We start from the raw sequence: 55,387 nt of genomic DNA on the forward strand, positions 1-55,387 counted from the left end.
TTTACTGGTAAATATTATGAAATGTTACGTGACCAAAGTGAGTCCAAGTCTGGTGTTTCTTTTACAACAAAGTGATTGCTACAGGGAGAGGCGTTGTAACACTCAGCTTATTACCCAAGCCTGAGAAGGATCTATTACCGCCGGGGTCACTCAGACCCGTCTCTCTAACCAATGTGGACCTCAAACTGAAGACCTTAGTATTGGCAGACAGGCTGGCCCTGATTCTCCCCACTCAGGTTGGATTTGTAAGGGGGCGCTCCGCTACTACCAATATTAGGAAGGTGCTGACAATCATGGACGAAATTAGGGTGTGTCCCCAGCGCCGCTCCCAGACAGTATTACTCACGATCAACGCTGAGAAAGCGTAAGATAACATCTCCTGGAGATGGCTGGGGGTGATACCTCACAGGGAGCTCTTTTTTTGAACTAGTTGATATAGGGCTTTGCTGTCTAGTTAGAGTGCACCGCTTTTCGAGATTACTCTACCCCATGTTGACTATCCCATTAGTCAATTAAATGCGGCCTTTACCTCCTTCATTTGCAGAGCGAGACTGCCCCGTATATCATTGACCAAGTTATCCCTGCCGATGCAGCCGTGTGGACTTAAAGGGACTGTCTCATCTGAGATATTAGTGGCATATCAGTACCCACACCTATCTCCAGACCAGGACCTGCCCGAAGTGAGCGGAGAGCAGCCACGCATGCGCAGCCGCCCTCTATTCATTTCTATGGGAGGGCTATTTTCGGAAGTCCCATAGAAATGAACGATGCTTGCGGGGTGCGCTCTCCATTCACTTCTATGGTACTGACGAAAATAGCCGAGCTTGCTATTTTCGGAACTCTCACGGAAATAAATACCGAGCATGTAGCGCATGCGCAGTGCGCTTTTCCTGCACTTTCGGGGACCCGTTCTGGAGATAGGTGCGGGTCGCAGAGGTGGGACTGAGATGAGACAATTTGTCAGGGATCGGCAACCTCCCGCACTCCAGCTGTTTTGAAACTACAACTCCCAGAAGGCTCCTTTCTATGGGAGTTACAAGAGCAGCTGAGCAAGTGCGCATGCTGGGAGTTGTAGTTTCACAGCAGCCAGAGTGCTGAAAGTTATTGATATTTATTAGTGGAAATAAAAAAAAAATCTAATTTTAATACCTATTTTATAATTATCCTATAAAGTTATTATCATTACAATTATTTACTATAATTTTGCTTGTGAAAATTAAAATAAAAAATGTACTTGGTTACCAAAGAGCCGGGCAGATGACTAAAAATATTTATATTAAAAAAAAGTAAGGCTAGTGTGAAAGTACCCTAAAAATAAAAAAACTCAATGAAACTTGCGATTCAAAAGTACAGAAAAAATGGGAACATGGAAAAGAAAATATTTTATTTACATTTTCTTAAGTGAAAATTAAAAAAAAATCGATTTGGTTACCAAAGTGCCAGCAAGTGGTTAACTAAAAATATTTAAAATAAAAATGGGAAAGTGAAAAGAAAACCTTGATTTTTATGATGCAAAAATACATAAAAAAGGGAAAATGAAAATCTATATAAATTGCTATTTATGAGCAGAAATGAGAAAAAAATAAATCTAATTTTAATATCTATTTTTAAGAGTCACCAAACAACATTCCAATAGGAGTGTCAGAGAATTTTTTTTTTTAGGACCATGATGCTTTGCAACAAGGCTCCAAGTTCAAACTCATTATAACCCCCCCCCCCCCCAGGGAAAAATGTGAAAACAAAAAACCACTTGTGCGCGTCAATGAGAACTTCCCATAAGCCGCGGTTGTCCTGCCCCCCCCCATTGATTGTTTATTAAATTACTTATTGATCATCAGGCCGCGGTAATGAGCCAACGCGCTTTTTAATCGGTGCCATAAACAGGTGAATTAACCCTTCACAAAGTGGAAAGAAACACAGAACATGATCGGAAATGAAATAGAAGAGTTAATTTAAAATAAAATATAGAAAAAAAGAACTTTAAAAAAAGTTCATGGGTTGACGTATTCAACCTCCACATGGGGGCGCCACGCTCTCCTAGACTCCCATGGGATTGTTTGAGGTTGTACTGTGACCCTAATTATAAAATGGCCGCCTCCAGGGGTGGACTGTAATCACGTCGTCTCCACCACCGTGTAGATGGCTGATAAAGGGCTGGAGCCGCGGGAGAGGCCGCCTATTAACATACTATAGAGGCGGCGGGGGGCGGCCGCAGACGTCGTTACTCCAGGTGGGCGCTGCTTTCACTACCTGCCACACAATCCCAGGGACTGTTTGATCTCTGTGTGTCCTCTGCGTACACAAAACATCAGCCCGGCCTAAGTATTCACCTCCAGCTGCCGCCAAAACTACAACTCCTAGCATGCACTGACTGTTGGGAAAGAAAATGATGGACACAAATGTGTATTATGGCGCTGTATAAATAAAGTTTATTGAAGGGAACGCTCTATGGACAGAACGCCGGAGGTCTACCGGGCGCTTACTCCTAATCCATACTGAGATCTTCTCAATAAACTTTATTTATACAGCCCTGAAGAAGACATTACCACAAATATCTGGAGATAAGTAAAAGGAAGAGGGAGACTGGTAAAAACATCCCAGTGCCGCCATAACAATGCCAAATAAGGTACCTCATAACAGTGACAGCAACAGTACCCCCATAACAGTGCCAGATACAGTACCCCCATAACAGTGCCAGATACAGTAGCACATAACAGTGCCAGACACAGTACCACATAACAATGCCAGATACAGTACTCCCATAACAATGCCAGATACAGTACCCCCCATAACAGTGCCAGATACAGTAGCACATAACAGTGCCAGATACAGTACCACATAACAGTGCCAGATACAGTACCACATAACAGTGCCAGACACAGTACCCCCATAACAGTGCCAGATACAGTAGCACATAACAGTGCCAGATACAGTAGCACATAACAGTGCCAGACACAGTACCCCCATAACAGTGCCAGACACAGTACCCCCATACCAGTGCCAGACACAGTACCCCCATAACAGTGCCAGACACAGTACCCCCATAACAGTGCCAGACACAGTACCCCCATAACAGTGCCAGACACAGTACCCCCATGACAGTGCCAGACACAGTACCCCCATGACAGTGCCAGACACAGTACCCCCATAACAGTGCCAGATACAGTACCCCCATAACAGTGCCAGACGCAGTACCCCCCATAACAGTGCCAGATACAGTAGCACATAACAATGCCAGATACAGTACCCCATAACAGTGCCAGATACAGTAGCACATAACAGTGCCAGACACAGTACCCCCATAACAGTGCCAGATACAGTAGCACATAACAGTGCCAGATACAGTACCCCCATAACAGTGCCAGATACAGTAGCACATAACAGTGCCAGACACAGTACCCCCATAACAGTGCCAGATACAGTAGCACATAACAGTGCCAGACACAGTACCCCCATAACAGTGCCAGACACAGTACCCCCCATAACAGTGCCAGATACAGTAGCACATAACAGTGCCAGATACAGTAGCACATAACAGTGCCAGACACAGTACCCCCATAACAGTGCCAGATACAGTAGCACATAACAGTGCCAGACACAGTACCCCCATAACAGTGCCAGATACAATAGCACATAACAGTGCCAGATACAGTAGCACATAACAGTGCCAGACACAGTACCCCCATAACAGTGCCAGACACAGTACCCCCCATAACAGTGCCAGATACAGTAGCACATAACAGTGCCAGATACAGTACCACATAACAGTGCCAGACACAGTACCCCCATAACAGTGCCAGATACAGTAGCACATAACAGTGCCAGACACAGTACCCCCATAACAGTGCCAGACACAGTACCCCCATAACAGTGCCAGATACAGTACCCCCATAACAGTGCCAGATACAGTAGCACATAACAGTGCCAGATACAGTAGCACATAACAGTGCCAGATACAGTACCCCCATAACAGTGCCAGACACAGTACCCCCCATAACAGTGCCAGATACAGTAGCACATAACAATGCCAGATACAGTACCCCATAACAGTGCCAGATACAGTAGCACATAACAGTGCCAGATACAGTACCACATAGTGCCAGACACAGTACCCCCATAACAGTGCCAGACACAGTACCCCCCATAGCAGTGCCAGATACAGTAGCACATAACAATGCCAGATACAGTACCCCATAACAGTGCCAGATACAGTAGCACATAACAGTGCCAGATACAGTACCACATAACAGTGCCAGACACAGTACCCCCATAACAGTGCCAGATACAGTAGCACATAACAGTGCCAGACACAGTACCCCCATAACAGTGCCAGACACAGTACCCCCATAACAGTGCCAGACACAGTACCCCCATAACAGTGCCAGATACAGTAGCACATAACAGTGCCAGACACAGTACCCCCATAACAGTGCCAGACACAGTACCCCCATAACAGTGCCAGACACAGTACCCCCATAACAGTGCCAGATACAGTACCCCCATAACAGTGCCAGATACAGTACCCCCATAACAGTGCCAGATACAGTACCCCCATAACAGTGCCAGATACAGTATACCCATAACAATGCCAGATACAGTACCCCCATAACAGTGCCAGACACAGTACCCCCATAACAGTGCCAGATACAGTAGCACATAACAGTGCCATATACAGTAGCACATAACAGTGCCAGACACAGTACCCCCATAACAGTGCCAGACACAGTACCCCCCATAACAGTGCCAGATACAGTAGCACATAACAATGCCAGATACAGTACCCCATAACAGTGCCAGATACAGTAGCACATAACAGTGCCAGATACAGTACCACATAACAGTGCCAGACACAGTACCCCCCATAACAGTGCCAGATACAGTAGCACATAACAGTGCCAGACACAGTACCCCCATAACAGTGCCAGACACAGTACCCCCCATAACAGTGCCAGATACAGTAGCACATAACAATGCCAGATACAGTACCCCATAACAGTGCCAGATACAGTAGCACATAACAGTGCCAGATACAGTAGCACATAACAGTGCCAGACACAGTACCCCCATAACAGTGCCAGACACAGTACCCCCATAACAGTGCCAGACACAGTACCCCCATAACAGTGCCAGATACAGTACCCCCATAACAGTGCCAGATACAGTACCCCCATAACAGTGCCAGATACAGTACCCCCATAACAGTGCCAGATACAGTATACCCATAACAATGCCAGATACAGTACCCCCATAACAGTACCAGATACAGTACCCCCATAACAGTGCCACAGTACCAAAGATACCCCATAACGGTACCAGATACAGTACCCTTATAACATTGCCATATACAGTACCCCCATAACAGTACCAGATACAGTACCCCCATAACAGTGCCAGATACAATACCAAATAAGATACCCCATAACAGTACCAGATACAGTACCCCTATAACATTGCCAAATACAGTACCCCCATAACAGTGCCAAATAAGATACTCCATAACAGTACCAGATACTGTACCCCAATAAGGCCTCTTTCACACTACCGTTTTTTCTTTCCGTTTTGCGGGCCGTTTTTTGCGTTCCGTATTTCAATGGTTCCGCAGAAAAATGGAATGTACTCCGGATGCTTTTCGTTTCCGTATTTCCGTTCCGTTGAAAGGTAGAACATGTCCTATTATTGCCCGCAAATCACGTTCCATGGCTCCATTCAAGAAAATTGGTCCGCAAAAAAAACGGAACACATACGGAAATGTATCCGTATGTCTTCCGTTTTTGCGGAACCATCTATTGAAAATTTATGCCCAGCCCAATTTGTTCTATGTAATTACTGTATATGCCATATGGAAAAACGGAACGGAAACAAAAAAAACGGAACAACGGATCCGTGAAAAACGGACCGCAAAACACTGAAAAAGCCATATGGTCGTGTGAACTCGGCCTAATAGTGTCACTCCTGTATTCAGCCAGTGACGCCCTCTGCTGAGCTCTGGATTTTAGCTTCCTGCGACTACTTTGTGTCATCTATGGAGACCCCCCCAGAACTGGAGATTGCCCTCCCAAAATTACATATGAACCCCTATGAGGAACCAGATGACAATCCTCAGCTGTTCATGTATTTCTGCTACATCTGCATCTGGGAAAGCTGGATGATGAGCAATAGAATGTATCATGTCCCTGTGTAAGGGACCCACATATATCCGGGCATAGAAAACTGTATATGGGGAGACATCTAGTGGTCAATAGGAGAAATACACAATATTGGTGGAAATGGCAGAATAAGAGATGGGGATGAGATAGACGGAAAGATTACAGAATAGATGTAAATGCAGATGAGCTGAAGTACCAGACCCGGCCATGGTCAGATGTGGCGCTATTTCTCCTCCTGCTCTCTGGCATTGTGCAGATGTGAATCTTCTCACCAGGGACACAACCATTGGCGCCGGACAGTTTAAAGGGCTCATATATCTTTCCTGCAGGCGGCCATTATCTCCAGTGACAGCCCCTTTATCACCCATTACTGGGGGAAGAAAGACCCCTTTGTGTGTATTGTATCGGTGGGAAAGATTGTCCCCAGAATGGAAGCGGATCGGATCCTGTGATCGGGGGTCAGCCGCTGTTCATAGTCCCCCTCTTCTGTCAAATTATCTCTTTCTAGGAAAGCTGGGTGGCAAAGAATGGCTGTACTTAGTGAGTGATCAGTTATAGTGCCCCCATAAGGGTCCATTCACGCGTCCGCAAAATGGGTCCTCATCCGTTCCGCAATTTTACCCATTCATTTTCAATGGGGCCGGAATGTGCTGTCCGCATATCCGCACTTCCGCATCCGTACTTCCGTTTCCGCCAAAAAATAGAACATGTCCTATTCTTGTCCGCAATAGGCATTGTCTATTACAGTGCCGGCGGTGTGCGGTCCGCAAATTGTGGAATGCACATTGCCGATGTCCGTGTTTTGCGGATCCACAATTTGCGGATCCGCAGAACACTTCCGGACGTGTGAATGGACCCTCACAGTGATTATAGTGCTCCCTATACCAGTGACATCCCCAGTGCCCCCATAACAGTTACGAAGTGTCCCTATTGGGATGACCATTTTTTAAAAATGTTATGTTACGACTTCCTAAACCTCCTCCCAAAATACACAAAGGTCTTTGTAATTTATATCCAGGACGTTCCCAGTGCTCCGGTTATTAACCCTTCTTCTCCTGGGAGAATCAGAGCGCAAATCAGACATAGATACAGCAGTATCCCACATGACAGGATTAGATACACAGCTCAGCAGGCAGTATCACACATGATAGGGTTAGATACACCAGACAGGGTCACACAGGCTTAGATACTCCAAGCTCAACAGACGGGATCACACATAATCGGCTTGGATACACACAGCTCTCAAAACAGGCTTAGATACAGTGCTCAGCAGGCAGTATCACACAGGATAGGTTTAGATACACAGCTCAGCAGACAGTATCCCACAGGATAGGATTAGATACACAGCTCAGCAGACAGTATCACACAGGATAGGATTAGATACACAGCTCAGCAGACAGTATCACACAGGATAGGATTAGATACACAGCTCAGCAGACAGTATCACAGGATAGGATTAGATACACAGCTCAGCAGACAGTATCACACATGACAGGATTAGATACACAGCTCAGCAGAAAGTATCACACAGGATAGGATTAGATACACGGCTCAGCAGACAGTATCACACATGACAGGATTAGATACACAGCTCAGCAGGCAGTATCACACATGACAGGATTAGATACACAGCTCAGCAGGCAGTATCACACAGGATAGGATTAGATACACGGCTCAGCAGACAGTATCACACAGGATAGGATTAGATACACAGCTCAGCAGACAGTATCACACAGGATAGGATTAGATACACAGCTCAGCAGACAGTATCACACAGGATAGGATTAGATACACAGCTCAGCAGACAGTATCACACAGGATAGGATTAGATACACAGCTCAGCAGACAGTATCACACAGGATAGGATTAGATACATAGCTCAGCAGACAGTATCACACCGGAGAGGATTAGATACACAGCTCAGCAGACAGTATCACACAGGATAGGATTAGATACACAGCTCAGCAGACAGTATCACACAGGAGAGGATTAGATACACAGCTCAGCAGACAGTATCACACAGGATAGGATTAGATACACAGCTCAGCAGACAGTATCACACAGGACAGGATTAGATACAACAGCTCAGCAGACAGTATCACACAGGATAGGATTAGATACACAGCCCAGCAGGCAGTATCACACAGGATAGGATTAGATACACAGCTCAGCAGACAGTATCACACAGGATAGGATTAGATACATGGCTCAGCAGACAGTATCCCACATGAGGAGCTTAGATACAGCAGGTCAGCAGACAGTATTAGGCCTCTTGCACACAAACGTTTTTTTTTTCCGTATACGTAACCATTCATTTCAATGGATCCGCAAAAAAAATGGAAGGTACTCTGTATGCCTTCCGTTTCCGTATTTCCGTTCAAAGATACAACATGTCCTATTATTGTCCGCATAACAGACAAGGATAGTACTGTTCTATCAGGGGCCAGCTGTTCCGTTCCGCAAAAAAATGGAATGCATACGGACGTCATACATATTTTTTGCGGATCCGTTTTTTGCGGACCACAAAATACTGAAAAAGCCATACGGTCGTGTGCAAGAGGCCTTAGGCCCCAGTTGCCAGGGGAAGCTGTGGCAGGTTATTATGGGGGGGTGATGATGTCACAGCTGGATGTTATAAGTACACTTTGGGGGGGGCGGTGATGAGAGGCTGACGGACCATTTCGTCCACCCTCCTGGTCTGATTAAGACGATGTCCAGGGGTCACCAGTGTCTATCTATCCCCGCTGTAAGGTCACAGGAGGAGGAGATAACTGAATAGAAGAGGCTTAATAGGATTAGTGCGGAGGAGGGGGAAATGGAGACCCCTAATGATGTCTTTTTGTCAGTCTAGAAAATCTCACGGAGAATGGGAGTCATCCCTGAATCTATCAAAGCATCTGATGTCTGTATGAGGAATCCATCGCAGGTTTTATGGAAGGAGCAATGTGTCGAGATAGATATGAGACAGACAGACGGATATGAGACAGATAGATATGAGACAGACAGATGGATATGAGACAGACAGACAGAAGATAGATATGAGACAGATAGATATGAGACAGACAGACAGATATGAGACAGATAGATAGATATGAGACAGACAGACAGATATGAGATAGACAGATATGAGACAGATATGAGACAGATAGATAGATATGAGACAGATAGACAGATATGAGACAGATAGATATGAGACAGATAGATAGAAGATAGATATGAGACAGACAGATTTGAGACAGATAGATAGAAGATAGATATGAGACAGACAGACAGATATGAGATAGATAGACAGATATGAGACAGACAGATATGAGACAGATAGATAGATAGATATGAGACAGATAGATAGATATGAGACAGTTAGACAAATATGAGACAGACAGACGGATATGAGATAGATATGAGATAGATAGACAGATATGAGACAGATAGATATGAGATAGATATGAGATAGACAGACAGAAGATAGATATGAGACAGACAGATGGATGAGTCTCTTGTAGGCGGTGGTTTTCTCCCAGCAGGCGGTATTATGGCGCTCAGCTCGGATCCAGGTGACACCTCGGACGCGTCTCCTGTCACCATCTTATAAGCACTTTGTAAATGACTCCTGTGCCGGGGGGCGGGGGTGCTGGAATGAGTCCTAGACCCGTGTGATGGAAAGAAAGGCTGTCATTCACTGACAGCAAGCAGGGATTCAGAGAAATGTAAGGGCCCTGCTTCAGTGCTCTCAGGGAATGGAAACCTTCACTTGCAGCACCCAGGTGCACGGTTCGTTACAGCAGTCTCTCAAGATCACTTCTTGCTGTCAGTGAACGGGCGGCTACTATGTGGAAACCCACCCTTACAGCCCTGTGTGACCATCACATGGTAGCCCAGTCCCGTTAATTATATCAGATAAAGCAAGAGCTCTGACACACTGTAACAAAACCCGCACCAGTGACAGCCGGGCCAATCATGACGGATTTCGGGATGTCAACACGTTCCCATTCACTGACGGCTGGCAGAGATCTTGAAAATGGTGAGGGATTGATGCAAAGTTTTTAGCCTTTTTTAAAGGGGCAGATCTCCTTTAAATGAGCAACTTAGCAGTGCCAGCTGGGTCCCGAAATCTATAGGTGCCCTAATTTAAAGCAATCCTTGCAGGTGCACCCTTAGGGTTAGAGGGTACAATCTGCTGCATGCCAGGTAACACTGCGTCAGTTGCTCCTCAGCAGAGGGCCAAAGGCTAGCAGTAATTTTTTTTTTTTAAATGTTGCCAGTTTGTAGCAACTGACAAATTTAAAGGGCAAGCAGCACTGAATTTACTGTCTCTTCAGGTCTATAGCATGGAGGGGAAGTTACTACACGGCGTCCTCTACACTGACATGAAGCACTTTCATAGCCCCGAGGCTCCCGCTTCCCTGGATAAACAAATCACCGGGCGCAGAGTCACATAAGAGGCAGCTCATTTGTAAATCTCCCTCCTAATCCCTCTGAGGACTTTAAACTTTTACTTTCTCTCCCCCTGAGGTTGGAGGGAGGTAATAATACAACCCCCCCCCTCTCCTATTGTTCATAGTCAATTAAACCCCCATGAAAATGAATGAGTTTACTGACGGCCTCCTGACATCAATCACAGTGTTGCTGCTTCTGAAGTTGGGTTGGGGACCCCCCGAGGAGACGCTCATCTCCTATACACAAAAGGCAGGATAGGCCGTGGCGTTCATAATGAGGTCAGTAGGGGGCACTGCAGAGCGACCTGTGGATACCAGCTGTTGTGCTGGGAGATACAGGTGTCCAAGGGTCCCAATATCATAAACTAGGTCTTTATTTTCCACTCTTGTTTAGAAGGCTGTTTACAGTATTGTGGCCCATCCCAATGCAAGTCAATGGGACTGACTTGCAATACCAGGAACAGCCTCTAAACAAAAGCAGGACCTTGGTATAATCAGGCGGCCTGTGGGTCAAAGAGAAGGCCGTCTATGGGGGGTCACAGAAAGAGCCAAGCAAGCAAAGAGCATAGGTAGCTAAGTCTCCACCCGGCCACCCTGCTTAGTGGAATAGGGGTCAATAGACCCCCGTTTTCTAGATGATGGGGGTCACAGAGCTCTTTAGACATTTATGTTGTGTCCTATACTCATAGACGGTGGTTTAGGATTGTTTGATGGTCGTGAAAAGGGCCATCAAGTTCCACCAACGACCTACAGGTGGCGCTGCAGAGAAAACGACCTACAGGTGGCGCTGCAGAGAAAACGACCTACAGGTGGCGCTGCAGAGAAAACGACCTACAGGTGGCGCTGCAGAGAAAACAACCTACAGGTGGCGCTGCAGAGAAAACAACCTACAGGTGGCGCTGCAGAGAAAACAACCTACAGGTGGCGCTGCAGAGAAAACAACCTACAGGTGGCGCTGCAGAGAAAACAACCTACAGGTGGCGCTGCAGAGAAAACAACCTACAGGTGGCGCTGCAGAGAAAACAACCTACAGGTGGCGCTGCAGAGAAAACAACCTACAGGTGGCGCTGCAGAGAAAACAACCTACAGGTGGCGCTGCAGAGAAAACAACCTACAGGTGGCGCTGCAGAGAAGCCTATTCAGACTACCGTATTCTTATCCTTCACTGTGATTTGTGCACTACTCTGGTCAGAATTCACATACTCCATTATTTTAACTCTTACGTGCCTTTAGGTGATGGATAGAAAATCTGACTGAGCACGGACTAGAAAAAAAAAAAAAAAAAATCTAATTTTTGTTTTTTATAGTTTGAATGCAAAAACATCAAAGCTGATGGGCCTTTGTATAGTCAACAGTCTTCACAAAGGGTGTGTATTGATTACGTCTTGCGTATCCTCAAAGAGTGAAAGGGAGCGATGCGGAGGGAGGGAAGGGTCTCGCTGTCTCCTGGAAACTAAGTTACTATTTCGGAAAAAAAAAAAAAAAGTGCGATTTTCTATCACAGCTGGAAATCCATCACCAACTCTCTCCAGATGCTCGGCAGTCCTGCCCGTCACTCTACCGAACAGCATGCGCTCCGAACGGCAATTACTGTGATTTACATTATAATTAAGGAAGCCACTTTAAGTGACGGCCTCTGCTAAGGACACCTGTGACACCGGCAATCCCATTCTGTGACACCATTCATCTGGAAAAACCGCTATCTCTCTCCCCCGCTCACTATTTTTAGGTGTCCCCACAATAAATGCTTTGAAAGGCAGAAGAAAAACGCTGTTAAATTGAGAATTCCAGACGCAAAACTGCATAAAAACAACATAAAACAGCTGTCCGAAACTATATCTGTAACCAAAAACTCCATATTTCAGCATCCGAGACTGCGGGCAGAGTATTAGTCAGAACCATTAGTTATTAAGGAAACAAAAATATACAAAAACAGCAAAAAAAAAAATTCAAAACGCAAAAAATAAAAAGATAAAAATCGTAAAAAAAAAAATAATATAATAATGTACAAACAAAATAAATGGAAATTGAATACATACATTTAAATAAATACAATTTTAATAAACTAAATTACAGGAAATTTAATAAAATACATAAAATGAAATAAAACAAAATAAAGATAAATTAATTAAAATTAAAAAAAGAAAATTAAATACATTAAATAAAATAAGTAAAAAATGATATCAAATAAAAAAAAATAATAGTAAACTAAATAAAATAGAAATGAATGAAATAAATGAAACAAAAAAAAATTAAATAACAAATAAAAATGAGATATTAATCAAATAAAATAACGAAATTAAAATAAATGTGCGTTTTCTTCCCTTGGCTAAATTTTTTGGGCCCTTTAAATTAAAAAAAGTAAGTAATATTAAAAATAATATGACAGATAGAAAATATAGTAATGTATAATATAAGCATAGAAGTAATAAAGCCTGGGCATGCTGGGAGTTGTAGTTTTATAACAGCTGTAAAGCCACTATCGATGATATATGGTCGGTGCTGGAATAAAAGGCAATTTCCGGAGATAAATCCTGGTCATGATGATAAATGTATGGATAATTACCATAAATAATAAAAAATTAAGAATAATTATAACTAAATATATATATATATATATATAAAAAGAAGTGTATAAAAAATAAATAAAATATAACAAATAATACGTGGAAATAAAATAGAAATAAAAAGGGAAATATTAAAAGAATTGAAATAAATAGAAAGAAAAAAAGGTTTATATAAAATGATCAAAAAATAAATAAAATAGGAAGACGAGGGCCGGGGCGACGCGCGCTCGGTTTGAGGGTCGTTCTGTCCGTTCCCGGGGTTTGTGACTCTCCAGGTTCCAGTAAAGGGAATCTTCTGACCTATTTCCATAAAGGAAAGGTCCGGTGAAGAGGTCGCAGGGCGGAGCCGGAGGAAATTAGAAGGAGAAATAATAAGAGTCTTGTAGATCTCCATTGTCCTGGAGAACGGCCTGCAGTGTAAAGTCATATACATCAGAATGGGATTAAGTCCCTGTTGTCTGTGGGGTTTAATATATAGAGGGGGGGGGGGGGGGGCTACATAGTGAAGTGTGATGGGAAAATCAAATGTTCTCCAAGGATATCTTGATGCACTTTGTGGAACAAACCAGAATTTGCAGGTTTATACAGGGATGATTGGGTCCTATTCTTCCACTAGTGTCAGTCTTCACCATGGTCCTCGCATTCCATTCTGGAAGCTCAGCGTGAACAGAGCTAGAATTTAGGAAAACCATTTTAACATTTTGACTAGGCCCCGGTGATTTCAATCATGTGCAGCATAACAGATGTGGGGATTGTGTTTTTGGGATTGTACAGCTACCCATATGGCGAGACGGCAGGATGGCGGCTTCACAACGCGTTCCGTCTATTTCAGACTCGTCAGGTGCAGTAATTACCTCCCAGGGCTTCATTAACCCCTGTTCTCCAGCCTAGAAACATAAGGACGTCACTCCTAGATGCAGCAACAGAACAAATCTCTCCCCTGTCCTGGGTAGCCGTTACAATGTATCAGTGCAGTCTGAAGCGCTCAGGATTGTCCAGACTGATACAATTGTAGCGAATGCTCATCTGTGAGAAGTATTAGGTTTCTGGATGAAAAATAAGAATGTCCAGTAACTGACAGCAAGCAGAGATCTTGAAATTGGTGAGGAATTAATAGGCAAAGTCTATTAGAAAGTTGCAGAAGGTTACAATTAAGCACGGGCCTGCTCCGTATCCGTCTCCATATGGTCCAGCTCTTGACGGACTCCTCCTGTTGATGGATCCTATTCAAAGCCGATTGTGTCTAGACTAGATCAGGGATGGCCAACCTGCGTCTCTCTGTTGTAAAACTCCCATCATGCCCTGCTGTTGGCTGATAGCTGTAGGCATGCTAGGAGTTGTAGTTTTGCAAAAGCTGGAGAGCCTCAGGTTGGCCATCGCTGGACTAGATCCACATTGCACGGAACTAGGTCAATGAAGATTTTTTTGTGGTGGTGGTGGGGGGGGGGGGGAGCTTGACCTCCTGTGCCGTTCCCAGACTACAACCACCAGCATTGCCATTTGACAGCCAGCACAATAGCACGGAGATGAATTGGTTAACGATTCACTAATAGACACAGTCCGAGTATTGTATCCAGACAAGGGAGATCTGACAACTCCAGATATACAGGAATCCCAGGGCCCGGCCTGCGTCACAATGCGGACACGGTGCCTGCATTCCATCAAGATCTCTGCTCGACAATGTGAATAGAAACCTTGTTTACCACACATCTTAAATGAAAGAAGCAGAAAAATCTAACACCGTACACCTGTGCCAGACCAGGACTGGGCATGCTTCCATTCACTGACAAGAAGAGATCTTGCTAAAGGAATGAGACAAAGTATATTAAAGTAGCAGAACTTTCTTGACTTAGGCTACATGCACACGAACGCATTTTGTTTCCCAGTCCGTTCCGTTTGCGGACCCATTCATTTCAATGGGTCTGCAAAAAATGCATCCGAACGGCATCCGTATGTCAGTTTCGAAGCCCCGCAAAAAAAATTATTATAAAATAGAGCATGTCCTATTCTGGTCCGTTTTGCGGACAAGGATAGGCATTATTATAATGGATCCGCTAAAAAACAGATGACATACGGACGTGCAACGGACCGCAAAACACATACTGTCGTATGCGTGTAGCCTTAGACCTCTTGCACATGAAGTATTTTTTTTTCCTATTCCGTTCCGTTTGCGGAACCATTCACTTCAAAGGGTCTGCAAAAACGACGGAAGGTACTCCGTATGCATTCCGTTTCCGTATTTCCGTTCAAAGATAGAACGTGTCCTATTATTGCCCGCAAATCACGTTCCGTGGCTCCATTCAAGTCAATGGTTTTGCATAAAAAACGGAATTCATCCCTATCCGTTCCGTTTTTGCAGAACCATCTATTGAAAATATTATGCCCAGCCCAATTTTTTTTTTTTTTATGCACTTACTGTTTAAACATTATTGTTAATGCAAAAAACGGATCACAAACGGAAAGACGGAACGGAAACACTACTGAAACAAAAACCCAGAAAAACTGATCCGTTAAAGCCATACGGTCGTGTGCAAGGGGCCTTATACTGAACCAGTTTACAGATTTTGCTGCTATATCCCCTATGGAGGCTCCAGTTCAGGATTCATTAACTGACTATAATTGGTGCAAAAAAAAAAAAAAAGAGAGAGGTGTTGCCAATAGCAACCATCTTCTACTGCATGTCAGGATAGAAATGCGCAGTAGTGACCAGTCGGGAACATTCAGTGAAGTTTTCCTCGGACCGGATAGAAAGTTCTCCACCTGTGAAGCAGACATGACTTGTGTATCAATACCACCGCCTGGTGGACAATCGCTGAATTACAGCTACAGTCTATGCAGGCGATCTGCTCAGACATTAGGTAAAGAACCGTTTTCCACAGTAACAAAAGCATTTATTATCTTACATACATCCAAAGTATGGAACACGCACATATACAATATAGGTCAACTACTGCATGACAAGGCTGTCCGGGTCAGAACTATGGGCAGTCAATGGGCATCCTCCCAGCATCTGGCAGACACTGTGGTGGCGGGGATGGATGCAGGAATCCCATGTGTATCAGTCTTGTGGGGGGCAGCCATCATCAGCTGGCGTTCTTGGGTAACCTGTATACCCCTCCAGAATATACCAGCTGGTGGTCGCTGACCTTCTTCTGTAGAAACTCCTGGAGCTCCTGAATAATGATCTCGGTGACCACTGGTCCGGTCATGACAAACATCTTCAGCATGCTGTGAATCCGCTCCAGGGGCAGGCTCTCCAGGTTGGTCAGCATGGCCTGGATGTACGTCCAGAAGAGCTGGAGGGGGGAAAAAAGTGTCAGCTCTGGGGTCTATGGGGAAAAGAGTTGCCCTGCTATTCTGTACTTCCCTTACTTGATTCCATAACCAAGATGACTTCCAGAAAGATGGTCACCCAGCTTTCCTAGAGTACAGAATGGCAAGACAGTCTAGCTGTCTAAGGGTACACTGACCCTTTCCTTAGTTCTTCGTGAAAGGTTCTGGGAAAGCTGGGTGAAATCAATATGGCCATAGTTACAGCTCCATACAGGATCTGGAATGGTAGCCATATTGCATCCCACTACGCCCATATAGCCTTCATGTGCCCAACAGGGTGTAGGGCAGGGGTTGTCCTGCGTGATGACTTCTATCTCATCACCCACCTGAAGTTCCTCCTCCTTCTGATCTGCTTGAGAAGCCATGGCAGAGTCTCCTTCCTCGTCGCTATCTATTAAGACCACCTTCTCGGCCTGATCCTTCTGCTCCTCCTCTATGATGGTGAAGGTCCCCGGTGGATCCTCTCGGAGGACCCCTTGCTGAAGCCACAGGGTCATCTTCCTGCGGAGAGAGGTGACCGGCACCTTCAGCACCCCGCTGAGTTCTTCTAAGGTCCAGGTACCTACATAAGGAAGAATTGGTCACTCGGTGACACCAGCCCCATTTTATTATTAATGACCTTGTGTCCTACTGGAAATCCACAACTCCTAAGCATGCTGGGAGTTGTAGTTTCCCACCAGATCATGCACAGCAGACTACAGGGAAGATCAGAGGATCCTGACAATCTTAAACCTATAGCGACAACCCCAGAGGGCCTCCAAAGAGGCAAAGATTGAGCAGGTGCTCTGTTGGATAAGCAGTGCCAGGTGAGAGGGGCAGCCACCTATCTGGATGGATGGAACATACATCAAACAACCATTCCTGGGGAGGACTTACTTTTACTCTGGAAGTTTAAGATGATGGCAGCATGTACTGGAGACACCGAGAAGGACAGGGTGCGGTCGGCCAATTCCAAGTCCAAGCTCACTAACCCAAGGTGGTGCTTCCAGTTCAGTGTCCGCATAGCCTGAGAGGACCAGAAGAAGGTGAAGAATATCTGTACTTACTGCCAGTGAATGGGATTCAGACTTAACACAATGGTACAAATCCTCAGCTCTGAAGGAGTTCTCAGTCTATTGACGAACACACATTTTTCCCTTCACTGACAACAGAGATCTTGCAACGACCTGATACCGGAAGTATCTTGCAGAACTTTTCATTATACAATGATGAAACCTCATTCAAACTGCTTACGGAGCATAAGGCAGCAGTTACACTTTCAGCCTGTAGGTGGCACTGCTGACCATAGCAAATTTCAGTAAGCAGAACACTGACACCTGGAGGCCAGTTTCGGTAATACATCCCACCTAAAAAGGAATATATTGTATAATGCACAATAGAAACGGATAATCAGGTCAGAGCACTACCTTAAGTTTCTCATATCTTTTCGTGTACATGTCCATAGTTTCTTTGATCTGTTCCGGCAGCTCTAATTTCTCCTCCTTCAGCGCCGGCCAGAACTCGCTGGACAGGATGACCGCCACCAGGTTAAATGGCGGCCTCTCTTCCTCCGGGAGCTTCTCCTCTTCATCACGGATGTTGGAGTTGATCCTTCGAGAGTCTGCCATGTCCTGTAATGGAGAAACTCGCTAGTGAGCTCATGTGGCAGGAATGGCGACTGTCTCCCCCGTAGCAGACGGTGCGGTACCTTCAGCATGACCTCGCAGTAGTGCATCTGAGCGTCTCCGAAACGCAGCTTCAACAGCTCCACATTACGGATCTCTCTACAAAAGAAATGGTGAAAATCGGAACATTCAAAACGGAAAACTGCTTCTATGGCAATTCCCCAAAACGCTGAGTTTCAGTAATGCATTCAGGTGGCAGCTGCGCTGCATAACACATGAACCCCATAGTGGCTGCTGCGCTGCATAACATATGAAACCCCATAGGGGCTGCTGCGCTGCATAACACATGGAACCCCATAGGGGCTGCTGCGCTGCATAACACATGAACCCCATAGTGGCTGCTGCGCTGCATAACACATGAACCCCATAGTGGCTGCTGCGCTGCATAACACATGAACCCCATAGTGGCTGCTGCGCTGCATAACATATGAAACCCCATAGCGGCTGCTGCGCTGCATTACACATGAACCCCATAGTGGCTGCTGCGCTGCATAACACATGAAACTCCATAGTGGCTGCTGCGCTGCATAACACATGAACCCCATAGTGGCTGCCGCGCTGCATTACACATGAACCCCATAGTGGCTGCTGGTTCATCGCCGCCCTCTACTGGTATTAGTTGACCGTCTTACCTCTCAGAACTATAGCTGAACTGGTGGAGGAGTCTGTCAGCAAGCAGGGTCTTGTACTCATTAATGAACAGCTCTTTGCTACCATAGATACTGACCAGGAGGCTGATGATGTCCGAAGAGCGGCGCTTGGAGCCGGTTTTACCTATGGGTAGAGGAGAAGATGTCGTCACAGCCCGTGGGTAGAACAGATCTTACATTAAAGGCAAGCGGGAAGAGCGCGGTACAAAAGAATCCTTGTGTCATGCTCCGCCCCTTGCACTAAGCAGTTTTGCCTGGAGACCCCCTTTAAAAAGGATATTCCCGAACATCAGATCAAGGGGAGGGATCACAGAGACGGAGGGGCGGATCTGGTTTTGCGGTGGCCTCTTGCACTTACCAGGATCGGCATCCACAGGGTCCGGCACCCAGTCCTCAGGCTCAGACACGTCGTCGTCGCTCTCCTGTCCGTTCTCTAGGACCACGGGGTCGGCTTTTGAGAGCTCATTGGCCAAATCTCCCTCAGCGTCACCGGTCAGGCCGGCCACAATCTGCCGGACGGTGTCCTCCCGAGTCCTGGCGGCGACAGGTCATTGCACTGAAATCTTACAGTATTGATGGACACATACGCCAGACCACCCATGGAAGCCAATGGGCAGTGTCCACCTAACAATCTTTAAGCCAAGGTTATGTGATATCAATAGGAGGATAAGCGGCTGCCAGACCGCTCCAGCGCCACTTATCTCTGGGGAAACAAGGGACAAGAATGGTTTAAATGCACCCAGTTTAACCCTTCCACCCCCACCCCACCTCCATACACATCGCCCAGTGCAGCTAGCGGGATCCAGCAGATATCCGCCATCAGGGTGCTGATCCGGTACCTCAGGTACTTCCTGATGGGCTCGCAGGCGACCTCCAGAATCACCATGGATGGGTCCAGCTCCCTAAGAGCTTTAATGGCGGAGATGTACAAGGTGATGATGTCCGATGTATTCACGCCTGTGAGGGAAAACCGCACAGACAATTAGGTACAGAGAACAGGGTCCAGCATCACCCCCATCATCCCAATGCTGACAGAGTAATAGACTGTAGGAGAGGCGGTTATCAGCCATGGTGGACAGGCAGATAACAGGGAGTAACGGTTTGTAAGACTGGCACAGGCGGACTACATATTGCAGCACAGGGGGGGTGTTGGTGGCTCTTACCCGGGTGCAGCAGTCTGGTCTCCAGAGCCGTCTTCAGACAGCACAGCAGCTGCTGCCTCTGATTGGTCCGCTCCAGGCAGAACTTTAAATCCTCTATGGCCGGCTTCGAATCGGGGAAATCTGGACACACAAATATCACATTACCGTCCCACAGAGAGCGGTTGCCTAGGATGAGAAAAACACAGCGCCGCGCCACTCCGCGGGTCATGTGCGTTATCGCAACTCAACCGCATTGATTTCAGCGGTGCTGAGCTGCAATACCAGACACATCCAATAAACAGGCGTGGCGCTGTTCTGGGAAAGTCATGAGTGACCCCTTTAACAGTCACCTCTGATGATGCAGAAGAGCTCATCGATGCGCATGCTGGCGTAGAGGCGGTAAAAAAAGCGCTGGACGTGGCAGCGCCACCGCTTCAGGATGCTGCTCGACTCCGGATTGGATTGGGGACCGTCCTGCAGGAAGACTTTACTCAGCCAACCAATCACCTTCTCTATCCACTGTCAAAGCAAAAACGGACATGTTACCAGGAGCCTGGGTTGTCTAGGCTTAAAGGGGTTATCCCATCTTAGACAATGGGGGCATATCGCTAGGATATGCCCCCATTGTCTGATAGGTGCGGGTCCCACCCCTGGGAGAACGGACCTGGGGAGAGTGGTGGCTGGAGGACCCCGGATTTCCCAAGGTCCATCCACCACCAGACGCAGCTCCACGCCTCTCCTGTTGAAGTGAATGGGAGCACACCGCGCATGCGCGGCCACCGCTCCCATTCATTTCTATGGGGCCGACGGAAATAGCCGAGCCAGCGCTTGGCTATTTTCGGCAGCTCCATAGAAATGAATGGAGGGCGGCTGCGCATGCGCAGTGCGCTCTCCTCAACTTTCTCCGCTCCATTCTCCTTGTAGGTGCAGGTCCCAGAATTGGGACCCGCACCTATCAGACAATGGGGGCATATCCTAGCGATATGCCCCCATTGTCTAAGATTGGATAACCCCTTTAACTGTTAGTCTGAGGGGCAGGGCATGACAAAGGAACAGCAGAAGGGGGCGGGGCATGACACAGGAAGAGCAGTAGGTGCAGCAGAGTTTCCTTACCTCCTGAAACTCATTGAGGAAGGACCTCTCGTAATCCCCCCGGCACCTCTTCTCCATCCTCTGCTCGATCATTTTGTGCAGGAGGGTGGTCACTGGCTCCGAGCAGATTCTCTCCAGCAGATTCAACCTGTGGCTGCAGATTAGAAGAACACTCATCAGTCCTGGCAGCGGGGGGCCATCCGGCAGGACCCCCCAGTACTATAAACTGGGGTGTAGGATTTCTGCCACATATAGGATCACTTCTCTGTTTACATATAATCCAAGAGTGAGCACACAGTACAGTCACTGTGAGGGACAGGTACCCTGCACCCCCAAATCTCAGTACTGTGGGGGTCCCACTGATTGACCCCCTCACCGATCAGAAGTGTATGCCATATCTAGTCAATGTACTTCTGTTCCCATCTCAGACATTGGTGGCATATAACTAGGTCAGCCAGGAGCGGCTCCCACCTACATCTCCTGAAGGGGGTCCCTTGAAGTGTAGGGGAGTGCACTGCGCAAGCGTACCCACCTTCAATTCACCGCTAAGCGAGTTGCAAAAATAGTCCAGGTGGCCGTGCACGCGGGGTCCGCTCTGCAATCACAGCTTTCTCGTCTAATTTCAGAACCGCGCATGCGCAATGCACTCTCCTTCCCTTCCAAGGCCCCGTTCTGGAGAAGGCGTGGGTGCCAGAGGTGGGACCCGCTTCTATCTGACACTGATTGCGTAACCTTTAAAGGGGTTGTCCCACCATAAGCACTTATCCCTATGCACATAAGAAATTATCTGGTCAAGGTAAAGTTTACCTATTGGAACCCCCGGAGATCACGAGAGCAGGCTCCAGAAGCCCCCCCAGAGTGGTCACAAATACGTGGTGCCAGGGACAGCCGAGTACCAGCGCTCGTCCATCCCCGGCAGTCCCATACAGTTGAATCTGTGCATTCATGACCGCCTCTCCATTCACTACGGGGAGTGCAGCACCTCATTCGAGCAAAGAGTGGGGTCCCTTTGGTTGGACCCCCACCGATCTGCTCTGGCAGTCACCCAGCTTTCCCACAGCCCGGAATGGCTAACCTGCAGCAATGAGCGCTGGAAGTTGACTGGCCGCTACTTACAAAATCCCGTTGAGCTCCTGAAATTGCTCCATAGCCGTCTGGCACCAGCACTGGTCGTCACTGCAGTCACAGCCGGCGCACTCGTCCCCCTCCTCCGCTCCTCTGTCCTCGGAGTTCCTCTCGCGCTCATTTTCGTCCATGCTGCTGTCGCAGTCGCTCGCGCTGTCGGCCCTCCTCTGCTTGGGCTTCATGTAGATCTTAAAGGTGCGGGTGTAGAACTGCTGGATCATACTCTGAAAGGTCTTGGAGGTGGAGAAGAAGAGGATGGCTTTTATCATGGTGAAAACTTTGTCCCGTAACATCTGAGAGTCTGAACCGGGCAGTAGGGCCACGTCCGCCCAGCGCCCCAGGAGGTCCAGGCTCTTTAAATAAGGGTCAAGGCGGGTGAGGAGGAGGCGGAAGGTGTCCAGCAGGAGGGCGGTGCACTGCTGCTCTTCTACCGCGTTCTCCTGCTGGTTCATCCCGTTCCAAAACTCAGGTGCAATGTTCCTCTGTAAATCCATCTGCAGAACCTCAATGAACCATTCCTCCAGGACGGACTGCAGCTCAAAGTCCACGAGAACCTCCAGAGCCGCTTTCAGGTCACCTTCCCGATAGGGCTCAACAAGACCGGACCTGGGCGCTGCCTGCATCAAAAGACATTAAATCCAAATGTGCTACATACTAAAGGGGCAGAAAACCGTCAGGATGCAGATATAACATGCATATAAATACATTACATCCTGTATTATACTCCAGAGCTTCACTCACTATTCTGCTAGTGCAGACACTGTGTACATACATTACTTATCCTGTACTGATCCTGAGTTACATCCTGTATTATACTCCAGAGCTGCACTCACTATTCTGCTGGTGCTGTCACTGTGTACATACATTACTTATCCTGTACTGATCCTGAGTTACATCCTGTATATACTCCAGAGCTGCACTCACTATTCTGCTGGTGCAGTCACTGTGTACATACATTACTTATCCTGTACTGATCCTGAGTTACATCCTGTATTATACTCCAGAGCTGCACTCACTATTCTGCTGGTGCTGTCACTGTGTACATACATTACTTATCCTGTACTGATCCCGAGTTACATCCTGTATTATACTCCAGAGCTGCACTCACTATTCTGCTGGTGGAGTCACTGTGTACATACATTACTTATCCTGTACTGATCCCGAGTTACATCCTGTATTTTACTCCAGAGCTGCACTCACTATTCTGCTGGTGCAGTCACTGTGTACATACATTACTTATCCTGTACTGGTCCTGAGTTACATCCTGTATTATACTCCAGAGCTGCACTCACTATTCTGCTGGTGGAGTCACTGTGTACATACATTACTTATCCTGTACTGATCCTGAGTTACATCCTGTATTATACTCCAGAGCTGCACTCACTATTCTGCTAGTGCAGTCACTGTGTACATACATTACTTATCTTGTACTGATCCTGAGTTACATCCTGTATGATACTCCAGAGCTGCACTCACTGGGTACATACATTACTTATCCTGTACTGATCCTGAGTTACATCCTGTATTATACTCCAGAGCTGCACTCACTATTCTGCTAGTGCAGTCACTGTGTACATACATTACTTATCTTGTACTGATCTTGAGTTACATCCTGTATGATACTCCAGAGCTGCACTCACTGGGTACATACATTACTTATCCTGTACTGATCCCGAGTTACATGCTGTATTATACTCCAGAGCTGCACTCCACTACACAGTGACTGCATCAGCAGAATAGTGAGTGCAGCTCTGGAGTATAATACAGGATGTAACTCAGGATCAGTACAGGATAAGTAATGTATGTACACAGTGACTGCACCAGCAGAATAGTGAGTGCAGCTCTGGAGTATAATACAGCTGTAACTCAGGATCAGTACATGATAAGTAATGTAATGTATGTACACAGTGAGTGCACCAGCAGAATAGTGAGTGCAGCTCTGGAGTATAATACAGTGTTCTGTATAATGGGGTTATTATCTGTTGCGTTTGGGGCGCTACATCTGTATGAATGGGCTTGTTTATTCGTTGCACGGGGAGAACTACAAGTCTCAGCATTCCCCGCTAGCTCCAGACTAGATGAAGCAGGGAAATAAACACTACGCGGACGGGGCTTCCATGACAGCAGAGAACGGATCATTACAATCTCACTGACCAGCCCGAGGGCAGAGGCGGGCACCAGGCCCATGCTCAGGGTATTCCAGGCGGCGGACAGCTCCTCCAGGCTGGCCTGCGACATGGTCCCGCTCCGCCGTCTCCCGCCTGTCACTGAGCCTCCGGGCGTCGCACACAGATGACCCGCGCTCGGCCGCTGGCGATGACGTGACAGAGCAGGGCTGCCCGCCATCTCCATGGCAGCGAGAAACGCCGGCCTGCCCCGCATGACGTCACTGAACATCTTCCGGCCCGTAGTGTGTGGTCACATGGCTTGACTCTTCGCTTCTTATAGGCTGCTACGCGGTGCGGGGGCGTGGCCGGGTGAGCTGGATTAGGAGGGGCGGACGGACTGGCTGAGCCGTTGGTAGAAACGGAGGAACCATGAGCCAACAGGGAGCGGCGCTGCAGACCTACAACAACGAGCTGGTGAAATGTGAGGGGCCCCTCCACTGTCACCCTTCCTTCACCTCTGAACTCTGACCTATCCGGCCACCTCGCCCTTGTCCCTCATCCTCACCCCCTGATTCTACACTTGAACCACTACTGCCATCCTCAACCCGACTCTACACCTGAACCACTACTCCCATCCTCCTCCCCTGATTCTACACCTGAACCACTACTCCCATCCTCACCCCCTGACCCTACACCCGAACCATGACTCCCATCCTCACCCCCTGACCCTACACCCGAACCATGACTCCTATCCTCACCCCCTGACCCTACACCCGAACCATGACTCCCATCCTCACCCCCTGACCCTACACCCGAACCATGACTCCCATCCTCACCCCCTGACCCTACACCCGAACCATGACTCCCATCCTCACCCCCTGACCCTACACCCGAACCATGACTCCCATCCTCACCCTCCTGACCCCACACCCGAACCATGACTCCCATCCTCACCCCCTGACCCCACACCCGAACCATGACTCCCATCCTCACCCCCTGACCCTACACCCGAACCATGACTCCCATCCTCACCCCCTGACCCTACACACGAACCATGACTCCCATCCTCACCCCCTGACCCTACACCCGAACCATGACTCCCATCCTCACCCCCTGACCCTACACCCGAACCATGACTCCCATCCTCACCCCCTGACCCCACATCTGAACCATGACTCCCATCCTCACTCGATACCTGGGTCATAACTCCAATCCTCACCAATTTCTCTACCCCTTGACCACACCTGCCATCTTCAGCCCCCAAACCTACATCTATCCTATGTCTCCTGACCTCACCTGCTGACAGGTAACATAGACCACGACTCCCATCTTCACCCCCTGACCCTACAACTGACCAGTCCATGCCCCCCACCTTCATGATTGACCCTAACCCTAGACTATGTCCCCAATCCTCGCCACTTGCCCCATACCTGGACCATTACTCCCATTGTCATCACCTGATGGTTCCAGTGGGGTTTGACTCCTCTGTTGCTCATTGATCCTGAGGACACTAATGTGTATGACTGACTCCTGAACTATGACTACTCTCCTCATCAGAGCTTCCATTTGGGGGTAGTATTTCTCTGATGGCTTTAAGGAGCAATACTACAAAAATCCCTACGGTCTCCCCCACCCTCACCCAGCGTGTTACCACTCCCATGTGTCTCCTCACCACATTCTGTCTTCTCCTGATGGTTTAGGTATTGAAGATCTCTGCAGCAAAAGAGATGAACTGAACCGTCAGATCCAACAGGAGGAGGAGGAGAAGAACAAGCTGCAGAACGACATCCGTATCCTCACCGAGAAGCTCTCCAGAATCAACGAGAGCCTCGCCAGGAAAATGGCGTCAAGAAATGAGTTTGATAAAACCATTGCAGAAACGCAGGCCGCATACATGAAGGTAGAGACTGTCCCGGGAGCCATAATCTAAGGCGCCTTCCACACGGGCGAGTATAATGCGTGACGTGAACGAATAGCACCCGCACTGAATCCGGACCCAGTCACTTCAATGGGGCTGTGTACATGAGCGATGTTTTTCAAGCATCACTTGTGCGTTGCGTGAAAATCTCAGCATGTTCTATATTCTACGTTTTTAACACAACGCAGGCCCCATAGAAATGAATGGGGCTGCGTGAAAATCGCATCCGCAAGCAAGTGCAGATGCTGTGCGATTTTCAAGCATGATTGCTAAGGAGACGAGGGATGAGCGACCCGGGACCCCATTTACTTTATTATTTTCCATTATAACATGGTTTTTAATGGGAAATAATAGCATTCTTTAATACAGGATGCAAAGTCAAATGTCAATTGAGGGTTAAAAAAATAATAAAAACATAACTCACCTCATCCACTTGATCGCCCAGCCGAGATCCTCTTTGTTCTTCTTGAAGGACCTTCGCTGACGTCATCGTGCTCACCACGTGGTGAGCACGATGACATCACCGAAGGTCCTTTTCCAGCCAGGTCATGCAAGAAGAAGAAGAAAGAAGAGGAGCCCGGCAGCGCGATCAAGTGGATGAGGTGAGTTACATTTTTATTTTTAACCCCACAATGGACCTTTTACTTAGCATTCTGAATTAAAGAATGCTATTATTTTCCATTATAACCATGTTATAATGGAAAATAATAAAATATACAGAACACCGATCCCAAACACGAACCTCAGTGAAGAAGTCCGGGTTCGGGTCTGGGTACCACAGTCAGTTTTTTATCACGCACGTCCAAAACGCATTGCACCCGCGTGATAAAAATTGAACGTCGGAACGTAATCGCAGTCAAAACTGACTGCAATTGCGTACCTACTCGCACAATTTTCCCACGACGCACCCACATCCTATCCGGCCCTCACACGCGACGCCCGTGTGAAAGAGGCCTTACACTGTAACATTACATGTATTAGGGAATACTATATACAGTAATACCCTTACATATAAGTACTGCTCTTATACTATAATTTATGTACAAGGCTATAACTACTATAATACTGCCTCCTATGTACAAGAATATAACTACTATAATACTGCTCCTATGTACAAGAATATAACTACTATAATACTGCCTCCTATGTACAAGAATATAACTACTATAATACCGCTCCTATGTACAAGAATATAACTACTATAATACTGCCTCCTATGTACAAGAATATAACTACTATAATACTGCTCCTATGTACAAGAATATAACTACTATAATACTGCTCCTATGTACTAGAATATAACTACTATAATACTGCCTCCTATGTACAAGAATATAACTACTATAATACTGCCTCCTATGTACAAGAATATACCTACTATAATACTGCTCCTATGTACATGAATATAACTACTATAATACTGCCTCCTATGTACAAGAATATACCTACTATAATACTGCTCCTATGTACAAGAATATAACTACTATAATACTGCTCCTATGTACAGGAATATAACTACTATAATACTGCTCCTATGTACAAGACTATAACTACTATAATACTGCTCCTATGTACAAGACTATAACTACTATAATACTGCTCCTATGTACAAGAATATAACTACTATAATACTGCTCCTATGTACAAGAATATAACTACTATAATACTGCTCCTATGTACAAGAATATAACTACTATAATACTGCTCCTATGTACTAGAATATAACTACTATAATACTGCCTCCTATGTACAAGAATATAACTACTATAATACTGCCTCCTATGTACAAGAATATACCTACTATAATACTGCTCCTATGTACATGAATATAACTACTATAATACTGCCTCCTATGTACAAGAATATACCTACTATAATACTGCTCCTATGTACAAGAATATAACTACTATAATACTGCTCCTATGTACAGGAATATAACTACTATAATACTGCTCCTATGTACAAGACTATAACTACTATAATACTGCTCCTATGTACAAGACTATAACTACTATAATACTGCTCCTATGTACAAGAATATAACTACTATAATACTGCTCCTATGTACAAGAATATAACTACTATAATACTGCTCCTATGTACAAGAATATAACTACTATAATACTGTCTCTATGTTCTATATGTAGCAGAATTGTGGATCTTCAGCGTCTCTTTTCCGTTGCAGATTCTGGAAAGTTCACAGACCTTACTGAATGTCTTGAAGAGGGAGGCGGGCAACCTTGGGAAAGCCACTGAAGTGCGAGGAAACGCCCCCAGCACGTGACCTGGAGACTGGGTGTTTATGGGACTAGCGGATGAGACGACACAGTTTGTGTATTATAGTATTTTTATATTGAGCTGTAATGTAATAAAGAGGGCGGAGCCTGCAGTGGTGATTGGGATCCCGGTCCATTCTCAGACTGTTACACGGAGAGCTCTCTCCCGCATCCTCCGCTGCATCTTCAGTTTCATCTGTTTCTGGGAAAGCTGGGTGACCACCAGTCTGCCCTCTATTAAAGCATTGGAGTTTTCTTTACAGTTTTCCAGATTCCTGGTTATAAGTGGACGCAGTCTTCAATCCCCACACCCTAAAGCCGCAGTGCTCCCATCCCCCAAGTCTACACAGGCACCCCTAACCCAGAGTACCCCGTCTTCTGTGCCCCTTTATTAGTCACCCTGATATTTGGACTGGTACGCACAGAGGGAGATATGTGCCTGTTTATTCATCTAGTATATAGTGTCTGACCGTGTGCGGCCACAGGCTGCCAGGCCATGGTGGGAGTTGTAGTTCCCAAACAGTAGAAGATCCTCCGGTTGCAGATAATCATCATATAGTAAAACATTCTGATGCCTTCGAATAGTTTTGTGTTTCAGTTCGTCAGTGTTTTCAATATACCTGCTTGCTGTCAGTGAATGGGAACATTCCCAGTTGCTGCCACCCAGTTGTATGCAGCAGAGACCATTCCGCAGCACAAATCGCTCTCCTTGTCTGATAGTTTGTTGCAATGTATCAGTGCAGGTTAAATGTATCTAGATGGGATACACTTGTAACAAATCCTCTGCTGCGAGAAGGATTAGGCCTGTATAGGTTTTTAGCTCCTTGTTGAAAACAAGATAATTTTTTTTTTCCCATTTAGTGACAGCGAACAGAGATCTTGAAAATGGCGATGGGCTGATGTTTTCTTCCTCCAGCGCTGAAGGTTTATTGACACGAGGCCGGGCGTAGCTCGTCTCCACCTCGTGGCGCAGCGCTGTGATTCTTTCCTCATACAAACAGTGGATTGGCGCCTGGCTTATTTTCACCAAAAATAAATCTCTCAAAGTGTAACATACAATAATACCGCCTGGCGAGTGGCTGGCACAGTCCTGCTTTACTGCCTGCTGTGATTCTGTCCAGATAGGGCCTCGCCTGTGTCATCGGCGAGGCAGGAGGCCGGGCGTCTTACATAGGAGCTGCCTCATGGACGCCATGTCTTGTGGTGCGTTTCATAGATGGCTGCGTTCAGTTCCCGGAGCTGTGCTCAGATACATAACCTTATTAATATGCCAATCATCAGTACCGTGACCGAGGCAATAAAAGCCAGAGATCGGACCAGGAGCAGCCGCTTCCTAGATGCAAGGCTACAGGGGACTTCAGTCTGCACAGGGTCCGGCTTCTTGTCACCTTCTGTGTCAGTCGGGGCCAAAGTTCTGGGCTCTTCTGTGACTTCTGTAAAAGACACAACTGTTTAGACAGATAGATAGATATACTAACAAAAAGTCAGGGATATTTGGTTTGTGGGTGAAATTATTGGATGAACCTAAAATGTCCTCTAACCTTTACAGGAGAACTTAATGTGACCTTCTCTAAACTTCTGAATGCTCATGTCCAACTGTTCAGTGTTTCAGTACTTTTTGCACAACTTGCTGTTTTCTAACAAGGAGCTTAACGGCAAAATACACAACAGGTGTTTAAGCCATGAATCGCCCAATAAAGTCCCTGGTTCAATTAGAATTGGTATTTAACAGTCCTCCTCATCATGCTGTTTACACTTTGACATCATGAGACCAAGACCACACCTAACCACTGATCAACAGTACTTCGCCATTACGAGGCTTCAAGCAGGAAGTTCTCAGACAGAAGTGGCCACTGAGCGTAGAGTGTCATCAGCAGGGTGCAAGAGAGATACAGAGAGACCGGAAGAGTCACAGAAAGGCAGAGAAGTGGACGTCCTTTGGCCACATCCCACACTGATGACCGCTTCATTGTGAACAATGCCCTGCAGAACAACTCCAGGCACATGTAAGGGAGGTGAGAGGAACCCAAGTGTCACGTCAGACCATTGGATATAATATCACTGGAGCCGGAACGTATTACGTTTTCTATTAATTTTACAAGAAAGCCAAATATCCTTAACTTTTTGTGAGTAGTATAATAGGCAGGATAGATGTGAGATGACTACACAGATATTTCCTTTTCTACTCCAAAATCAAAATACGAGAACCAATATGGCCACCACTACAGGTCCTGGGGTCATGACTTGACAGGGGACTTGGACACCGGGGTGACAACCTGTATGGCTACCATATTGGTTGTCACTCAGCTTTCCCTGGGCGTAGGGGTTTGTAGTAGTCTACCTGGGCTTGCTGTACTGTGGGCTTGTGAATAAGTGGAGTTTAAAGAACCGGAGTGCTGGTCAAGGAGCAAGAAACTAAGGTTTGATAGATTTTCCTTGTGTATTGTTGGCTTGATTCTAGCAGCAGATAGGGTCTAACTCCTCTTTACTGTTCATCCCCATCTAAACATGTGCTCCATGGACAATGCTGCTAAGTGCGTGTCCTGTGCAATGTATGCGTGCCTTGAAGAGCCTTTCGAGGGTGAATACATTTGCACTAGGTCAGTGGTGCCCAACCATTTTTCGTCTGAGGGCCGCACTAGACATGGTATAAATTTCGCGGGCCAGAAAGAAATGCAAACACTGTGAGGGGGCACGTGTGAGCATCACTAAAATACATAATACGTAGGCCTTCAAATCTGCGTTGGAGCCTCTGTTGCGGATTCTGTTGAAAGATCAGACAAAAAAAAGTCTTGTATGCAGCACTTTTGTGTCCGGTAAAAAGACAGGATCCCGAACGGAAACTGAACGGGTCCCATCATAGTCGGTGAAGTCTGTTCAGCTTCTTCCCTGTGGGGTGACAGGAGGACCAGTCACATGAGTCCACGGCTCCTTACCTCTCCAGCGGCCCTGCCATGTTTCCTAAGGTCCTCGGGCAGCGCGCCTGCTCTCCTTACAACACCCGCCCCTCCTCCTTCCAGCTCTCGCCGACTTTCCCCACTGCAGGACCTGTTTCGCTCCGGCGCGCGCCTATACCAACCAATAACAAAGCTGCTTGCTGTAAGGAGCTTTGCTATTGGTTATTTCAGGCACAGGCCGCATCGCTGCGCTGCCTGTGCCGTTCATCGCTGTGCTGATGAATGTGTGGGGGGGAGTCTAAGGCGTAGTGGACTTTTAGACTTTTTCCTGGGAGTCGCACGGGCCGCATGACACAGCTTCGCGGGCCGGATTTTGCCCGCAGGCCGTGGGCTGGGCATCACTGCACTAGGTGCAATCATGTTGCATATTTGGAAACCCAAATCTTGGATCTAAATAAGCAGCTTGAAATCCTTAGGGGCATTGCAGACCTGGAGAGAGGCTTAGACCTCACTGCGCAGGCGCTGACTGGGGTCAGTGAAATGGAGGTGGGAGGAGGAGGGCAGGATCAGGAATATAAGGTCAGCAGTTGGGTTAATGTAGGAACAAGGGGTAGAGGGAAAAGTGCCAGGGAGGCTAGTCCTGAGCTGGAGCGCCCTAGTAAATATGCCTGGTATTAGGGATGAAAGCCCAGGGCCAGCAACACTGCAGCCGGGCGTTTCTCCTAGCAACCAGGAGGATGCCCCCTGCAGGAAGGATGGGAAAAGGAGTGCAGTAAAAGGTCAGACATACTGGTGGTAGGGGACCCTATTATTAGGAGGAGAGACCGTGAATGCCGAACAGTGTGTTGTCTGCCGGATGCTCGTGTTCGGCACATTGCGGATCGGATTGACAGATTGCTGGGTGGGGCTGGGGAAGACCCGGCGGTCATGGTACACATTGGCACCAATGACAAAGTTAGGGGGAGATGGAAGGTCCTTAAAAATGATTTTAGGGAACTAGGTGAGAAGCTCAAGTCCAGGACCTCCAAGGTAGTGTTTTCAGAAATACCACCAGTGCCACTAGCGTCACCAGAGAGACAACGGGAGCTTAGGGAGTTAAATAGGTGGCTCAGAACCTGGTGCTGAGGAAGGAAGGGTTTGGGTTCACGGAGAACTGGGCCGACTTCTCTATCGGTTACAGGCTCTACAGTAGGGACGGGCAGCACCTTCGGGCTTGTTCACACGACCGTTGGCCCTCCGTGCCCGTGCTGTGGTCCGCAATGCATAGGCACCGGCCATGGGGCTGCCGCATGCAGATCGCGATCCCATTCACTTGAGTGGGGTCTGCGATCCATCCGTTCCGCAAAAAGATAGAACTTGCTCTATCGTTTTGCGATGCGGAGGCACAGAATTGATCCCACGGAAGCACTCCACAGTGGTTCCGTTCCGCCCTGCATCTCCGGATTTGGGGACCCATTCAAGTGAATGGGTCTGCATCCGTGATGCAGAATGCACAGGGCCGGTGCCCCGCGTATTGCAGACCTGCCGTTTGCGGGCTGCAATACAGCAACAGAGGGGCAATGGTCGTGTGCATGAGCCCTCAATGGGGAGGGTGCAACTGCCCAGGGGGAAAAATGGTTAGACGGCTGGAGTAGCTTTTAAACTAAGACCTGGGGGGTCATACTAATAAGGGGGTAGATACAGTGAGGAACAGAAGTATTTGAACACCCTGCGATTTTGCAAGTTCTCCCACTTAGAAATCATGGAGGGGTCTGAAATTCACATTCCCACTCTGAGAGACAGAATCTTTTAAAAAAAATTCAGGAACTCACATTGTATGATTTTTAAAGAATTTATTTGTCGTGCACTGCTGAACATAAGTATTCGAACACCTGAGAAACAGCAAGAATTCTGTCTCTCAAAGACCTGTTACTGTGCCTTTAAAAAGTACACCTCTACTCCACTCATTAGTCTAACTTAGTAGCACCTGTCTGAGCTCTTTAAAGACACCTGTCCACCCCATAGTCAGTCAGACGCCAACTACTACCATGGGCAAGGCCAAAAAGCTGTCAAAAGACACCAGAGACAAAATTGTGGACCTCCACAAGGCTGGAAAGGGCTACGGGGCACTCGCCAAGCAGCTTGGTGAAAATAGATCAACTGTTGGAGCAATTGTTAGAAAATGGAAGAGGCTAAGGACGACTGACAGTCTCCCTTGGACTGGGGCTCCATGCAAGATCTCACCATGTGGGGTATCACTGATGATAAGAAAGGTGAGGAATTAGCCCAGAACTACAAGGGAGGAGCTGGTCAATGACATGAAGAAAGCTGGGACCACTGTTTCAAATGTCACTGTCAGTAGAACACTACTCTGTCATGGTTTCAAATCATGCATTGCACGGAAGGTTCCCCTGCTCAAGTCATCACATATCCAGGCCCGTCTGAAGTTTGCCAATGACCATATGGATGATCCAGAGGAGGCATGGGAGAAAGTCATGTGGTCAGTTGAGGCCAAAGTAGAACTTTTTGGTCTAAACTTCACTCGTCGTGTTTGGAGGAAAAAAAAGGTTGGTTGCATCGCAAGAACACCATCCCTACTGTGAAGCATGGGGGGGTAACATCATGCTTTGGGGGGTGCTTTTCTGCAAAGGGGACAGGATTACTGCACTGTATTAAGGAGAGGATGAATGGGGCCATTTATTGTGAAATTTTGAGCAACAACCTCCTTCCCTCAGTCAGAGCATTGAAGATGGGTCGTGGCTGGGTCTTGCAACATGAGAACAACCCAAAGCACACAGCCAGGATAGCCAAGGAGCGGCTCCGTAAGAAGCATATCAAGGTTCTGGAGCGGCCTAGCCAATCTCCAGACCTGAATCCAATAGAACATCTTAGGAGGGAGCTGAAACTCTGTGTTACTCAGCAACAGCCCCAAAACCTGACAGATCTAGAGGAGATCTGTGTGGAGGAGTGGGCCAAAATCCCTGTTGTAGTGTGTGCAAACCTGGTCAAGAACTACGGGAAACATTTGACCTCTGTAATTGCAAACAAAGGCTTCTGCAGCAAATATTAACACTGATTTTCTCAGGTGTTCAAATACTTATGTTCAGCAGTGCACGACAAATAAATTCTTTAAAAATCATACAATGTAATTTACTGAATTTTTTTTATTTTATTCTGTCTCTCAGAGTGGGAATGAACCTACAATTAGAATTTCAGACCCCTCCATGATTTCTAAGTGGGAGAACTTGCAAAATCGCAGGGTGTTCAAATACTTCTGTTCCTCACTGTAGAGAGTTGGAAATAGGAGGGGACAGTGGGGATTTAGTGGGGGCTGGAGTTAGTGAGGAAAGTAGGGAGAAGACTGGGCAGAACTATACATTTGTGAAAAATAGAACTGCTGGCAACAAGAACCTGTTACATACAAAAATTAACCAAGGTAACCTAAAAATCCCGGATATTCACTTTACAGGTAATAGTAATTTAAAATGTGTTTTCACAAAATACCAGAAGTCTAGCTAGAAAAATGGGGGAGCTGGAGGCTGTGGTCCTAGAAGAACACATGGATGTAGTGGAGACCTGGTTGGACTCTTCACATGACTGGGCTGTTAATATTAAGGGGTTTTACACATTAAGGAAAGACCGGGTCAATAGAAAAGGAGGTGGCGTGCGCCTGTATGTGAGGAGGGATCTGAAGACAAGTGTGAAAGAGGCAATTGTGGGCGAGGATGTGGAAACCTTATGGGTGGAAGTTCAAAGGGATATCAACACTGAAAAAATAATATTGGTGTAATCTATAGACCCCTAGCAATACAGAGGAGATAGAAGCTCAACTGTATAACCAAATAGAGCGGCGGCACAGGCGGGTACAGTGGTCATAATGGGAGATTTTAACTTCCCAGACATTGACTGGGGTCATGGTTCTGCCTCAACTGCAAAGTGAGAAGATTCCTCAACTAGCACCAGGACCACTTTATGGACCAGTCTGTAGAAGCCCCCACTAGGGGCGATGCTCTGTTGGATCTGGTAGTCTCTAATGATGCAGAGCTTGTTAGTAATGTTACTGTTCGAGAAACACTGAGTAATAGTGACCACAATATTATTATATCACAAGACACGGAGGCTCCTATTGCTTTAACTCCCTTTACTGTTACCATAGCAGCAAAGAATGAATATGTCAATCACAAAAGAAAAACCATAGTAACCGACTCCTCCCCACTATCCCAGCATATAATGACTCCATACTCTGGGATCATCCTCTATTCCCCCTAAACTATAAGAATCAAACTCTGTCCGGCAGAGCAAAAACACTGGATTTTAAAAAGGCTAATTTCCCTGGGTTGAGGGCAGCATTTCAGGGCATAGACCGGGAGCAGCTACTGTCACATAATAAGGCTCCATTCACACATCCGGAAGTGTTTTGCGGATCCGCAAAACACAGACACCGGCAATGTGCGTTCCACATTTTGCGGACCGCACATCGCCGGCACTAAATAGAAAATGCCTAATCTTGTCCGCAATTGCGGACAAGAATAGGACATGTTCTATTTTTTTCGGAAAACAGAATACGCAGTCCAGCTGGAAAACGTACAGAGGAGAGCGACTAAACTGATAAGGGGCCTGGAGGGTCTGAGTTATGGGGAAAGATTAAAAGACTTGAATTTATTTAGTCTTGAGAAGAGACGTCTAAGAGGGGACATGATTAACCTGTACAAGTATATAAATGGGCCATACAAAAAATACAGCGAAAAGCTGTTCCATGTAAAATGCCCTCAAAAGACAAGGGGGCGCTGCCTCCGACTGGAGAAGAAGAAGTTCAGTCAACGGAAGCTTCTTTACTGTAAGAACTATGAATGTGTGGAATAGACGTCCTCAGGACGTGGTCACAGCGGGAACAGGGGACGGGTTTATAAAGGGTTTAGATGAATTCTTAAAAGTAAACGACATTAATTCTTATGAAAATGTGTAGAAATCTGAGTCTCACTTCCTTCTGGGATTGGCGTCCCCACCGATCCCATGGTTGAACTTGATGGACTTATGTCTTTTTTCAACTATGTAACTATGTGTAACTATGTATATATGTAAGAAAGCAGTTTACAAACCAGTCATGGCCGCCCCCTGATAAATGGCCGCCTTGTTGTGTGGGTCTCTTGTCGTCCGGACCCTCTGCTTGACCCTCGCCTGTGCCTGAAATAAGAATATAGGATGACACTGGAGAGCTTGTCAGCAACCGGCCTGCCCGGATCTACAAGAAGGAGCGGACACCGACCTCTTGTGACGCCTTGGCCCAGTCAATCTTAAAGACGAAGATTAGGAAACCGATGATCTGCAGCACAGCGCAGAGGAGGATCCCCAGCCAGAACCCTGGGGCAACACAAAGCAGAGGTTATCTGGAGGCCGTACCCGACCGCTCTCCACATTCCTGATTATCAGCAGACGTTCAGTGGGATATACTTAAAGGGGAACTCCACTGTAGATAAATGTTAATGCTCCATTCACATCCAGAACTGCATTCAGATCTCTGCTGTGTTCCAGCTCCCGTACAGCAATGTGTTGTGGGAGTAGATAGCTCCATTGATCAAGGGCAACCAGCGGGACTTTTGAGTGCAGCTTTGGTTAGGAATAGAGGAAAAATACAAAAATGTAAGAATTTTAGAGAAATTCAAAAATGTTTTCTGGGTCACACCTATTATTCCCATTTTGGCTGCAAACATCAGGGAGATTCCCACAGGAAGACCAATGGCATAATAACCAACAGCGTGAAAAATCGCTCCGATTTTCTGCTTTCCGGTGCCTCGCAGGACCCCACCGCACGTGGCCTGCAAGAATAGGCATAAAAGTCTGATCATCTGGGACTGGAAACTAACATATCGATAAAATTCCTTTTTGTGTATTTACTCCTAAGGTCCTATGACAACACTTCCTGCTATGAGGTGCATAAAGCAGTGTTATCATAGGGACATTCTGCAGCTCTGTGCTGTCACTCATGCCGATGTAGCAGACTATGGCAGATATGAGTCAATATTGGTGTCAATGGTGATTGAGCTCCACGCGGTGACCCTATGACAACACTAAAGATCACCAGAGCCCAGGCAGGATGAGTTGTCATGAGAGCTAATCAGTATATTCATCCAATTACTGGCATCAAAAAATTATTCTCACCACACATCCATCAAAGAGATGAGTCCCAGCATACACCGGAAGAACGTAGCTGACCAGCTGAACTATACCCCTGCAAGAGAGAGAACGTGTTACTAATCTACACCAGTACTTACCATTACCACACATCTTAGGGAGAATCGGCCTACATAAAAAGTTGAATAGTGTCTACTGATTCTGAGTTACATCCTATGTTATACTTCAGAGCTGCACTCACTATTCTGCTGGTGCAGTCACTGTGTACATACATTACTTATCCTGTACTGATCCTGAGTTACATGCTGTATTATACTTCAGAGCTGCACTCACTATTCTGCTGGTGCAGTCACTGTGTACATACATTACTTATCATGTACTGATCCTCAGTTACATCCTGTATTATACTCCAGAGCTGCACTCACTATTCTGCTGGTGCAGTCACTGTGTACATACATTACTTATCCTGTACTGATCCTGAGTTACATCCTGTATTATACTCCAGAGCTGCACTCACTATTCTGCTGGTGAAGACACTGTGTACATACATTACTTATCCTGTACCGATCCTGAGTTACATCCTGCATTATACTCCAGAGCTGTACTCACTATTCTGCTGGTGCAGTCACTGTGTACATACATTACATTACTTGTCCTATACTGAACCTGAGTTACAGCCTGTGTTATACTCCAGAGCTGCAATCACTATTCTGTTGGATTTAGAGCTGAACTGTCCCCAAATCACCCACTTTTTCAGTGTCTGCACAGTTCTTGCTCTTGTCCCATCATCTGATGTAGGAGAAAGTAACTGTCCCCTGCATTATAGGAGCCAGCCCACCTATGTCTGTTGGCAGGCTTGCTGACTGTTTCCACTGATCACCAGCCGGCAGCAGTCCTGCCATTCCCCTCTCAGCCGGCAGCAGTCCTGCCATTCCCCTCTCAGCCGGCAGCAGTCCTGCCATTCCCCTCTCAGCCGGCAGCAGTCCTGCCATTCCCCTCTCAGCCGGCAGCAGTCCTGCCATTCCCCTCTCAGCCGGCAGCAGTCCTGCCATTCCCCTCTCAGCCGGCAGCAGTCCTGCCATTCCCCTCTCAGCCGGCAGCAGTCCTGCCATTCCCCTCTCAGCCGGCAGCAGTCCTGCCATTCCCCTCTCAGCCGGCAGCAGTCCTGCCATTCCCCTCTCAGCCGGCAGCAGTCCTGCCATTCCCCTCTCAGCCGGCAGCAGTCCTGCCATTCCCCTCTCAGCCGGCAGCAGTCCTGCCATTCTCCTCTCAGCCGACAGCAGTCCTGCCATTCTCCTCTCAGCCGGCAGCAGTCCTGCCATTCTCCTCTCAGCCGGCAGCAGTCCTGCCATTCCCCTCTCAGCCGGCAGCAGTCCTGCCATTCCCATCTCAGCCGACAGCAGTCCTGCCATTCTCCTCTCAGCCGGCAGCAGTCCTGCCATTCTCCTCTCAGCCGGCAGCAGTCCTGCCATTCTCCTCTCAGCCGGCAGCAGTCCTGCCATTCCCATCTCAGCCGGCAGCAGTCCTGCCATTCTCCTCTCAGCCGGCAGCAGTCCTGCCATTCCCCTCTCAGCCGGCAGCAGTCCTGCCATTCCCCTCTCAGCCGGCAGCAGTCCTGCCATTCCCCTCTCAGCCGGCAGCAGTCCTGCCATTCCCCTCTCAGCCGGCAGCAGTCCTGCCATTCCCCTCTCAGCCGGCAGCAGTCCTGCCATTCCCCTCTCAGCCGGCAGCAGTCCTGCCATTCCCATCTCAGCCGACAGCAGTCCTGCCATTCTCCTCTCAGCCGGCAGCAGTCCTGCCATTCTCCTCTCAGCCGACAGCAGTCCTGCCATTCTCCTCTCAGCCGGCAGCAGTCCTGCCATTCCCATCTCAGCCGGCAGCAGTCCTGCCATTCTCCTCTCAGCCGGCAGCAGTCCTGCCATTCCCCTCTCAGCCGGCAGCAGTCCTGCCATTCCCCTCTCAGCCGGCAGCAGTCCTGCCATTCCCCTCTCAGCCGGCAGCAGTCCTGCCATTCCCCTCTCCGCCGGCAGCAGTCCTGCCATTCCCCTCTCAGCCGGCAGCAGTCCTGCCATTCCCCTCTCAGCCGGCAGCAGTCCTGCCATTCCCCTCTCAGCCGGCAGCAGTCCTGCCATTCCCCTCTCAGCCGGCAGCAGTCCTGCCATTCCCCTCTCAGCCGGCAGCAGTCCTGCCATTCCCCTCTCAGCCGGCAGCAGTCCTGCCATTCCCCTCTCAGCCGGCAGCAGTCCTGCCATTCCCCTCTCAGCCGGCAGCAGTCCTGCCATTCCCCTCTCAGCCGGCAGCAGTCCTGCCATTCCCCTCTCAGCCGGCAGCAGTCCTGCCATTCCCATCTCAGCCGCTATTATTAATCAGATTTTTCTAAAGGGGATTTCCATCTTTTCCTTCCTTCTGTGAGCTGAGACCCTCCTTCCCAGCTGAGGCCATGGCGCTCGCATGTCAGGGCTCCAAGGGTTCGCTAAGTCTTGTAATCATCATACTATGGGCAGCTCTTCAACTTTCTAATATTCTTTATGTTTCAATCACTCACTATTCTTAAGATCTCTGCTTGTTTTCAGTGAAAGGAAACATTCTTATTCATACCAAAGTCTGAAAAGCAGCCTTGACCTAGTGATATTCACTGGAGAAGGCTTGCTACAATGTGTCAGTGCAGGTAAGTTGATTGTTACAAATGTCTCAACGTAGAAGGCCAACTCTTAGCTGGACTAAGGAAGAACAAGACAGCAAGCAGAGATCTTGAAAATGATAAGAAATAACTGTGGAGGCATTGAAAGCTCTGCGCTCTTGGTATTGTCGGGCCCTCGGTTTAAGGACCCCACCACGGCTTTTACCTACTGACAAACTGCTATGATGTAAAGGTGGAGTTCCCCTTTAATTTCTGTGTTTTACAGGCAGACGCAGTCTCTGCAGATTGACAGGGACTTGCAGAAGCTGTGTATGAAAACATGGCAGCCTCCAGGCGTAGTCAGGGACGCTTGGTGCCCATGATAACACAGAACCTCTGCATTCTGTGACCAGATGAAGATTTAAAGGAACAGCGCCCTCTCTTACTCATCTGACGTGAAAACATAGCCAATCACATTCTTCAGGCTGATGAGCAGGATGGAAGATGCCAGGGCACAGGTCTCTGTAACAACAACAAAACCGGATTATCACGGGCTGGAGCGGGGTCTCACAGCAGCACAGAGGATTGCAGAAGAAGGCTTTGCTGAGGCCTATCAATCTGTGTTATGACAAGGGGCAGTATTAGACTATGAGAAGGCGAAAGGAGTGAAGTAGGAGGTCCCATGATGGAATGAGCAGGGTGCCCAGCAGCACAGAGTATTTCAGAAGAGTGCGCTGATCTTGTCAGGGGATGTTAGTGATGGCTTTTCTCCTCTTTACCTGCCATTAATAAGGAGACGACCATCGATTTCTTGGCTTGGACAATGTCCCCTGCCCCCAGGGCGTGACCTACTCGGACGCTGGCTGCAATGCTGTACCCCAGTGGCACCTGCAGAGCAGAAACAGGGCGATATTATAATACCTCCCCTACTTATATCTTTCACCAGCAAAGCCTGCCCCTTGTGGCCTGCAGGAGCGCTGCACAACTAGGCACTGAACATCAAGAATCCTGGTGAGGGGGGGGGGGATTTAAAGGGGTTTTCCAGGAGTTTTTGATGACCTTTCTTCAGGATGGGCCATTGATATCAGATCGGTGAGGGGTCCGACTCCCAGCATTCCCCCAGTCGATCAGCACTGCTGGCTTTCCGGCAGTTGGACCCTGCTATTGATAGGGATAAGTCATCAGTTCTTCCATCCATGATCCGATATTGATGACCTATCCTGAGGATATTTAAAGGGGTTCTCTGGGACAGAAGTATTGATAATCGATCCCCATCAATATCAGCTCGGCGGGGGTCTGACTGTTTGCAGGGACTACACAGCACCATCCAATGTATAGTGGCCGGGGCTGGTTACTGCAGGTGCAATCAGCTGATCGGTAGGGGTGCTGGGGTTGGACCCCCCACCCCTCTTATATTAATAACCACTCCTAAGGATAGGTCACCAATACTTCAGTCCCGGAGAACCCATTGAAGCCAGAGGAGCAGAAGTCCAGCCAAAACTCAGATCCTCGGTCCTTACCATGAAGACAATGGTAGCCATCTGGTAAATGATGGTTTGAGCCCCGAGATCCTCCATGCTGAGCACTCCTGCGGGGACACAGTAATTACGGTAGAACGTGCATTAATATTAGCTTTGGATGTGAATGGAGAAGAAAACATCATGCTCTTCCATAATAATAATAATAATAATAATAATAATAATAATAATTACAGTGTATGTGATGATAAGCAGCTGCTACGTGCAGGTGATGCCGCTTATCTCCAGGCAATACCAAGAAGTGGGATCCTCCTACAAATATCGAACATGTCCAGATGAGCGGGGCGGTGACTTACCGGACAATATGATTCCGACTTCAAACGCCCACCATTCTATACAGAGCATCAGCATGCTGGGAATGGCGAGACGGATGAACGGGCCCCAGTCTTCGAAGCAGGCCATGGACCACCCTAGAGAGAACGGCAGCGACATCTCATTCACTAGGAGACTTTTTACATTCATTGCTTCCTCCCTTTTTTTTTTTTCCTCCCCAAGATCTCTGCTTGCCCTCACTGAATACAAACATTCACCCTCAGCTGTGAGAAGGATTAGGTCTGTAGTCACCGTTTCAGTGTCAACAAGAATTTTTCCATTCACTGACAGGAAGCAGGGTTCTTGAACATGGCGAGGAATTAAAAAGTCAAAGGATATGAAATAGAATCAGAAAAACCCCTTTAGGACCCTGTGACCTTCCCGAAACATTGCCCCCTACAGGTTGACCCAACACAGGCTAAAAACCTGTACAGAGGGCACTCCAGCTGCTGTGAAACTACAACTCCCAGCATGCAAACAGGCTTAGCTGTTCTAACTCCAACAGAAGTCAATGAAGCATTCTGGGAGTTGTAGTTTCTGAACAGCTGGAGTGCTGGTCCCTGCTGTACAGAATCAATCCTTCTCACAGCTGAGATTTTGTTACAATGGTATCCAGACTAGACAATACTGTATGATGTCAGTCTGAAACATCAGGACAGGAGAGAGATGTAGCAGCAGACGTCTTTAACTGGCAAACTGGATACCATTGTAACAAACCCTCAGCTGTGTGAAGGATTGGGTCTGTCTTCTAAAAAGGCAAAGGATATGAAATAGAATCAGAAAACCCCTTTAAGAACCAGCGATTGAGGCTGAAAACCCTTAACAGAATCAATCCTTCTCACAGCTGAGTGTTTGTTACAATGGTATCCAGACTAGACAATCCTGTGTGACGCCAGTCTGATACAATGTATCAGCGCCGGGAAAGCGGACAGGACAGGAGACAGATGTGTGCAGCTGACGCATTTAACTGGCAAACGATACCACTGTAACGAACCCTCAGCTGTGAGAAGGATTAGGTCTGTTGTCACTGTTCCGCGGCCGAGAGCGGTCCGTGGTAACTCGGCCGGGATTCCTGCTGACAGCAAGAGCGCACGGCGTCATTGGTTGCTATGACGCTGTGCGCTTCATGCCGCCGCTGCTGTACAGTAATGCACTCGTATAGATCATACGAGTGTATTACTATAGTGCAGCAGCGGCATGAAGCGCACAGCGTCATAGCAACCAATGACGCCGTGCGCTCTTGCTGTCAGCAGGAATCCCGGCCTAAAGGTTAAAAAGAATCTTTCCATTCACTGACAGGAAGCAAGGAATCCTGATCTCACAGAAACATTGCCGCCCACAGGATAAGGGCTCATGGACACAAACTTATTTTTTGTCCGTGTCCGCTCCGTTTTTTGGGGGTTTTTTTGCGGTCCATATGCAAAACCTTTAATTTCCATGGGGCTACAAAAAAACGGAAATGGCTCAGAGTGCATTCCGTATCTGTATGTCCGCAAGTTCGTTACGCAAAAAAATACAGCATGTCCTATTCTTGTCCGTTTTGCAGACATTGTTACAATGGATCTGCAAAAAAAAAACGGATGAAACACGGAAGTCACATGGATGTCATCTGTTTTGTTTACGGATCCGTGTTTTGCGGACCGCTAAATACAAACGGAGTCGTGTGCATGAGCCTTTATCCAGTGAAGAAGGCTGCGGTCAGCCTGAAATGGCTGATAACAGAGGACAACAGAATAAATGCAACTGTGGAGAAGAGCGGTGCGTGTATAGGACACGATCCCAGGCGGTCGCTACCTCCCCAGGTGTCCACGTGAAGCTTCCTCCATATGATGTAGAAGAATAACAGGACCGCCTGGACGTACTGCGATAAAGTGTTGGCGCAGGCCGAGCCCCTGGGGGAAAAAAACACAGAGACGTCTCCTACAATATCTGACATGATTCATTTCTATTAGATCAAAAAAAAATTTGTCCAGGGTTGGGAAAACATGGCTGCTTCCTCCCAGAAACAGCGCCACCCCTGTCCACGGGTCCTGTGTGGTATTGCAGCGCAGTCACATTCACAGCACCAGACGCGTCTGTAAGACCCTTGTCACATTGCGTGTCCGCTTTTTATACGTACACGCGTGTTATAGATTTTTTTTTAATAATGGCGGCTCTCATGATGACCCCGTTGGTTGTCACCCAGCTTTCCCACACTCCTGAATGGTCAGTTAGCCAAGCTATGGAACGTATCGCCACGTATCTAAGCAGCTTAACTATTCAGAATTCTGGGAAAAGTGGGTGACCACCTCTGGAGGCAGCCATATTGGTCACCCCCCATTATGAATAGCCCCATCAGTACTTACATCACCCCCAGGCCCAGTTTGTACAGGAAGATGTAGTTAATTAAGGCATTAAAGAGGTTTGCCGTGAATCCGGTTAAGACCTGAGGAAATATAATTCCCTGTAGGAAGAGAAGATGAAAATAAGACGTCACCAGGGGGCACTAATGTCATAGGGGTGAAAGAGATTGGGGCAGCTTTATTAGAACTAGAGCAGGGTTCCTCAGCTCCAGTCCTCAGGGCCCACCTGCCGGTCATGTTTTCAGGATTTCCTCAGTATTGAGCAGGTGATGTAATTAGTGTCAGTGCACCAGGACTTACCACAGGCGTCCATTCTGTGGGATAGTCTCACATCACAACCGAGAGCTAGGCCCTGAGGAACACTGAACTAGAGCACAGGACAGGTGGAGCAGCCGCCCCTAGCAACCAATCAGCTTCCACCTCTCATTTCTCAGCGGTGCTTTGGAAAATGAAAGCAGCGACCTCATTGGTTGCTAGGGGCAACTGCTGCACGTTTTGAAGTATGGCGTCCGGGACAGGAGATCGAGGTACCTGGTTCTGTAAGTATTTAGCCTGAAGCTGATATAAAAACGAGGCCTAGGAGTAAGGAGAGAAGCCATTACCAACAACACAGAAACAGGAAGTCATGTGACCTGTCATAAGTAACGACCCCTCCCAAAACAGCATAGTAAACTGCTAAACTGTACCCCAAGTGTCAGCGTGTCATTATCCTGTACCCCGAGTGTCAGTGTCATTATCCTGTACCCCAAGTGTCAGTGTCATTATCCTGTACCCCAAGTGTCAGCGTCATTATCCTGTACCCCGAGTGTCAGTGTCATTATCCTGTACCCCAAGTGTCAGTGTCATTATCCTGTACCCCAAGTGTCAGCGTCATTATCCTGTACCCCAAGTGTCAGTGTCATTGGCCTGTACCCCGAGTCTCAGTGTCATTATCCTGTACCCCAAGTATCAGTGTCATTATCCTGTACCCCAAGTGTCAGTGTCATTATCCTGTACCCAGAGTGTCAGTGTCATTATCCTGTACCCCAAGTGTCAGTGTCATTATCCTGTACCCCGAGTGTCAGCGTCATTATCCTGTACCCCAAGTGTCAGTGTCATTATCCTGTACCCCAAGTGTCAGTGTCATTATCCTGTACCCCAAGTGTCAGTGTCATTATCCTGTACCCCGAGTGTCAGCGTCATTATCCTGTACCCCAAGTGTCAGTGTCATTATCCTGTACCCCAAGTGTCAGTGTGTCATTATCCTGTACCCCAACTGTGAGCATGTCATTATCCTGTACCCCGAGGGTCAGTGTCATTATCCTGTACCCCAAGTGTCAGTGTCATTATCCTGTACCCCGAGTGTCAGTGTCATTATCCTGTACCCCGAGTGTCAGCGTCATTATCCTGTACCCCAAGTGTCAGTGTCATTTTCCTGTACCCTGAATGTCAGTGTCATTATCCTGTACCCTGAATGTCAGCGTCATTATCCTGTACCCCAAGTGTCAGCGTCATTATCCTGTACCCCAAGTATCAGTGTCATTATCCTGTACCCCAAGTGTCAGTGTTATTATCCTGTACCCAATACCCTTGTCTCCTTCTGTACTCCCCACTGTGGGTCTTGTACATGTCATATGTACAGTGAGTTGCGGGTAGGTGACGCTGATCTTCTTACCGGTAGGGCTGGAATGAATATGAAGACGTATATCTGAGTTAATCTATAAAGAATAATAAGGTACAAAATGGTCAAAATAGCCAAATAAATTCCCACTAGGGATCCTCTCATATACCAATTTTAAAACTTAACTTTTATTTTCTTTATAGTTTTAAAATAAAATCCCCTAAGTGCCCAGTATTAGAGACATTAAAATCATCAGCTGACCTCCAAAAGACAGACCACCATGCTCTATCCATGTCTCGGGGTCCCTTATACGGCTAGGGAGCGTGTCCCTGATAAACATTAATTGTATGTTTGCTCAAATGCTGCTCTCTGTACCACAACACTTTGGATACTAAATTTGCAGCCTTTTGTTCGACGTTTTAGGGTACTTTCACACTTGCGTTAAACTTTTCCAGTATTGAGTTCCGTCCTAGGGGCTCAATACCGGAAAAACACTGATCAGTTTTATCCTAATGCATTCTGAATAGAAAGCATTCCGTTCAGACGGATCTGCATCCGGATCCATCTACAAATGGTATCTGTTTGCATACAGATTGCGACGGAACTGCTTGCCAGAATCCAACAACGCAAGTGTGAAAGTACCCTTAGGCTGGTTTCACACGGGCGTTGCGGGAAAATGTGCGGGTGCGTTGCGGGAACACCCGCGATTTTTCCGCGCAAGTGCAAAACATCGTAATGCGTTTTGCACGCGCGTGAGAAAAATCGCGCATGTTTGGTACCCAAACCCAAACTTCTTCACAGAAGTTCGGGCTTGGGATCGGTGTTCTGTAGATTGTATTATTTTCCCTTATAACATGGTTATAAGGGAAAATAATATCATTCTGAATACAGAATGCAAAGTAAAACAGCGCTGGAGGGGTTAAAAAAAAATAAAAAAAATTTAACTCACCTTAGACCACTTGATCGCGGCGCGGCATCTCCTTCTGTCTCCTTTGCTGAATAGGACCTGTGGTGAGCATTAAATACAGTTACAGGACCTTTGATGACGTCACTCCGGTCATCACATGATCCATCACCATGGTAAAAGATCATGTGACGTACCATGTGATGACCGGAGTGACGTCATCAAAGGTCCTGTAACTGTATTTAATGCTCACCACAGGTCCTATTCAACAAAGGAGACAGAAAGAGATGCCGGGCTACGCTATCAAGTGGACTAAGGTGAGTTAAATTTTTTTATTTATTTTTTTAACCCCTCCAGCGCTATTTTACTTTGCATTCCATATTCAGAATGCTATTATTTTCCCTTATAAGCATGTTATAAGGGAAAATAATAATGATCGGGTCTCCATCCCGATTGTCTCCTAGCAACCGTGCGTGAAAATCGCACCGCATCCGCACTTGCTTGCGGATGCTTGGGATTTTCACGCAACCCCATTCACTTCTATGGGGCCTGCGTTGCATGAAAAACGCACAATATAGAGCATGCTGCGATTTTCACGCAACGCATAAGTGATGCGTGAAAATCACCGCTCATCTGAACAGCCCCATAGAAATGAATGGGTCGGTATTCAGTGCGGGTGCAATGCGTTCACCTCACGCATCGCATCCGCCCGTGTGAAAGGGGCCTTAGCTGAGCTCTTGCAATTATGTGCAACACCAACATATTTCCTGATTGAAAACCAGCAGCTGCTGGATACAATATTTGTAACCTTTTATTAAATGTATCAGCTGAGCTCTTGCAACATTGTAACAGCCTCGGGCACACCCTTTCCCTGCCTGTAGAGATTTCCCCTGTTCCAACATTCATTCACAGATTGGCATCATTTTAGCTCCTATGTCTAGTCAGCTGATCTAAAAACAATCACGCGCCCCTCCCGACGGCTTTGTCAGGGGATAAGGCGCGAAATCACTCCGCTAGATTAACTCTTGGCTCCCTCCCCACTACAGAATAACCAATTGGCTAAGTTAAACTAGATTGTCAGTGCACGGGGCAAATCAGCCTCAATCAGCTAGCCCTTACGTCGCCCGCGTCATCCACAGCGCAACCAGTTTTCCATAGTGATGCATCCCTCCTGAATAGATGACGTCAGACTGCTCAATACGTAATAACACACAATACGGAGAAATTCCTAGATATTAATAAATCAAGTGGCAGCATTATTTATATCTTAAAAGGGTTGTCTCATCACAGACAATGGGGGCACATCGCTATTATATGCCCCCATTGTCTAATAGGCACCTATATCGAGAACGGAGCCCACCGAAAGTGTTGGAGGGCGCACTGCGCATGCTCTTCATTTTCTATGGGGCCGCCGAAAATAGCCGAGCGCTGGCCCATAGAAGTGAATGGGAGCGGTGGCCGGCCATGAGCGGTACGCCCCCATTCACTCCTAAGGGAGAGCGCTTGGTGGTGGCCGGACTGGAGTTTTCCAGCCACCACCTTGCTCGTTTCCGATATAGGTGCTGGATCAGTACAAGATGCTAACTGAAATTCCAATATTAACCATTTAATATCTAGTGAGGCAGGTTACGTCCGATAAAGGCGGTGAAAGAGAAACCCTCATTCAAGCCATTAGGGCTGAGGGATTTGAGTCTGTGAATCCATCTTGTTTCTTCTTGAAGCAGCTTCGCATCCAGAGATTCTTCTTCCGAGTTCCTGGAATGTCTTTCCAGCATAAAGTTTTGGACATGTGCAGGATGCTATATACACCACACGGCAGCTGAAATATCCCCTGATGTCACGCTCTCGTCTCGTCCAACCGGGCTTGCAGAATTTTTTCATTTTGGGTAAATATTTGCATAAAGAACAGTTTCCACGGGGAAAATAATCTGATTTAAGCCAAGATGTATTTTCTTGTCTTACAGAAAGATGATGGTCCCTTAAATTACGTCTTCTACGATATGTGACACTTGGAAACAGGGGAAGTACCCCTCTCAGGTCTCGGTCACCAGTAAGTATATGCCGGTGTCGTCTGAGAATTTTGGTTATTTTCTCCTTTGTCGCCTGATTATCTTCAATTTTAAGGGGTTTTCTCTGATATCCTCAGGCTCTAAACCTCTGATATAATTAACTGGTATAAACACCAGGGTACTGACGCTGGGAGTCAGCAGTCAGCAATATTGGGCTAATTCCTAGTCCACTATCAGCGGACCCAGGGGATCCACATCCTCTGGTCGTGACACTGGTTTAGTTCATTCACAAACTGAAAAAAAAAAAGTTTCCTGATCCCCCTCCCAAAATAAAAGAATATCACCAATAAACCTGCCCAAAAATGTGACTTCAGTGAATACAATTTGATATTTCCACCACCCCAAAAATAACATTTGCATAAGTGGGCGCACGCGGTGTCCCCATCGCGGTCCCTTTTATCTGGTGACAATATTTACCCTTAAATAAGAGGAAGTTGTGAGTAAGTAGAGTAAGTAAAGGTGAAAGTGCAAAAATATTGTGCAACCGAAAAATAATACGCCTTGTTTCCAAAAAATGCAACTCCTGCTTAAAGGGGTTGTCCGGGTTCAGAGCTGAACCCGGACATACCCTTATTTTCACCCAGGCAGCATCCCTGAGGCTAGCATCGGAGCATCTCATGACCCGATGCGCTCCCTTGCCCTGCACTAGATCGCGCAGGGCACGGGCTCTTTTGTTTTCAATAACACACTGCCGGGCAGAAACTTCCGCCCTGGCAGTGTGATCGGTGATGTCACCGGCTCTGATGGGCGGGCTTTAGCGCTGCCCTAGCGGTTTTACTGGCTATGGCAGCGCTAAATCCCGCCCATCAGTGCCGGTGACGTCACTGGGGTTCCTGGCAGCCCCATAGAGAGCCCTGGTACGTCACCGGATCTCCAAAAAATGCCTTTGCAAAGGAGAGCATCGGAGCATGAACTGCTCCAATGCTCAAGTCAGGGGGGCTGCCTGGGTGGAAATGGAGGTATATCTCTGTGCAGATGGCCCCGGGGTCCCCGTGTGTCCTCGCTGTGGGCTGTGCAGATGGCCCCGGGGTCCCCGTGTGTCCTTGCTGTGGGCTGTGCAGATGGCCCCGGGGTCCCCGTGTGTCCTCGCTGTGGGCTGTGCAGATGGCCCCGGGGTCCCCGTGTGTCCTCGCTGTGGGTGATGTAACGCTGAGTCCTTATGTGACCACAGGTTCAGTCCTCGGATATTGAACCTTGTGATTGGAATGACGATGGCGAAATCTGTTTGGTGTTTTTCATGATCCAAACTCAACATAAGGATCAAAGGAGTCGGATATGCCGGGTCTGATAGGTGGGGGTCTCACCTACTATGAGATCAGGGGTCCCCCAAACCAGACAGGACCCTGAAGGGCAGAGCATGACACAGGGATTCTCTTTGATGTTCTCTGGACGTCTGTGTCATGCTCCGTCTACTGGGCCCTGCACCATGCAGAACATATTGTTATCTCGTTTGCGTGAAGTGCTCCTTTAAATGACATTACGGTAACCTATTGCTTGAGTCTCACCTGGACACTTCTGGGTCTTGCCAGAAGAGGAGAAGAATCGGTTCCGTATTCACAAATAGGGCCCAGCAAGGGAAACAGAACAGGAAGAGGATTAGGATCCCTCTCTGCAGGATGGTACCGACCATCTTCATGTTTTTACCACCATAGGTCTGGAAGAGAAATCGGTTCGGATGAAATCACCCAGCATCCCCTGCTTGTTCGGCGTCTGCTCGGGTCATTTGCATGCTGGGAAATGTCATCTTTACACCAGAGTGTAAAGTGGGGAAAAATGTCAGTGCATCTTATGGGGTGAATACTAAAGTGCGTTTCCATTATGAAAGCGTTCATTAGCACAGTAGGACCGGGGAGCGGTGAATGCAGCCCATGCGGGCTCTGTACTCACCGCTTCCTGGTCTTCTTCTGCACGGCTCCGCACGCTGTACTGTGACCTGCACACAGCGTGAGGACGTCAGCGCGCTCTGTGACCTCACACTGCGTGACATTGAGACCCAGCAGAGCAGGAAGAGCGCTGGACGTAAGGAGCGGCATCGGTGTCCAGAGCAGTAGAGGTAAGATAATATATTTTTATGGCTGCTCTGTGCTCTGATTAACATGGGGGTCTGATCTGAGATCTAAATGAGGGTCTTATTCACATTGGGGGTCTCATCTGACGTCTGAATGGTGGTCTTATTCACATTGGGGCTCTGATCTGAGGTCTGAATGAGGGGTCTTATTCACATTGGGGCTCTGATCTGAGGTCTGAATGAGGGGTCTTATTCACATTGGGGCTCTGATATGAGGTCTGATTGGGAGTCATTCACATTGGGGATCTGATCTAAGGTCTGAATGAGGGTCTTATTCACATTGGGGGTCTGAGCTGAGGTCTAATCAGAAGTCTAATGAAATAAAAATTTCTTCTTATTTTCCTACTCTAAAACCTAGGTGCGTCCTATAGGGTGAAGAATACTTACTTGCGACATTAACGTGTCACATGCTCCGGCCAATCCTGCCCCCACGGCTATTCCAGTAATATTTAACACCTGTAAAGTAGAAGGAGAGTGCATTATGGACGAATATATATATAGGCTCTATAGTTACCGTATATCACACCACAGAATGGACCCCCTTCATGCAATAGACTGGTGGGGTGTCTAGGTTCTGGACCCCCACTGATATGAAATAATATAAAGTAATGCAATGAATATCAATTTGCAAAATCTATTTACCGCAATCGCCAGCGACACAGCGTCCAGCTCCAACTTTCCCAAATGTCCGCAAAATATGGAGCTCACCACACTTATCATAAAAATCATCAACTGCGAAAGGAACTACGAGGAGTAAAGAAAACAGGGTCAATAACAGTGATAGGTACACCGCTTATATAATACAAGCACCTACTTATCCTCTTGGCTTCTATGTACAAGAATATAACTACTATAATACTGCTCCTATGTACAAAAATATAACTACTATAATACTGCTCCTATGTGCAAGAATATAACTACTATAATACTGCTCCTATGTACAGGAATATAACTACTATAATACTGCTCCTATGTACAAGGATATAACTAATATAATACTGCTCTTATGTACAGGAATATAACTACTATAATACTGCTCCTATGTACAAGACTATAACTACTATAATACTGCTCCTATGTACAAGAATATAACTACTATAATACTGCCTCCTATGTACAAGAATATAACTACTATAATACTGCCTCCTATGTACAAGAATATAACTACTATAATACTGCTCCTATGTACAAGGATATAACTAATATAATACTGCTCCTATGTACAGGAATATAACTACTATAATACTGCTCCTATGTACAAGAATATAACTACTATAATACTGCTCCTGTGTACAAGAATATAACTACTATAATACTGCTCCTATGTACAAGAATATAACTACTATAATACTGTCTCCTATGTACAAGAATATAACTACTATAATACTGCTCCTATGTACAAGAATATAACTACTATAATACTGCCTCCTATGTACAAGAATATAACTACTATAATACTGCCTCCTATGTACAAGAATATAACTACTATAATACTGCTCCTATGTACAAGAATATAACTGCTATAATACTGCTCCTATGTACAAGAATATAACTACTATAATACTGCTCCTATGTACAAGAATATAACTACTATAATACTGCTCCTATGTACAAGAATATAACTACTATAATACTGCTCCTATGTACAAGAATATAACTACTATAATACTGCCTCCTATGTACAAGAATATAACTGCTATAATACTGCCTCCTACGTACAAGAATATAACTACTATAATACTGTCCCCTATGTACAAGAATATAACTGCTATAATACTGCTCCTATGTACAAGAATATAACTACTATAATACTGCTCCTATGTACCAGAATATAACTACTATAATACTGCTCCTATGTACAAGAATATAACTACTATAATACTGCTCCTATGTACAAGAATATAACTACTATAATACTGCTCCTATGTACAAGAATATAACTACTATAATACTGCCTCCTATGTACAAGAATATAACTACTATAATACTGCTCCTATGTACAAGAATATAACTACTATAATACTGCTCCTATGTATAAGAATATAACTACTATAATACTGCTTCTATGTACAAGAATATAACTACTATAATACTGCTCCTATGTACAAGAATATAACTACTATAATACTGCTCCTATGTACAAGAATATAACTACTATAATACTGCCTCCTATGTACAAGAATATAACTACTATAATACTGCTCCTATGTACAAGAATATAACTACTATAATACTGCTCCTATGTACAAGAATATAACTACTATAATACTGCTCCTATGTACAAGAATATAACTACTATAATACTGCCCCCTATGTACAAGAATATAACTACTATAATACTGCTCCTATGTACAAGAATATAACTACTATAATACTGCTCCTATGTACAAGAATATAACTACTATAATACTGCTTCTATGTACAAGAATATAACTGCTATAATACTGCTCCTATGTACAAGAATATTACTAATATAATACCGCTCATATGTACAAGAATATAACTACTATAATACTGCTCCTATGTACAAGAATATTACTAATATAATACCGCTCATATGTACAAGAATATAACTACTATAATACTGCCTCCTATGTACAAGAATATTACTACTATAATACCGCTCATATGTACAAGAATATAGAATATATGCCGCACTGTGATCTGGGATTAGTTGTGGTCCGGTTATTTACCGCCGGTCCGGCTAATATGATGATCTTGTGCATCTCCTGGAGGACTGATCGCGGTGAAATATGTCGTATCTTCTGTATACATCCTGTGGCGTCTGGATCGGGCTCGGTCTTGCCGCCTCTGGCAGCAATACTCGTCTCTTCCCGGTTTGTCTCTTCTTCCTCCTCCTTGTCCATTACTGTTGGGATATTACAGTGTTAAATGCTAGATATAAGACAGTCAACAAGAGCAAACAACCTGTGGAACTACCACTCCCAGCAGGCTCCTTAGAACACACCATTCAGAATCCTGGAAAAGCAAGGTGCCAATACCTTATTTGTTCTGTAGTTGCTTATTAAATTGGTTCCTTCCCCTTTAATTGTAGCCGGGGGATTATAATGTCGTTTCAAGGCCTCTTTTTTTTTTGTAGAACTGCATGATGACATAAATCCAGCTCCCGTCTGAGCCGCACTGCTCAATGTTTTTCATATGCGGCAATGATGGGAGCTATAGTCAATGGTGTTATTTGATTTCATTATATCAATGAGGAAAGGCAGGGAGTCGCTTAGTCAGGGCGCCTAAGGGAAGGGATGGATCTGAACCCTACTGCAGAGAGCCATGTAAATGAATTAAAACATGAGATAGCCCTGATATCTGGGGGAGGAGCGTCACTGCTGCATTACCCTAAAAACTTCAAAGCCCCCACTCCAATCTCAAATAATACACGGAAGACGAATATTCTGCTGTGTTCCCTTAAAAATATATATATCTAAACGATAAATAATAACTAACATTTCTATTATTAATATTATTAACTTGGAAGCAGAATTATGCTGCTGCAGAGCTGACATTCATATACACATACAACAAACTGGAGATCTTTAGGACCTGCCTCTCCCTGGAGGACCCGGCACCACTGTGTCTCGGTATGAACTGTGTAATTCTCCGTGTCACCTGTGGTGGCGCTGCAGGAGAATTGAGCCCTTATCACCAGGTTCCCTCACTGATTGCAGCTGATCACTAAGGGTCCCAGGAGCAGGATGCTCTTTCATCATATTTTTCTATCAAAAATGGATTGTCCAAAGCGGAGGACCCCTTTAAGTGACACCTATTATGCGGCGGGATGTGATCGTGCCAGGTTTTCAGGGGAGGGACTGTTTAGGGCAGACATAGTATTATGAAATCACTACAGGCTATAGATTTTAAAGAATGGAAGTCAATTGGGGGAATTGCCGGGTGAGCCGTTCCCTAAGGGTATGCCCACACAGTCAGGTTTCTGCATGCAGTTTTTGAATGCCAAAATCAGACGTGAATTGTAAAAAGGAAAGAAAGTATAAAAAGCAGATCCTGGCTCCGACTTCCAAAACTGCATCAAGAAACCTGACAGTGTGGTCAAACCCCAAGGGCAGAAGAGACGGAGAGAGGGCAGAGACGGGCAGGGGCAGCAACAGGCTCTTACTTTTCAGCCGGTCCCTGGACGCGCAGAGGATCTGTCTGTTCTTAATGCAGGGCAGAGGTTGTGCAGGATTTTCTCCTTGCTGGGAGGAGAGTCCCCTCCTCCGTATATTTTTGAGGTCTACCCATGCCCCTCCTACGCTCTCCCCATGCCAAGCTGCAGAGCTGCCTTATGTGAACCTAATAGATAGTGCGTTCGGAAAGTCTTCAGCCACTTTAACTTTTTTCACACTTTGTAATCTTGCTCCTTGTGCTAAAATATAAAAAAAAAAACCCCATCGTTCTGCCCCCAGCCCCCATAATGACAAAGTAAAGACAGAATGTTAGAAATTTGTGCCAATTTA

The 55,387-nt window shown here is 46.7% G+C and overlaps 3 protein-coding genes across 3 annotated transcripts; 1 reads left to right on the forward strand and 2 right to left on the reverse strand.

Annotated features, from left to right (window-relative positions):
- Window positions 1-16,026: 16,026 nt before the first annotated feature.
- Window positions 16,027-24,526, reverse strand: ANAPC2 (anaphase promoting complex subunit 2). Its single transcript, XM_040442111.1, has 13 exons — window positions 24,310-24,526; window positions 22,147-22,772; window positions 21,052-21,184; window positions 20,289-20,457; window positions 19,960-20,079; window positions 19,636-19,753; window positions 19,155-19,330; window positions 18,779-18,920; window positions 18,170-18,245; window positions 17,889-18,092; window positions 17,359-17,488; window positions 16,809-17,044; window positions 16,027-16,445 (listed from the first exon to the last, which is right to left on the reverse strand). The coding sequence occupies exons 1-13, from the start codon at window positions 24,505-24,507 to the stop codon at window positions 16,233-16,235; spliced, it is 2,541 nt and encodes an 846-aa protein (XP_040298045.1). The 5' UTR covers window positions 24,508-24,526; the 3' UTR covers window positions 16,027-16,232.
- A 96-nt stretch (window positions 24,527-24,622) lies between these two features.
- Window positions 24,623-28,600, forward strand: SSNA1 (SS nuclear autoantigen 1). Its single transcript, XM_040442114.1, has 3 exons — window positions 24,623-24,744; window positions 25,964-26,163; window positions 28,367-28,600. Exons 1-3 carry the CDS (start codon window positions 24,693-24,695, stop codon window positions 28,463-28,465), a joined length of 351 nt encoding a protein of 116 aa, XP_040298048.1. The 5' UTR covers window positions 24,623-24,692; the 3' UTR covers window positions 28,466-28,600.
- Window positions 28,601-28,865: 265 nt separating this feature from the next.
- On the reverse strand, window positions 28,866-55,154 carry LOC121009185 (multidrug and toxin extrusion protein 1-like). Its single transcript, XM_040442113.1, has 18 exons — window positions 55,048-55,154; window positions 53,612-53,787; window positions 51,561-51,662; window positions 51,306-51,374; window positions 50,356-50,504; window positions 45,932-45,974; window positions 44,809-44,853; window positions 44,281-44,378; window positions 43,730-43,827; window positions 41,920-42,033; window positions 41,606-41,673; window positions 40,865-40,973; window positions 40,532-40,607; window positions 37,493-37,562; window positions 37,017-37,149; window positions 36,600-36,694; window positions 36,433-36,517; window positions 28,866-29,890 (listed from the first exon to the last, which is right to left on the reverse strand). Exons 2-18 carry the CDS (start codon window positions 53,783-53,785, stop codon window positions 29,703-29,705), a joined length of 1,716 nt encoding a protein of 571 aa, XP_040298047.1. The 5' UTR covers window positions 53,786-53,787; window positions 55,048-55,154; the 3' UTR covers window positions 28,866-29,702.
- Window positions 55,155-55,387: the final 233 nt, after the last annotated feature.

The sequence above is a fragment of the Bufo bufo genome, chromosome 8, assembly GCF_905171765.1.
Source record: "Bufo bufo chromosome 8, aBufBuf1.1, whole genome shotgun sequence".
NCBI classification, from domain to species: domain Eukaryota; kingdom Metazoa; phylum Chordata; class Amphibia; order Anura; family Bufonidae; genus Bufo; species Bufo bufo.

Coding starts and splice junctions, on each gene's coding strand:
- ANAPC2 (XM_040442111.1), bottom strand. CDS start 24,507: ATGGAGATGGCGGGCAGCCCTGCTCTGTCACGTCATCGCCAGCGGCCG. Junction 19,754..19,959: donor GACCAGACTGCTGCACCCGG/GTAAGAGCCACC, acceptor TTTCCCTCACAG/GCGTGAATACATCGGACATC. Junction 19,331..19,635: donor CCCATCAGGAAGTACCTGAG/GTACCGGATCAG, acceptor TGTCGCCGCCAG/GACTCGGGAGGACACCGTCC.
- SSNA1 (XM_040442114.1), top strand. CDS start 24,693: ATGAGCCAACAGGGAGCGGCGCTGCAGACCTACAACAACGAGCTGGTG. Junction 24,745..25,963: donor CAACAACGAGCTGGTGAAAT/GTGAGGGGCCCC, acceptor CTGATGGTTTAG/GTATTGAAGATCTCTGCAGC. Junction 26,164..28,366: donor CGCAGGCCGCATACATGAAG/GTAGAGACTGTC, acceptor TTTCCGTTGCAG/ATTCTGGAAAGTTCACAGAC.
- LOC121009185 (XM_040442113.1), bottom strand. CDS start 53,785: ATGGACAAGGAGGAGGAAGAAGAGACAAACCGGGAAGAGACGAGTATT. Junction 50,505..51,305: donor GTGACACGTTAATGTCGCAA/GTAAGTATTCTT, acceptor TTTCTCTTCCAG/ACCTATGGTGGTAAAAACAT. Junction 37,563..40,531: donor TATGTTTTCACGTCAGATGA/GTAAGAGAGGGC, acceptor TCTCTCTTGCAG/GGGTATAGTTCAGCTGGTCA.